A 72,089-nucleotide genomic window follows, 5' to 3' on the forward strand; every position below is an offset into this window, starting at 1 on the left:
TTTGAATCTTAAGTATGAGGTTGAATATCCCAACCATACTGCTGTTGACATTGATTATTAATAACTCCAGAATTTCCTTACAGTATTATTATTAACTCTTCTTTCTATTTTAACACAATCAATATTACACTCGCATAAACAGTAACACACTTATCTTCCTTCTGCTACTCACTGAATAAACACAGTATTGTAACACTGGGACCCCGTGATGCTTCATCAGACTAGGCTGCCTGCCAAGAGCCAACGGTTTGAAAATTGGAGAACAAAAAAACAAAAACACAAACAAACAAAAAACCCACAACCCACCAAACACCACCAAACAAACATACAAAACAGAAAAGATTAGTAGACCACTCTCCTAGCCATGGAAAAGGAAGAATTTCTTGGCAGTGCAGGAAAGTTTCTCATCTACAGGCTGCACCCTTAGGCAGTTTGCACAGCACTTCCCGCAGCACTCCGTCTCCGTCTGTTCCAGCGTATTACGATTTGGCAGGCACCCGAGCTGCATTATGTAGTGTTAAAAGAGGCTGACACTTCCTTTGGCTGAGACATCTTTCCCGACTGAGCCTTCCCCGCTCAGCTAAAAGAAGAGGAAGCGCCAGGCTGGTTCCCCTTGTTTGGCTGCTAATGACACAGCACTGCGGACCACCTAGCAGGTCCTTCCTAGTATGGTTGACCAGGCAATCAGATGATTACTTTATTGCTATGATTATCTAAAGCTACTATAACATTTCTAGGTAAGGATTCCCCAGGAGAAAAATGAGCTATTTCAAATATTAATCACAGACTTTGGTTTTGCTTGACTTCTGTACCACTAGGAAATTTTTCTTCAGGAAAAGCTGATGAGAGAAAGGACATAACCTGGGCCTCAGACACTGGCTGAAAATAGTTTGGACCTCCTTTCATCATTAAAAACAGCTGAAAGGAGCCTTTTGTCAGTGCTAAGGACCCCATGATATCATGACTATGAATCCTAGTTGAAGATCACGTTTGACTGGGACATCCCATCAGCACAACAGTGTCAAGAGAAGGAGAAAATCCTCACTGCACCCATGATCCTCCTGAAGTTCTGGGCTCATCCTTGCTCTTCTTCTGGCAGACATGGCTTCTTTTTCTATGCAAATGTCACCCAGGGGAGGGTGGATGAGAGAGAGGTGATTTGGTGTCAGAGGGCAGATTTGAGCCTCCACTTGCTGCCATGGTACAGAGGGAAAAATCACAACATCATTAGACCACCTTTGATCTAATCTCTGTTGTAGACATTTCATGCAAGAAAATAAAGGTTGGTTTTTGGGGTTTTTTACCTGAACCAAGATGGTTCCTTCAAGTGACTTCTGACTGAGTACAGTTACTTGTGGAAATAGTGACATAAAGGAGTAGACACACAGAGAAAGGAAGACAGTTTAAAGAAAGATAGTAAGTGGATATAGGCTGCCCATGTTACAAGCAAGTTACTTCCTTTAGCTTACCTTGCTGGTCACCAGTAGCAGGCATTGAAGTGAAGCAGCGGTGGAAATCATGCATGCAGAAGTCACCGTACAGGTTTTTTTCTTCTCTTTTAGGCTATCCCCTTGTATCCTCAAAATATGGACAGTCCTACTCATTTTAATCATCAATGCTGGAATGCCTCTGTCTGCACCAGCATATTCTGTCCCCATTGTCACCATGAAGTGTAACAACACCGGTGCTGACAATGGTTTATTAGCTGATTTATAGGGGTAAATCAGGGGTAAATTGAGCCCTTCTTTAGAAAGCCCTGAGTTCACAATGCCAAGATATGCTGAGCATAAAAGCTCATGTGGGGAAAAAAAAAGGGCCAGAACAATACTGACACTGTGTGGAGCCAGGTCATATATGCAATCATGCAATCTCAGGAGGTCTGTGAAGAAAACACAGCATGCAGTATGGTGGAAGGGTAGAAAAGCACAGTATCACCTATTGTGTTGGCTCAAAAACATGTAAATACTTATGTGGAAATAGCATCAAAAGTAAAATGTTATTATTTGATGGGAGGCACAAGAATTTGCAGAGAAATTATACTAAGCCAAAACTCGAGTTTTCAACTTTGGCTTTACTCTCAAGAAAACAGAACAGCGTGAAAGAGAAGAGTTGAAATAGAGAACAAAATGTGTGTTGGTTTTGTTTGGACCACATTTTGTAAAAATAACTCTTTTACCATTTCTAGAAACAATATTTGTTTTCAGCGTTTATAAATATACTGTACATTTATTAACTGTTTAAAAAGACATGTATAAGTGATTTTTACGTATACATTTCCTGCCTATGCACACATCTAGAAAGAGCTAGACTTCATCCTGCAAAACTTTTGATGCAAAAGGCAGAAGACCATGAGTGGGAAACTGTATCGCATAGTTTGGCTAAAGTGCTATCACTGTGATATCAACAGCCACAGGGTTTAAAGTTAGGGTTAGGGCTAGGAATCAAAGTACCAGTCTCACAGGAAGACTGGCAACACTGGTTTTCAACCTGTAATTTCATGTCAGGAGCTGAGGTTATCCATGTCTAAGATTGTACTCTCCTGGAAAAAAAAAAAAAATTCAGAAAATTTCAGCCTGCTAGAGATGATGGAAAAATAAAGTTGCATTTGTGTTGAAGGATTCTTGTGTCTCTGGCTTTGAAACTCTGATAACCTTCAAGGCTATGTCCAGGTTGTAGAGCAGATAGAGTCTGAGGCTGGGGGCCTGTTGGAAATTACTGTGTGTCTCTTGCCTTGTGCTACTCAGCTTTTTTCCCTTTGGAAACTGCACCACAAAAGGAGCCATTATAGTGTGCACCAGTTCTTCATCTTCCTGTGTAGCTGGAAGGTGGTAGATGGAGAAGCTCAGATACAGGTTCCGAGAAACACTCTTTTGTCCTAAATAATCTGTGCTGCATTTTGCAGCTAATTTTATGTGCTTCTCTTGGGGAAGAGAATAACAGCCACACAGGGAGAAATTAGAAGACTCAGAAGATAAATTCCTCAGACCTGCTCAGGAGGCAGAGTAGGTCTGCTCTGCTGGAGCAGGGGTACAGGAAGCTCATCTCCTCAGCAGCAGGACTCCAAGTGTCTATGTATACACCAAAGCAAGCTGGGTAGACATGCATTTCTAACAAGAGCAGTCTGTGCAGCACTGGCAGTACATTTTTTTTATAGAATAAACCTTTTGCTTCAGCCAAATGCAAACCAGTCGTTTGTACAGAGTCTGAAGAGGCAGCCTTAGTCCCATAGAGGAACAGATTATAAAACTCTAGCATTTGTAAATGTTTAGCTGATAGTCAAATGATAAAATGTTTCATTTAACTCAGCCAAGCCACATAAAACAAATAAACCTCAACACTAAAATACTTCGAAGTACTGTGCTTCACAAAACCAGCCATAGTGAGAGGCACATCAGTCTGGGACTGCCCATTTAATGGTCCAGTGCATCTTCTCTCAAACTAACCAGCACATGTTCTCTCAAAGTGTGCAGGATTGTTTACCCATCAGGGTGACCTGACTGCATAGTGGGTAAGAGAAGCCAGTGAGAAAAATGTGCAGACATATATTCATGGGTTTTATATAGAGATAAATATTTTTTTTCACAACATTTTGGTTCTTCTACAGAATTTCTAAAAGCAGTAACATTTTTATTACATACAAGAGGTTTGTTGGTTGGTTGGTTGGTTGGTTGGTTGGTTTGGGTTTTTTTTTGGTGAATAAAGTACTGTAGTCTGTTCCCCTCCCAGCTGTTGATTTGCTTATGCTTCATCTGAAAAGCTCTGTGCTTGTGAAACTCCCTGCTTCCAGTAGGAGGAGGTTTCTGGCCTGCATGATTGCTCTGGGAAATCAGAAAACATGAACCAGTGGGCTCAGAACCCAAAAGAAAATGAAAATAACTCATAATTTAAACAAACCTTATGTTTGTTTGAGTTTAATTCATGATGTGTCAACACCTTGTGCGATGTGCAAGGGACCGTCTTCCATCCCATTGTTATTCAGACAACATTAGTGATACGGAGTCAGTCTGGCCTGAAACTTAGAATGAGCTCCTTGATACCCCTTCAGCCCTGATGCCAAGAGTCTCCCATGCTGTGTGAGTGCTTGCCCAAATCTTCCTGCAGAGCCTCCTGTGAGGAAGCTGGCTAGAGATGCCCACACACCCTCAGTCCCAGGGGAAAGCTGGAAACCCACAGCAGCTGCCAAACAGATGCTTGCAGGCACCTCTGGAGAAGCTCACTACAGAAATCGGAAATTCTACAACCCTGATGGCTGATGCTGCTGTACCTCTGCCCCTTCTCTGGGCTGTTATTCATCTTTACATATAAGACAGGCCAAGCAGTGGATATTCTGGGAAGTTCACGTATGACAGATACAGACGTTTCCTTTCCTGATTGTGATGCATGCACAGTATTCTCTGCATCACTGGCTTATACCATTAGGTGATACTTTATAGCTGGAGTATTTTCTTTATCTAACATGCTTGCAGACAAAGGGTGCAAAGGAGCAGCAGCTCAGTCATTGCTTGTCTTTTAGCCTATGGGACATGCCTTTGCAAGCCAAATAGTTGCATATGGCATTACTAATTTTAGCTACGGTGATTTAAAAATCGTGAAGGTCAGTTTCCCTTTAAGCCATCAGAATGCCAGGTATCACTTCATGAGGCATGCTTTCAGAATAGACTCTGTCAGAGGTTTATGAGGGGGTTTTGCAGAGTGTAGCAAAACATGAACAAGAATCATGGACTCTGGTCAAGAGCAGCCTTTGTAGTTCAAAATAAATCCCTTTACTCACATGATCTTCTACCTGAAAAGGGAGAAAAAAACAAGAAGGAAGGGAAACCTCCGATCATTTTGGCTAAGCAAAATAGTTTCCCATGTGTTAAAATAAAATATTAATTAGAGCTTTTCTGGCATTTGCCCATCACCAAAGTGATATATTTTTAAGCCTCTCTGAGGCCCACTGCAGCCTGGTGCGGTTGTGTCTCCTTCAGGCGTGAGCACGTTGGCTCTACCCAGCTCTGATCCCCATTGCCTCCCTGGTTTGAAATGCTAACAGAAGAGACGGACTTTCAGCCAGTCCTCACCACTGATGTGAACACCATTAGTGACAGCACTCACCAGGTTTTGCTGGTGATGGGTGCCTGACCCACCGTCGCAAAGGGAGCAAAATATTTGGCTGTTTGGGGAGGGTACAAGGCACCAGACATGCCAGGGGAGCAAAGCTGTGCCCACCACCCTCCCACCCTAACGCCTGACACCCAGCATGTCTGTGAGTGTTTAACAAACCCCTCTGAGCTGGGGAGGTCCCCGGTGGGTTAGTGCAGGTCTGGGTTGCCACAACACTGGAGGCATTCAGAGAGGAGAGCTGCAGTTGCTGCAGAGGCACATTTGGCCCAGGTTGCCAAAGAGGCTGTGTGTGTTACTGCAGAGGAGTCCGCTGCCTGCCACTGTTGGGCTATTAGTATGGAAATGAGGCATGTGTGTGACAGGTGGCCTTACAACCAACACAATTAACTTTCTCCATTAGCTGACGCACTGACAAAACAGATGCAGCATCAATAAGGACCAAAAAACCCACAAACACTGAATAGGAATGACACGTTGCACACCCCTATTATTTATAAGGGGGAACAGCATAATTTCTTTGGGACATAGCGACGAGTAGGAGGCGGTTGGGGTTTTTTCTCCCCTGACCATGATGTTTGTTTGCTTTCTTATTATTTTAATCTTGAACTTTACGGAGATATTGCTGTGAACCTTAAAGAGCTCTGGATGATGCACAGCAGACTCAGGAAGGTTTCTCACAGCTGTGGCACAGGAAACACACAGATCCTTTTGACAGGAAATAATTCAAGTTGCAGAAGTCATCTGACCAGATGCAGGAACGCTGGGCTCTGAACTAGAGAGAATTGCTTCCCATCCCTTCCATAGGGCACATTTCAGTTGCCTCTGACAACACCATTAAGGACAGTTAAGGTGGAGCAGCTGGTCACATCACTAAAGCAGAGTGAAAGGGCTTGTGATTCAGCAGAAAACATGGAGTTGGGGAGGAATGCTTGGCGTATTAGATCGCAGCAGAGGAGCGTGTCATGTTGGCTTCAAAGAAAATCAGTTTAAATATTGGTTGTTGATGAAAAGTAAATGGAAAGAGAGGGTAGTTTGTTTTGGTTTTAAATTTCCTGGGTTTTTTGTGTGTTCAGTTAGTCAATTACTCTTGACAATGTGTGCAAACCATACCGGGGATTTGAATAAGAGCAACAACTAGAACTGTCTGAATTTCAGAACTGTAATGTAATAAAAAAAATTTACATAACAGCCTCCTTATGTCAGCTGGTGCCTTGTGAAAAATTTAGAGATGCACTGAGTAGCATCCTTGGCATATCTGAACTCTCATCGGCCTTTGGCTCCACTGGTCTACACCAGAGTTTTCCCAGGTTAAAGCTACTAAAGATCCCATCCCATACTATTCCCGTATGAAAATGTCCTGGAACAGAGTGTCAGCTGCTGGCTCGCCCTGGTGGCAAGCTAATTCATGGCATATAGCTCCAATTAGGAGGATGTTTGAGGTGATAAAGCACCCACTCTGCAAACCAGCCCAATACAACCATAATTAAAACCAACTGTCTGCCTTTCCCTGGCTTGTGAAGTGATGGGTGGGATTTGGCACCACTGGCCTGTGGGTTGCTGTGGCAGATGTGGTGATGGTGGTATGAGCTCAGGAATGGGGCATGTTCCACACACCTTCTTTAACTGTCCCTTCAGGTCCCAAATCAGGAAATAATGCACAATTTCATTGAAGGCCCTGTGTTGGACGTGCCATTTTTAGGATGAGGCAAGAAGCTGCTGTCCTGATGGTGGAGATGGATGTTATACTGTCTGCCAGTGCTGAGATGAGATACATCAAGCTGTCCAACTTCTGCAATGATGAACTGCTTTCTGACCGTCCGTGTACCTTGCAGTGTTTTAAAGTGCATAGAAAATTCTTCTCCAAGCATCTGTACAACATTGTCACAGTTTCTGAATTCTTCAATTTAAAAAATGCTGTATTCCAGGCAATATTAAAACAAGTGAGGGTGTGTATTCACCATTATGGACAGAGATTGTGATTAAAAAAATATCCTGCTGGTGGTGCCATCAGCAGTAGCTTGCCTGGTCCTGAGCCAGGGATTCTTGTTAAAAAAAAATGGAATTTTCAGGGAGGTCATCTGTAGACATCTGAAATCTGAGTTATAAAGATGTTTTCTGGCTACGTTTTACAGATGCAGACCTGGAGATGGGAGACTTTCTTGTGACAGGACTGGTGACGTCAAGGTCAGCACTAGGTTCATGGCGGAAAGCATGAAATCTTACCTAGAAAGTAGGAACTCTCCATAATAATTACATGAGCTGTTAATTTTATTATTTTATGTGGTGCCTTGGGATACATGCTGTGAAAGACCCTGCTATTAAAGCATAGTTTAATTGACTGGATTACGGGACATCCAAAGCACAAAAACCTCATGATCTAATTAGATGCCCTTCGTTATGTATCATCTTCTCCCTTCACTGTAAAGCTCATTTCCAGCTCAGGTGTGCAGGCACCTGCAATGTTGAGCTTTATGCTAAGGACCCTGCTCAGTAATCCCTGCTCAGTAATCCCAGCCACATAAAGATGGTTTGTTTTTCCTGTCCCACACCTACTCATCTACCTGACCGCCTAATTACTTTCAACAAGTAGGTGTTAATGAGGTGACTTGAACAGAGACTTCTCCAGGGAGATGGACATGGAATGGTATGAAGGTGGGTTGTTCTTAATGGGAAAGTCTCATTTTACTGTCTCTCTGCAACTAAGGAGTTGCAGCCTGCTGATTGACAGACAGACAGACAGACAGCCTGTGAGCTCAGGTCAGTGAATCTCTTCTGCTTCAGATGTGCCGTGGGTGAGTGGCTGAGATTTGAATGCAGTCACAGCTGAAATTTCATGGTTCTTCCTGCTCTCACTTGCTGGCGAGCACTGTATGAAAGGCTCATGGGAAATAGTTTCACCTGATGGGTTTTGCCAGTTTTATAGGTACGGTTTACTTGTGCACAGGGTAAGAGCAAGCTTTTTTAAAAGGAAAGAAGGATTTTCTGAAAGTACTCTAAAATAAAAAAAGGGAGTCTTAGCCTTAATTGTGCAACAAATAAGCCACTTGTTCACGTGGACATGTGGAAACATCCATTTCAGTAAATGTTCTCAAGAAATTAAATAAGTGACCAGGGCAAATTCAAAGAGCTACTCAGCATCCACTCAAACAGAAATAATTGTTCCCTTATTTGTCCAGCTGGAATAATAGCTTTTTCTAAAACCCTCTTTCCATTTGCTTGCCTTGCTTCATCCTAAAGGTGTCCTTTTGTTTGATTTTGAAAAAGTGAGAAAAATTTACTGAACAGTTATCAAGCCAAGTCAGCAGGAAATTTGTGGGCAAGGATGGGTTTATATGTGCATGTACCTGTCTTCTTTTGTAAATAATTATGTATTTATAACAGTTATTTTCCCATTAAAGAATATGAAGTCAGATTTTTGGGGCATCAAAATGAGAAAACAATGAAGTGTTCTGGCTGTTTACACAATTGAATAGTGATAGGACTTCTTAGGATGAACTTAAGCACAGTTATTAAACTTAACTCTCTGTTTTTTAATACGAAATCAGCTTGTTATCCAAAAGGAGAGTATTTTCTCCACAGGTAGTTTAAAATGTCACAAAGTTTAGTAAAAGCTTCTCCATTTATTATAGTTCTTACTTAACCTGTTGAACTGCTTATCTGGGTAGTACTGAGGTTTTTTTACTGAGCTAGTATATAAACTGCAATAAAAACACTCTTTCAGGTCATCTTTTCAGATGTGGCATGCTAGCATGATGAAATGAGCCACAGGAACCTTGATAAACTCTCTACATCTTGTTTTGTTTGCTTTTGTCACAAATTGACTCTGAGGAGGGAGTTACTAGGAGGCAGCTGGCAGATTTCTGCTGGCCCCATCCTTCTTTGACATTTGCTTGGTGTTGTGTGTGTGTTTTTTTCCCTTCAATAATAAGAGGCAGAAGAGGGAGAAGAATCCTAGACTGCAACAGGCAAAGGCTTTTCAGATGCCACTAGTAAATATCATATCTTGGAAATCTCTTAAAATATCATCAGACACATGCTGTCCTGATGGTGCAGTCAGTGGACTGACAAGGGGGTGGCAGATTGACACAAGCCTACAGGACACACCCATCCTTCTGGAGAAGCAGTGGGCAACCAGACAGGATGTCCCAAAACTTTTTAAATGGATTAGACGCTTGTGTATAGGCAACTGGATTGCATCCTTCAGTCACAACAAGAGTCATGAGATTGTGAGAATTAGGGCTATAAATCCTTATTTTAAGTTATTAATATTAAATACAGACCAGTCTTTGACGAAAGACGGTAAAACTATGGGGCTGAGTCACAGTCATAGTGAAGAATACCTGTAAGATAAAAGCTCTAGGCATTTCTTCCAATGCAAAGAGAAATGGATTGGAATGAATACCCAGTAAATATCATCATCCTAATACTTGCCATATGAAAACATGTTCAAAGGACAATTATTCAATATGTATTTAGGCTGTGGAACTTCTTGCTACAGGATGGTGCGGGTGCCAGTTCAGAAAGCCCGTGGACAAACTCATGGAAGATGAAACCATCAAAGGCTATTGTACTATTATACCAGGAATCACTTTTGTTAAGAGTCTCCTACAGCAGTACAGAACTGCTCACTGCAAGAGTATTGCATTTCTGCCCTTTGACCCTTCTTCATGCATCAGCTCTTGGTGACTCTTGGAGCTGTATGTTGACCTAGATAGATTTGGGGTCTCACCCAAATTGCCCATAATTATGTTTTTGGGCTGCCTCTCACAATGCTTGGATCATAATGCGTGTGCATTGTTTGAGGTTTGTTTCTGAATTCAGGATTCCTTTGAAGAAAGAATTAAAAAAAGAGGACTGTGATTCTTTTACACAAATGCAGAAACCTTATGTTTCTTTAACACCTCCTGCATTACAGAAAGGATTATGAATGGAGTTGCTCTTGAAGTTCCATTTATTTCAATCTCAATTAATTTAAGTTATATTAATTTACAATGATGGATCATTTGCAACTCCAGAATCAGAAAGTTATTGGTTGATGCAGTAATTTCTCTTCACTCATGATGTCTTCTTTGGAAATAATTGCAAGGGGAAAGAAACCAGAATACCTGTTCCTCTTCCATTATAAGCTTATGTAATCTTTTTAATATATACATATGTGTATATACATGTATATGTGTGTGTGTATGTATATATACACATACTACTGGGTTATATATGCAATGTTTTAAACATTATATATATATAGTAGTAGACTGTAAGATAAGAAAATTGTAAGATTACAGGATTATAAAATGAGCCCTACTTGAAGTCCTTTTAAGTACAGCAGTATAAATCTTGGACAGGAGGGGATGGGCAAGATCCATGTGATGGTAGAAAGGGGTGGTGATGGCTGTGTTTCTTTCTTGACAAATCATTTGTAGAAAAGTGCAATAGCTGAAAAATTGCAGAGCCTGAGCTGGCAAACTGCAAGCCTGATGCAAAGCCTGTTGGAGTAAGCTGAAGCTTGAGGGAGCACAGCTGTGTGAGGGGCACTTGCTGGTTTGGGACAAAAACTTTTCCGAGCCATTTCCTAGCATGAACATGAAGGAAGGCTTTTGTTCTGTTTGCAGCCTCCGCTTCCCAGTCTCTCGGTATTTATATCTTCTCTGAGACTGTGGGACTGTATGTTGGATTTACAGTACCTATGGCTGAGCTATAAAACACGTCTGTGCACTCAGAGTATCCGAGGCTTGCTTTCCTGCCATGCAAAATAAAAGGCCTGCTTAAATGCAGAAAGCCAGGGGCAGCAAATGGAACTAATGGGAAAGGTGCATCAGTGTGACCTAACTCCACTGGTTTAACAAGGCTAAAAATGCATGACTCAATTACACAAGAGTTAGCTAATGAGGAATGGGGAAGATGTTACAGTTTAAAACAAATGGCTACTAAATGAATTGGGTGCTGCCTTTCAAATCTATGCCATTCAACAAAAACCTGGCAAGACATTTTCTTCACAGGATATGAATCATTCGAAATAAAAAAAGCAAGACTAGGGCCACCTACATTCAGAGTTTGTACAGTATGACCTTAAGGCCCAACATCTACCAGAAGTTGAGTAGCAAAAGGCCAAGCTCCAAAGAATAAAAGGGCTTACATCAGTATTAAATAATTCTCTCTTAGAGATGCAAATTTCTAATTAGTTACTGTGGAAACTGTAGAGGCCTGGAAGTAAGCCCTGCACAATGAGAATGAGAGTTTACTTTTTTGATTTACTGCAGGGCTGCAGTAGTTGAGGGAGGGCTGAGAGGGGGAAATAAATTCATTGCTTTTAACATGACAACAGAATAAAGTGCAGCAGGAGAAGTGACTTTGTTTTGTGCGCTGCTGCTGTGACAGATCCCCAAGGAGCTTTATGCGACATAGGCTCACTTAAAATGTCTTGCAAGGAATTGTAAAATGCTTTGTTTACAAACAAGTGACTTGTTGCATCTCTGACAAAGCCTTGGGAGGGTGTTTTTCAAAGCCAGCAGGAGCTAGAGGTGCCTCCTGTTGGTTAGGTGATCAAACTGAGATACCCAGATTTTAAAGCACAACATTTCTGAAAATCAAGGTGCCCTGACCTGATCTGTGTTGAGCAGCAAAAATGTCTTGTTGGAAATAATGTTAGGGTACTGAATGCAGAATAAAAATTATTCATAAAGTAAGTCTTTGCCTTGTTTTCTTTACTTCTGTTTTATTTACTTCTATCTACTTACTTCAGATCTGCAGAGCAATTTCACTTTTATGAACATGTTGGAACGTACAGTCTAGAATCAAGGGGGAGCCAGTTTATTTTTGTATAAACCAGAAAAATTTTAGATGCTTCATCCCTCACAAATTCAGGCAGCACACACATCTTCAGTCAGTGTCAGGGTACTGCATTTTGATATAGAGCAATTGCAAACTCAAAAAAAAAAAAAAAAAAAAAAGTTAGCAAATATAAACATCTTTATGTACTTGTTATTTCAACAGGAACCATCTCAAACAGTATGAAAAGATTTACCCATATTCCTTGTCAGAAAAAAGTAACATTGCTAGATATTCAGTAGCTAAATCCAGGGCTAGCTTGAACTGAGAATACAGCTGAATATACATCTAGGGAGCAAATTTTTAAAAATATTATGTTGTAATATCTATGTAATCTGTTTAACTCTTTCAGTAAATTCTTATCTCCTCCCTTCTGAGTTTTAAAAAAGGGTGTTTGCTCCCCCGCAGACCTTGTGCTGGATGAGGATGCAGAGCATCGCTGCAGAGTCTGGTCCAGCTCCTCAGACTCCCGCTCACTGTCTGGGGCATCCCAGCTTTGCCGGAGCTGAGCTCAGGCCGAGTTCAGAGCAGTGGGAAACATCTGAGCACCTGCACCCAGCTCTGGTGCTTACAGAGCAGGACTGACATGTCAACACTGTTAACAATTTTTTTTGTAGAAAAAAGGAGATGGAGGATCACAGACTGACATGACTTGCCATAAGAAGCCTCTTATTTTGGTGTCGGTAGCAGTTTTACAGAGACACATTATCTGTTTTCATCTCCAGCCAAGGAAATCCACCTGTCTGAGTCAAGCACAAACAGTGGGTGTTTTCTCCATCTGACCAAGGAGATGTCAGGATGAATGAGACTGAAAGTTCTGTTCTGCTTGGTAGGTGGACCACAGCCAAAACGAAGAACTGGTGCATTGCTGTTTGGTAGCAGATGCAGGAAGCTAGCAAAGGCAAGAATATTAGCTCAGCCAGGGTAGGGAAAGCATCCTTCCTTTTTGCAGATCACAGACTAACAGGTCTGAATTCATTTAATCTGGATCATGCTTGAGTTAGCTCTATTTGCATCTTGATACACCCCAGAAATTTCTGCAGCGAGGAACCAGTAATGCTAAAATAATGGGAAACTGCCATTTTTATTTTTACAGACTTTTCTGAAAATGCAGTTAAAAGCACAGAGAAAACAAAACAGAAAGCTAACCATTACAACACTCTGATTTTACCATGGGAAACCAAGAAAAGCTAGAAATACTTTAAACTGATATAAATTTTATAAGCATGATCTAAGTCAGCATCAATGCATAATTTTGGGGTACATAACCTGAGCTGTTGCTGCTTAACACTCTGTCCTTAGGAAGCCCATGTCAGAGGCTAGAGTTTGTTATGCTCAGTCCACTATAGCATCCTTAGTTTGTAGGTAGTGAAGTGTGGAAGTTGCCCAGATGTGCCTTTATTCTGTTGAATAGAAACTTGGCTGGGCACCATCTTCTTGTGTCTCATCATCTCACGCCATGTTTGATCCTAAATCAGTTTTTATCAGTGACCTCAAGTGTCCAAGCCCTTCCTTGAACTGTATAATTAGCCAAACACACTGGGGCACAGAGAGTGCTCTTTTGCACATTTGAGTTACCTGTAATTTAAAAGAAAGTCTCTGAATAGCTCTTTCAAATGCTTCCTGCAGGTCACTCATCCCAGCAGCTTGGTTATCACTCTGCCATCCTGGCCAGCCTGCTGTAATGGCCCGTTTTCAACCAAATTCTCACTGCTCCTCAGAGCTGCACCCAGAATTGTCTGTCAGTCCCTTTGGATTGCTGCCAGGGAAGAAGCATTTTTATAGCACTTGTTTTCTTTGCTACTTCTGTTCTAAGTTGTTTCTTTACTGCTTCCTTATGCAGGAGTTCTCATTTTCCCTCTTGTAAAGCACTGATCCAGTTGTACAGCCTCTTCCAGGGTTAACTAAAAAACTAAGGACCACCATTTGGGTCCCTCCAAAAAATCAAAATGTGGTTTCGAGAAATTTTTTAGTTAATAGAAAGGATGAGACAAACCTGCAAAGAAGCAATTTTCTGCACACTGTAGGCCCCTCTGGAGCTTTGAAGAGCTGGCTTCAGCTGAAGTGTGCTGACAATTCCTGCAGCAATATTCCCAGGGAACGATCCCATCAAAGCTCACAGATGATGAGCCATAAAGCTCTTATCTTCATATGGACCTTCCTTATTGCTTTCTCCAGGCTTCTGCCCTTTACATAAGAAGCACATGGCTCAGATTATATTACCCACAGTAATCAAGAATCATAAGAATAGTTCTTTTCCCTTCATCCCTTAAGTAAAAATAAAATAGTGTTCATAGCTAAACAGTACAGTTAGTACACAAATAGCCTCCAGGGCTCCTGAGAAATTTTTGTTATTTTTGTATTTGATATAAGGATTAATAGATACACTATTTGAAATACATTTGCATTCCAAATGACACAAAAACTATAAAACTCTCAATATTAGTTCTATCCCAGAAATTATTTGTAAATAATTGGTCTAAAATAGTCCATCAAAATATTTTTCATCCTATTCTGCTGATTCAGCTGTATTGACATTTTTTCAGAGTTTGTTCAGAGTTCAGCATCCAAATTCAGAAAATTTCTGATGGTAAAAATGTCTCTGACTAGTTGATTGCCTGTTTCTTCCAAATCCAGAGCTCCCAAAGTGCTCAGCAGCTCATTTGAATGACTGGCTGAGAGCCAGAAAGCCTTGCTATCTTTAGCTCTCATCTTCTTTTGACTTCTTTCACAGTCCAGAATGTTGAGATTCATGGTACCAGGGTGTCCGTCAGATGGATTACCTAGGAGCTGGGATTTTATTCCCTTTTGTTTCCTATTGGAACAAAACCTAGATGTGAAACTCCCCATGAAATGAGGTTACTTTTCTCTGACAAGTTCTGCTCCAAAAAACCTGACAATATGGTTTTCCAAGGTTTATATGAACTTTGGGAAATAAATCTTCCAATTCTTCCTAGACTGATGTGAGAAATAGTTTATTGAATCTTTTCTACTGAGAAATTAAAGGGAAGGAAAAGAAAGAAGCAAGGAAGGGATATGCCTAAAACTCCAGGGTCATGGCCTGACAAATTAAAATTAAGTCTGCTTTTTAAAAATGGGTTGGAGATGTTTCATTTGAAAAACAGTCTTAAAGTGTTGCTGTCCCTGCATACTTGGGGAGTCATGGGTGGTGTGGCTGCAAGAAGAGAAGACGATTCTTCTCACAATGCTAATGGCTTTACTACAACTATAGAGAGTGATTAAGAATAAAACAACATTTCAATCAGTTTTCCTAAGGAGCCTTCACTTAAAGAACAGAAAAAATTAAACCAAGACAGTAAAACTCTGAGGAAACAAAGGAGGGAAACTGCCAGCCTGTGAAGTCCTAATGCTCATTATATCTGGTGCATGTTTAGCTTGTAAGGAGGGCTTGGGGAGGAAAGTAATTTAAGCAAACCAACCTGGGCCGTCTTTTCATTCTTTGTCATGCACTGCTGTTGTTACCTTTAGAAATCCAGCAGCAGGGCTGGTTGTGTCCTGTTTTAGTGCCCTTCGTAAAGCATTCCCTTTTCACCAGCTCCGATGGCCCCATTGGAGTGGCCATGACAATGGATGTTCATTTTACCGCTATAAAAGGGTTTAATGATTAAAAGGCCGCACCATTGCACTCAGCCACAAAACTCATTCTTCCACTTCTGTGGAGCCCTTTGATTCAAAATGTTCTTTTGACAGGATCAAGAGTGGTTTTCATTCTGTCGGGCAGCAGAAACATCTGCATTTTTTATCCTCTGCCTCCTCCTCAGTGCACATAGTTAATGTGTAATTAATGAAACATCCCTTCTCGGAGTGGCACACAATCAGTGTAGGTCTCCCACCAACCTCGCTCCAGCTCCAGTAAAGCAGGTTTGCTTTTATATCCTTGTACTCTCATTCAGCAGTAGTAATAAACCCAGTTCCAGGCTTATCTAGCCAGCTTACATCTTAATCTTTCTTCCAGCCCCCGCCCCCTTTCTCTCTCTGTCTCCTCAGGGAAAAGGGATGAAAAAAAAAAAAAAGGACTTCTCTTTCTTTCGGGTTATCCGAGCACGTTTGGAGGGGGGAACAAAACACACCGCAACATTCAAAGCAAAACAGAGAGAACAAGGGGTCTAGGGAAATAGTCCCCTCCTCCCTCTTTTCCCTGGAAGAGAAAAATAAAGACCATGTAAGTAGTCAAGCAAGCAGAAAAGGCAGTTACACAGGAAGGATTTTTAAGCCCTATAGGGTAGGGCCTTCAGACCAGCGAAGTGCTTGCTCTCATTAGCGCAATGCATCTGAAATCCAACACATTACATGCCAGAAAAGTACGACACCCTCCTACACAGGAGTAGCCTCTTCATGTGCTCTTCCATTTGCAGAGTTTGGGAGGCCAGTAGTGTGCTTGAGAGCTCTCACATTAATGTTCAAGTGCTGCCAAAGCTAAGGCTACATTCTGCACAGTGACGGCTGAATGTTTTGCAATCATGTTTTATTACATAAGTTTCGCTAAGTGTGCTATGAGTAACTATGTAGAATAGTGGAGAAACGTACTTCTGCATTTGTTCACCTGTCAGCACACAACAACACTGGGGTGGCTCTACGAGAACAAAATGGACTCGGATGGATCACAATCCACCAGTAGCTCTCAGGTAAGTTTTCAGAGCCACATTTATGCAGTAGCTCTAGAGAGTATTGCTCTGTGAGCAAGTAACCATAAAGAGCTTCATGTATGGAAGAACATGAGAAGATGAGTAACAGAAGCAGATAAATATGTGGGCCCATACTCTTCCTACCTGCAATAATGTAAAGCAGAATCTCTGTGAAGTCCAGGAGATGTAGGCCATGTGGAAAAGTGAAGCCAACACTTTTCAGCTTGCCTAACTGGAGCTGTTATCCTTGTGGCTCTAACAAAGGAAGGGGAGAACACTCTGCTTTCAAGGATTTCATTTTGAGCCAAAGATTCAGCTGCAGATGTAGCACAGAGAGAGAAATATAAAATAAAATTATTTGCTTACTAAGAAATTCATCTCTGAATGAAGTCTGGTTCATTCCAATTTAAAAATTTGGGTCAAATTCATAAAGCAGATCTGCCTGGAAAGAAGAGTTCAGAGGTAAATCACAATGTTCCCTCTTTCCTTTGTCCTCCTGCTGAGGGAGACTGCCTCTTGTCCAAGGATCCTGCCTGTCCAGAGGAAGTGGAAGCCACACACTAAGTAATTCTTTTGATTGAGAGGAATCATCCCTTTGATTCTCAGTTTTCAGGACTATGTCCTAGTCATCCACCACTGCTCTCTATAGGAAGTTTAGTCTCCACTATGCATTTATCTGTGAGTATCAAAGAAACCTAAATACGTAACATTCATAGCTAAAAAAAATGTGCACACTGAAGAAGTTTAGGTCCCCTTCTGATTTAGTCCAATTGGAAGCTTCTTTCTTCCTGCATGTGAGGAAGAAACGAGGTTCCTCCCCAGATGCCTGCATGTGATCCTTTTTATTTTCCTGGTTTCAAAGGGTTGAAACTGAGTGTGTAAAGCATCATCTAATTTCCTACAGTACACTTAATCTGAAAAATTAGTAACATTCAAAAATAATCAAACTAATATAGGAAACTGTTGCAAGTATATAACATTGCAAATATTGTTTGCCTTCTTTGGAATCACAGCTAGAAGGAAGATTTGCCTATGAAAATTCAAGGAACAGGTAAAAAGGAGTTGGTATAAAAACACCCAGCCAGCATGATGCACAACAGACCCAATGCAGTTCTTACTTGTGCCAGTCCAGTTCTAAGTAACCCCCAGGAAATCTGTAGAATTATTCCACATTTACAACCACATGGCATGTCTGCATCAAACATCTGTTTTCAGGCAGATACTTACTTTAACATAACCTCTGTTGCAGTCTACAAATAGCAAGAACCAATATTTGGAGCAGGGCAAGGGGAAACAGCATCTTGAAAAACGACTCTTTGGGCCAAATTCCACATGCACAGCTCCCACTGAGATCCAAATATGGGCAACATTTGTTTCCAGATTGAGCACAGAATGTGTCTCTATTGTCATTGAAATGGAAAAGAGCATGAGCTTTTGAACATTATTCTACTGGTCAGACTTGCCAGCTCAACCTATGTCCAGTGATCAGAAATAATTTCTCTAAATCACTTGTTTTCAGTTTCCACAATGGTGTGTGCTGCAACGTAAGGCATTGGAGATAGCGAACTGATAAAAACAGGCAAATTCACTGTGGGTAAACTTTGCTCAAGAATGTTGGCTGCAGCTGTGCTTGAATAAACAGCTTCCTGCTTCTTAAGAAAGAAGCACGTCCGTCTGATCCTGTGGCACAGGAAGACTGGTGTGCTGGGCGGGCCTGGGACAATTGCTACAGTCACTGAGCTGCACCGCGATACATTTGAATTCTGGCCAGAGACTGGGAAGTCCACGTTAGCTTGCCAGACCATTCAGAGGAAAGGGGCTTCAAAGAGAACTTTTTACCCTTGATTCCAAAGTGTAAGTGCGTACGGAAAGAGTATAATGTTTGCTGTTGGGATTAGCCCCCTACCGCGCCAGCCACATATGAGCGCACTGAAAATTGGCGGCATGCAAGGGAAAACCTCTCAGCTCGCTGCAGCTGAGCTAAACCCAGGGTAGATTTCCAAGCACCAGAGCAGAAGGTGTGTGAACCTCATTATCGTCTCCCAGCACAGAAAAGGAACAAAGCAGAGATCATATTGAAAAGAGTGGAAACCAAAGGCTACGTAGGATGGGAAAACATTCCCCATTTTAAGTGGTATGAGAAACTCTTTGGTAATATTGAGGGACTCTGGTTAAAAGTACTTGTTACACAACTACATACAAAGCTAACAAAACAAAGAGTTAGAATTTTGCTATATGGAGAAAGATAACTCTGGTTAAAATTATATTAGAGGATTTTTCAGTTCCATGAGGAAGTAATAGGACAAAGATTCCAACCTATTAGACTGCCAGCTCTCTCCTCAGCTTAGGAAGGGCTGGTGTCATGCTGTACCAATTTTTGCTTATGCAGACTATTCATGTGTAACACAAAATCAAAGAGTTGCAGCGGATTCATGGGCACTGCTGATATACCTGGGCCTGTATCTGGTATCTGGTATCTCCTGCTGTACTGCTCTTGGTCCAGGGCTGTGAGCAATAAAGCAAATGCAACATGTTGTCAGATTATCTGCATTTCCAGGTGACATCTTTTATTTGATGCAAGGCAGATGAAATGGATTGCTTAATCCAGCATGGTTACCTGCTGGATGCAGTCAAACTCCTGCTACTGCGACAAGCTGCCGCTGTTTGCACTAAACAGCACAGATGCAGCAATCTCATTGTCTGGGGGTTTGGTTTTGGTTGCTTTGGTTTGCTTTGGGTAGAGGGTTTTTCATTTGTTGGTTTGTTGTTGTTGTTGTTGTTGTTGTTCGGTTTTGTTTTGATGTTTGGCTTTTTTATTTTTTCTCTATTGCAAACCTTGCCGATCTTTTAGGAGTACAGCTACAAGTCCAAGGTTGCCATCAATTTGAAAAGAGAAAATAATGAAAGCAGGAGATAAACAGAGAATAACCCCTATTTACAAAAAAAGTCCTGGAAACAATAATTTTTAGATACAAGCATTCCCGGCAGGACTGAGAAGAATAACTTGCTTTAAACACAGTACTGCTTCAGTTGCCCTATGCTGCTTGTGCCCAGTGTAAGCGTTCCCTTGAAACAGTTCCAGACGTAAGGTTCATTTTGCTACTGTGGGTTCAAAGGCCTGATTTAGTAGTGCTTCTCTTTTAACATCTAGTTGCCTGTATGCTCATTTAAAATGTTGATTGCCTTTTCTTGATGGTTTGGTTTCAGGAACATGCTGTGGAATTTAAATTCATCCCCCTCCCATGCTAATGTTGACATTATTTGTGTGTAAACACATTACATAGTATAGCAGAAATGTAAATGAGATTTCAGAGTTGAGGTGATTTATAAAGAGTCAGTCTCTTAATTTATTGAAGTTGTCTTTGTGCTGTTTGCACATGATTAGCAGCATATACCATACATAGGGTGCCCTTCTATAGCATGTTCAGAAAGAAAAAATGCAAAATGTATACCATTATAGCACCAAATGAAGATCTTATTGAGCTTCAAGATGCTTTGAAATATGTAATTACTAACTTAACTCTGCCTGAGAACTTGTCCTCATTAACTCTGTAATTAGCAAGACCTTGTTTGATCTTGGAGTTCATTAGACATTGCAGCTGGAAGATTGTTTCAGTTTTAACACATCAGAATAGACAATTAAAGTGATAATAAAGAATCAATATCACTTCCCTGTTTCTTAGATTTTTCCAAGGTTGCAGTGTGCTTAATTAAACCTGGTTTGAAACAGTGAGAAATTAAAAAAGTAATGTGGACATATTTCTTTTGGCTTCACAGACTACTTAAAAGGCTGTTTGAAATGTGCCTTGGGGCACACTTTCTACCTGCACAATGAGTAAATGGATGGGATACTTTCAGATTCAACTGCAAACTTAGCTGGAGACTTGAGTAGATGTTATGCTCATATCCCCTGTATTGCCTGTGGCACATGCAAATACGCCTCCCTCTTGCTTTGTGACTGGACCCAACCTCATAGTTCACGTTGGCTGCTGCACAAAGATCAAGAGAAAAACGTGTTGAGCTCAAGTTATTTACATGGCTCTGACTTTTCCATGGCACAGCCTGAATTGATCCACATCCACCTTCCAGAGCAGCAGCCTGGTTCTCCTGTGCATCAGCACCTCCCTGCACAAGACAGCTTGTAAACCTGGTATAGTATTGAGTGTCTGCAGCAGAGCCAAGCCTGAACTCCCATTGTTCTGGGGCTCCTTCCCTCTCTGCTATCCCTGTTAAGAGGCAGACTGGGATCCTCTTACACACAACTAGTTCTCCAGTGGTTATCACAGCCTAGAAAACAGTCTAAACTGGAGGAAGCAAAGGGTGGTCTGTGCTCAGAAACCCCATGTTCAGGTGGACCTGATTCTGCTTTCTGCCTGTCTTCTGACTGGCAAGTAACTGAACTGTGATATTTTTTTCTGTGCCTCCACTTCCTTGTAATAGAGTGAGGCTCTGAGACTTAACACTGGAAGAATATGTAGTAAACCTCGATGAAATTTCCTGTGTAATGAAATGCAATAACATTCTAAACAAGATTAACAAAATTCAACATCTTCCTTCTACATATATACTTTTGCCTCAATCCTTCACCATTTTCATTTAATAAGCACAGTTAACTGAAGACAAAAACCATGTCACTGAGGGAGAAATGGATAATGAAGGACCAGTGAAGCACTAATCCAACTAATCTTGCCTTTGGCAGTTGAATTTGTGTAGATCCCAACAGTAAATACTATGTTCCAAGTTCACCCAATTGATTTCAGTGGTTTTCCTTCAGCCTGCAGGGTGCCACATTTCTTCATTCTATTTGCAACCATTTGAAACTAAATTGCTTTAAAGATATTAATGCTTCATTGATTTAAACTGAAATAGACCCTAACTGTCAGCATTTGGGGCAGATTATAGAAATTGGGTCAGATCCCTAGCTGGTGTGAACCTGTCAAAGACAACAAAATGACGATGAGGATCCTAACCTGGATATAATGTCCTTAATTTACGGCAGTATTAAGAAAAAAAATTCCCATGAATGTTCGTGTGCCAGGATGACTGTAGACAAGCAGAGATAGCAACACCTAGGCTTGATTTTCTTCGCCATGGCATATTTCAGTGCATATGCTACAGGTCTGATTGCAAATGGGGGCTACTCCCCTGTCAGCAGTCCACTCCCTTGCACATCTACATGACAGGCTGAGGCTGGACAGGTCACACCTGCACTGTCCTACCCCTTGGGTCTCCCCCAGGCATGACCTTTTGCCAACCAGCATTTGAAGTACTTCTAGAAAGGCCTTCTAAATATTGTCCTGACATCAAGTCAGTTGTGTGCTGTGTGTCATGTCCTGTATTCCCACTGCCCAGTACAATGCAGATTTGCCTTGGCTCAGAGTGACATAGATATTTACCTTGCTTGCACTATTACCAATGATCACCTCATAACAAATGAACCATTGACTGAAGCTGAACCTCTCCTTCAGAGCCTGTCTTAGCTAATTAGACAGAGTGACTAAATAAACAGTTAACCCTTTGGCCTTTGAAGCCTGAGTGACATTGGAGACCACACCAGGCCTCCTGTCATGCCAGCACACAGGACAGAATGCTGGCGATGTCACGGGGAGGGCAGTACTGCTGGAATTGGAGGACATCCTGGATTTAAGCTGTCCAGTGGAAAAGGACCTGGGGATCAACAGCTGGCTGAACATGGGCCAGCAGTGTGCCCAGGTGGCCCAAAGGTCTGAAAACATCCTGGCTTGTATTAGAAATAGTTCAGCCAGCAGGACTAGGGCAGTGATCATCCCCCTGTACTCAGCCCTGCCTTGAATACTGTGTTCAGTTTTGGGCCACTTACTACAAGAAAGACACTGAGGTGCTGGAGCAAGTTCAGAGAAGGGCTATAGGTCTGGTGAAGGGTCTAGAGAACAAGTTTTATGAGGAGTGGCTGAGGGAGCTAGGACTGTTTAGCCTTGAGAAAAGGAGGCTGAGGGGACCTTAAAGGCCTTTTCATATTTAAATGATTCAGTGATTCTATGAGATCAGTGATGCCCCTTGAATGTCCAGACAAGTAACATTTCTTCACCTGAGTGGTGTTTCTGTGTCCAGCAGTGGGGTCAAGTCCACACAGCTCCATCGGAAGTAGACAACCAGCAGTTTATTCTCATCCCATTTTATCCCACACGTTCTCTGATGCGCTCTGAGTGGTTTCCTGTTAATGAAGTTAGTTTAGTGCATTGTAGGGTTTGGCTTAGCATATTTTCAAAAGACAATCTTATTGCTTTATCCATGCAAAGTTAAGGACCTACCTTCTTCTTCTGTCCCTATGAGGTTCAGGAAGTTTAAACGCAAAACAAAACAAAACAAAACAAAACAACAAACAAACAAACAAAAAAACCCAACAACAACAACAAAAAAACAAAACCAAAAAAACTCCCAGTCTCCCAGTCCCCAGGCTGATTTTGGGATGTTTTATACTATCTCTAAACAGCAGGTTAATTTCAGCTGACACTTATTTATGAAAGCACAAAGTCTGGTGAGGTAATAAAAAAGTCAGCTCCCAGAGAATATATCGCCTCAGATTTTCTTACCTAACATGGTTTTATCTAGAGATTTATTGAGCAAAATAAAGATTTGGCTGGCAAATAATGTTATCAATTGCTCCATATTTTAAAATCTTTTGAAAGCACATACAAAAACCAGATTAATTTCCTTGTACACTATCTACTGTGGGGTACAAACACGCTTTATTCAGCGACTAGGCAAGAAAATGTAAATTAGCTGTCTGACGTTTGGAAAATTCACATGGCTGAATTATATGACTCGTGTATTTGGAAAACCCATAGGGTTTGTTAATATCCAGGTGGATGTTAATTTTAAGTAATAGCCCAGTCAAATGCTGAGGTTTTGGTGCTGAATCAAAGACACAGAATCTTCTCCCATCTCTATCCTTTTAGCTACATGTGGGTAGAGGATTCAATGCTTGAAATCAGTTTTCAAAGAGGCTGAATTAATAGTAAAATTGATCATTTATGAGCTGACTTCTCTGCTGCCTTGTTAGTGTCCCGTGAAGACATCTGCTTGCATGGCCCCATTCTCACTTCTGCACAGAGTGAGGACACTCATAAGATGGAGAGAGCCCATGTTCTTGACTGGGGCCACAATCCCAGCTCCCCTCCCTGTCTTTGTGGTCGAAGCAGTGTGGAGTGGTAGCCCACCATCCCGGCACAAATCTGCCATTCAGCGGGGTGAGGCTGGGAAATAATGAAGTCAGCACATTAGCGCCTAGCCTGCTGAGCTCACACTGCTGAAAGCTGCCGATGGGTGGATTTCCCAGCGTTTGGAAACTTTGTCTCAGTTCTGCAGGTTTGCTCAAGTGTGCCACGGCTGTTTGCAAGGGAACTTTCCGGCTGGGTGGATTTGCTTTCCTCCTGGCAGCTCCAGGAAGGTGAGAGCTCTCCTTCATTTCTTCCCTGCCCCCACCGTCGCCTCTCACTCACCCCACAAACACAAAGCTCTTCCAGCGAGACCCCTGCGCTAGGGAGCTTTTCCCTCTCCCAACTCCCACACTGGGACATTTTTCCACATTTCCAGGATTACGGCCACTTTCACTTAGATCTATGTGTGTTGTCTCCACATACAAAGAAGCACTTGGGGACGGGATTAGTAGGATTAGAAGAGATTCACATATGTCCAGTTCAAGCAATTGGTATTCAAAGCTTTACACTTCCAAATGCCACCAAGAGAGAGAAAAGGAGCTGGGAGCTTGCTTTGCAGTTCAGCACCTTCCTGAGGGGGACAGGGCTCTTTGTCTGGGGGGGACACACAAAACCACCCCCCTATACACCCTCCCCATTAATCCTGCACCCCGTAGCCACCAACTCTTTCCCTTTGGTGCCACCAGTGGGGGTCTGCTATAGCCCTGACAAGAAGGCAGAAGTATTGTGGCTTTCTTGATTCTCTTTTTAGAGCAGCCTGTCTGCAGACTTGTGGCAATCTCTGCCAGGGTTTGGTAGGCAAATCAAGGTCCTCTCCTGTGCAGTTTGCTATGATATTTCTTGTCTATTGTTGGAAGACAAGGAAGCATCACTGGGTTTAGAACATAAAGGCACAAAATTCTTAAAGTGTCTTTGCTCATGTTGTTAAATCCTTCACATGTACATGAACTGTTCACGCAGGCAAGGCAAGACCTTAAGATTAAACAAGTGTGTTAGGCATTTCTGATAAAGCAATGGAAAAATCTGGCTTTTTTCCTCTTCTGTTGTTTTTAATAGGCTGCCTTCTGCCTTCCTCGTTGCCTTTAGGGCAGTGATAGCGATGACTTCCTGATATTAGATGCATCAGTAAAGGCACAGTCTATGTTACATAGTTTGCATTTTGATGATCACTCCAAATATAAACAAATCATATTGTTAAAAAATTCAGAGGGAAGTTTTAACATTAGTCAGTGTAACAAACCTCTCCGTAGTATAGTGAGAGATTTTTTGAGCAGAGCAGGTGGAGCCTTTTTTTAATACATTCATCCATTCATTAATTAATTCATTCATTCTTTTGTTCAGTCTTTCCACTCACTTTTTGCTCACTAGGATAAAAGCTCTTGTGGAATACTATATTGTTTGCTATGACTTATTAGGGACAGGAACATACACAACCAGATGGAAAGGAAAAAAAAAAAAAAAAAAAGGAAAACTTTTTAAACCCTGCAGAGTGTCTTTTAAGTGATTTTTTGACTTGCAATAAGTCTGTATTTGTTTTACAATTTTCGGCCCAGAAATTAAATTTCAGAGTATATGAAACGGGCTGAAGGAAACTGAAATGTTGCTAAAATATGAAAGATACTCTCTTAATTATTTCTTCTTACTTCTATTTTTAAAAGGAATGGAGCTGTGTATGAATATTAGCTGAAGTCAATAGATTTAATATTAATCTACTAATACCAGAGTAAGCCAGTATAAAACCCAGTGGGTCTTTATTCACATTAATAAAGTGGACCAAGTTTGAACTAATATTTTGTTAGCTTGTCGATTTTGCAACTCCAAGTCTTACTCCAATAAAAATATGTGGGAAAGGGTGCTATGAATATCCAGATTAAAGGAACTAGGTGTATGAATTCTGATGATTTTGATAAGTCACCAAATGTTGTGATGTACAAGTGACTCTATGGGATTTTAGACAGGTGGAAACCCTTGAAACACTGAAAAGCAGGGAGGTTATCAGGTGTGTTCATGCTTCTCAAATCTTCAGGGAGTTCTGAGTAGTTCACATACACTAATGATGCAAGACTGGACCTCTGCAATTTAGGAAAAAGGCAGCAATAGCTACAGAATCTAGAACTGCAAAACAGTGAATATCCATTTCGGGTGACTGCCAGTTGTGGAGCAGTGGTTCACTTAGTAACAAAGCAAATATGAAGAAGAGAAGACAACCCAAAACATATGTACCTATGAACTTTAAATTGAATTTCATTTTCAGAAGCAGTAAAAATAATTACTTCCCACTGCAGCTGTGAATATCAGTTATACAGAGCTATAAAATCAAAAATACATATAATTTCCTACTTCTTCCCCTTTACTTCCTACATTTTTTACATTATGCTTATTGCTGCCCAGACTTTCCTGTTTGTCTTACCTATTTACACAGCACTTCTCTCAGTGAAGGTTTTGCACATCTCAGCATATCCATCTTTTTTGGATCTGTTTGTCTAACTGAACTACAGGTAACAATTATTAGTGGGACTTACAGATCATGGATGTTTCCTTGAGGACAATGCACTACTGATGAGTGGATGAGATAAAATATTTATTGACCTTTGTACAAAATGGTGTTCTGCCAATTAAGAGTCAAAGGCTTTTCCTTGGTTTGTGTGTATGTCATCCCACTCCAAAATGATATTCTTTGTGCCTGGAAGAAACCTAGAACTCTCACCTTCCCTGACTATACAAAATATCTGAAAGGAAAAAGGGAGCAGCATAGGAGCAGTTCTGATTGCTTGTTTTAGTGTGTAATAGCTGGTTGAGAAGGGGCTGTAGCTCCCAAAATCCTGTTCTGTCCCACACTCCCAGCCAGCAACACTCCTGACGACCAGAGGACTCAGGGCATGAACCTTCACTGAGGAATCATTCATATCCCTTGTATTTCCTCTCCAAATTAAATTTCCTGGCAGTATCTCAAGCCACTGAGTTCTATGTGAAGGAAAAGGTTTATCAGGGACCCAGCTAAGCACCCCTGCAAGGAAGTGTCTCCCTGACAAAGAAAAAGAGATAATGACTTCAGGCTAGATCTGGATACGTGAAAGTACTGCTACTGGACACTCACCTTTGGTTCAGGTGAAAAAGAATAACAGGCAAAACAGTTACAGAGGCAGTATTAGCAAACTAGAGAAGCTGGCTTGCTTTCCCCTGTCAACAATTTTGCTCAGCGCCAGTGGCTGACGAGGAACTGTGAGGACCCTTACCTGAGCTTAGTGTCTATGGTTGGCATGGGCTCTCTTAAGATCTTATTATTAACATTTTACTAATCAGTTTCCTTCTTGGGAAACAAATATGGAAGGGCCTGCCCCCAATTAAAGCATTTTTGTTTGAAAGCTAAATTATCTCACTGGAGTAATGAAGCCCTTCCTTACAGTACTCACTGGTTCTTTATTGCAAGGAACTGCACTGGTGATTTCTATTTCAGAAGCCTGACCTCTGAGTCTATTGAAACCAAGACACATCAGTCAGCTCCAGTAGGTTTGGTTCTTGCCCTGACAGGCCTCATAATAAGCAAACAAACACCACAGTTCTTCAGTGTTTCAATAGTTAATAATTAACCTTTGCCATAAGCTGATGAGAAAAGATGGTGTCCGTGGATCTAGTCTTATCTCCCTCTCTCTGTCTTTCAAGAGACAGAGGTTGGACTTTTATGATCCTCATTACTATTGTGTCTGAGCACTTCTAAGCCTGCTCCAAGCTGCCAAGAACCAGAGGCTCCCAGTCCTACATCCATAGCTTTGTAGGTTTTGCAGTTAAGTGACACATTTCAGCCCTATGTCCTGAGCCAGTCTGAAGAACTGGAGGACCAAGAAAGGGCACTGGTGGGTCCTACAGCCACCAGTCTCCCACAGCACAACAGACCCGTGCCTGGTCTCAAGCAGTCACCCAGCGCAGTTCCCTCCACCGTTATGCCATTGCTCAAGGACTTCTCCAAGATGGACCTAGGACTGTTGTCCCCACTGTGCAAGAAACAAATATTTCTGAAGACCTGGGGAAGGGGTGCATTCTGCAGGTGTGGTGGGGCAATGATCATTGGGCTATACACTGCCAACATTAGCCTTTCCCATGTGCCTGCTTTTTGACCATCATTCTTCCCTTTTGTACTTGTGCTTGATGCTATTTTCCTCCAGTGTATTTTATTTTCCATTTGTGGAACTGCATTTACATTAATGGTGCAATTGTCACTGAAAACGAACTGCCTCATTTCAGCTACAGCTTTAAACAAGATGAGAGTGGAGAGTGATTCAAATTTTAAGGGTGGGAAAACGTGGTTTAAATGATGAAAAACCCCTGATTTTATCTAGTAAAGCCTCCCTGAACATTTGAAGTTCCAACAGCTCAGCTAGAGGCAATATAGCAAGAGACTCAGAAGTGATTTGTAAAAATAGACTTACGCCTTAGCTGGGCCAGATTTTACCATCGTTTCTGGTGTTCATTAGCATCTCATTGCACATGTCGCCCCATTGATCCCAATGGAACAAGCCCACACAATAGAGTCCTATTCAGGGGTGGTGAAGGCAGTCCATACGCCCATCCCCAAACACTGAGACATGGCAAAGGTTTGTGAATAGACTGCTGATAATTTTTGTTGTGCCTTCTAGAATTTGTATTAGACTATTAACAACCCGTAAATACTCACATGAGATGTGCATTGTTTAAAATTAAGATACAAAATGAGACAAGGATGTTTTTCTTTCTCTTTAGTGCGTCTTCCATGCTTTCTAATGTCTACTAGAAGAATTATTCCATGACTTCTATGGCTTTATTTGTTTTCACTCTGGCTATGAAGAAAAATTGTATTAAGCTTGTTTGTTTCTGAGACAGCAAAACATTTTAATCTTTAGTCGTTTTAATGCCAATGTTTTCCCACTGGCCTAAGATAACTTTAAACATTTGTGAAGCTTATTAAACAGCAGCAAGTCTGGGGTTTCTGATGGGGAGGATTTGGCGGAGACCAAAGGGTAGCTCTCATGTGCTTTCTGTCCAACCACTACTTTTTTATAGCTGATATTTAAATAGCCTATGCGACTTTGAGATTAACTCAGTAGCCATTGACTATTTGCTAAAACAGTAAGGGAGAGGGCTCTTAGAAATCAGGGGATGACTTTCAGTATCAGGTGTAGTAGATGGAGAAAGTTCACAGTAATGAAGGCACAAACAGCTGCAGCAATGTGAAAGGCCAGAAAGAAAGACAAAGAAAACTTGCCTGTTTGAAACCGTTAACATTCTAGGTGCAAATATGGGAGACAAAAAAAATACAGGCTTTGAGCAGCATTATTATCCTTCAATGCAGTAACAAGGCAGCCATCATTCCAAGTATGTGACAAGTTCATTTACCAGGAATGCCAGGTTTAGCCCGTTTTGCATGTCTGAAATGTGCATCACTGTCTGAGTTCTGTGTACAGGAAATGTGCATTACAGTCTCAGCTCTGTGACCACTGGATGCTTTCAATATTTTGGAGGTACTGCAAATTTTACCAAGCCTCTAAAAATAAACTATTTAATGGGTGAATATTCAACAATATGGACTTTTTTTTTTCTTCATAAATTCCAAATACTGCAAAATATTTCACAGTTGACTAATATCATGGCACGTGTGATAGTTTTAAAAACATTCAAACTGGTTCTCTATAATCTTTTCTCTAAATAAAATGCAGGTTTCAGGTGCATTCACTACAGAAAAAAAAAAAAAATACAAACTGTTGATTAAGTGATTTGTATTGTTTACCGAAACTAATTTCAGTCTTTTGGTAGCAAATGTCATATATCAAAGGATTAGTAATTTGCACATGTCTAATTAATTAGTGTTCGACATTTCAAATTTTATTACTAAGGTTTTATGCCGTATTTTTTCCAGAAGTTTTTTCAAACCAGTATTTAAATGCAGAAAATAAAATGCCGCCTTTAATTAGCGGCACTGGAATGCACATCAGTTATTTCCATTAAGATTATGTTCGCGCCAGGAGCAGTGCCTGGTATGGGCCCGATCCTGTCGTCATCCACAGGTTACATTAAAGGTCTGAGTAAGGACTTCAGCTTCATACTTAATAAACAGGGGGAAATTTTGTTCTGACCTCTTGTTGCCAGCGAATCTGAAAATATATGAAGGGAGAAAAAAAAATGTCCTGTATTCAGGTAGAGAATATTATCTGACTGCAGAATTTGACTACAGCACCTCTGCACAGTCTGCTCATCCCTGTCCAGTCAGAAGAGAACTCGACATTGCCCTCGTGTTGCTCTGCTTCTGGAAAGTAAATTTGTGACAAGCACAAGAATTAAAATAGTCTTCCAGTCTATCCACTTCGGTGATGTCAATGTGTCAGACGACGAGATACTAACAATCTGAATTAAACCATCAATCTAAATGTAATCCAGTAACACATTTCGAGCAAAACCAGCACGCTGCTAGGAAATCTCGGCTGTCCTCTCTAAAATACACTGAACACCGTTTCAAAACAAAAAAATTTCAGTTCCAGCACGCAGCGCGATGTGGCACAAGCCATTCGTAGCAGCGTCTGTCTCACAGAGGGCTGTCTGAGAGCTTTCTTTTAACGCAGTGATCTATGTTTCTTAAATAGGATGTACAACTGCCTTATTGTAGTGCTAACATTTATAACTACTTTTATACTAACAGTGCGGTTGTCAAGAGTCCAAATTAAATTAAAAGCAAGCAGAGATAGCAAAAACTAACAGCCATAAAACATGAAAGCTAATAGTCTTCTAATAAACCCACAAGAAAAAAAAATATATAATACTGATTTAACCAGTCTTCATATCATAAATGAGATTCTGAGTTGTCGGCCAGGTCAATAAAGTTGAAGAAAGAGCAAGATTTCATGTTCTTTCACAGTAACGCTACGCAAAAGTGCGTTGAATTTCCATACCAAACTCTATGAGAATTCCAAATCAGGCACTGCCTTAAAGTGCCTCCGTTAATTAAAACCCGATATTTGAAAAGGCAAGATTTCCACTCCGAGGACACCGTAAAAAAAGACCCAATCTGTGCCGTGAGCCGCCAGCAGCGGCCCCGTCGTGCGGCTACAGTTGCGTTTATAGATTACGGGAGGGTGGCGTCTCCCACGGCCCCGTCTGGTGCCGGTCAGGCGCTGGGCGACTGCTCTCGCACTTGATGTTCTCTGCACTCCGAAGCAGTTTGGCTTTGCACAGAAAACACATCTTCCTCCCTCACCAAATCTCTCTGCCTTTATAAAAACAGGAATTAAAAGACGGAGGAGTGCAAGTTAATTTGATTTAGCTACCACTCAGCTACCATTTTCGCCCTTCTCCTACGTCCCGATTAGGAAAACATTTTATTTTCTGACTGCCGGGGTTAATTTCGTTGCTGCCGATGTCGGGGGGAGTTTTGCTGTTGACTGAATCGGGACTGCGGCACGCCCGGAGCTCCTCCGCAGCCCTCTCCGAAATGCCCCTGGCCGGGAGGCATAGCGGGCACTTGCCCGGGCGGGGAGAGGCGGCGGCGGGCGCAGACAGCCCTCCCGGGGGCAGCGCCGGCCCCCACTCGCCGCCGGGATGGGTCACGCGGCTCCGCCGCCCTCCACGGGCTCAGTTCTTCTCCCAGCTGGCTGCGCCCACGGGTGGCACTTGCCACGTACCTCTCTGCTGCTCTGACACTTTTCCTTTCTTCCACCTCTCTCAGTCTTCCTTTCCTTTCCTTTCCTTTCCTTTCCTTTCCTTTCCTTTCCTTTCCTTTCCTTTCCTTTCCTTTCCTTTCCTTTCCTTTCCTTTCCTTCCCTTCCCTTCCCTTCCCTTCCCTTCCCTTCCCTTCCTCTCTTTTTTTCTTTTTTTTTTTTTCTCCTTCTCTCCAGCATCCCCAGCACCAGCGGCAAAGCACAGCAGTGGTGGAGGCTGGACGCGACAGGCAATGTTAGCACCAGCAGCGCTGCCCTTTTCCGAAACGACTTCCCTGGCGATAGTCTCTGTGCCCGGGATTTAACCTCGCGCTACTTTCCCAAATCGTTCCTTTGCCCTAAGGCGACCTCGAGCAGAGCCGAGCCCCGCCGGATACTGCGGCCGTGCAGGCGCGACTGTCCCGCCCAGCCGAACCGGGGGCGTTGGGGAGCAGCGACATCGCCGAGAAGGGGGACAGAGGAAATATTCATAATATTCCTCGGAGTGACGACCCGACCTTTCCTTCCCGTCCCACCTCCCGCCCCTCTCCGCCCTGAGGTGCACCGGCGGTTCCGTAGGCCGGTGTCGGCCCCCGTCCCCATCCCGATGAAGCCCAAGGCCCAAATGGGAGCGGGGCTCGCCAGAGCAGCCTGCCCTGTCGGAGACGAGGACGAGTCCCCTCCTGTTGCTTCCCCCGACGGCATCTTTTCGCCTTTCTTTTCTCTGTTCCCATCGGACTTGAACTCCTCCAAACGGAGCAGTGCGTCTCCTCCGGAGCGGCGGACGTGGGGAGGGGGAGCAGGAGATGTTGCCCCCCTGGGCAGCTTCCGGCCCTGGGGCCCGCATTTTCCCCGGATCCCGCACATTTTCCTGCCGCCACTGTCATCACCGTGTCAAGTTTTGTTCATTTGCTTCATTCCGGCTCCACAGGACGGGAAGGCGGAGGAAAAAATGGGCAGCCTCCGAAAGCTCCCCGGAGAGGGATCCTGTGGGCAGGGGAGGCCGCCCGCGCCGCCCCGCGGGGTGCGGAGACTGGCGGCGCTGGGAGGCTCCGGGTCCGGCCAAGTTTTCTGCTTGTTTGACGCCAAACTTCTCAGCTGGGGGAAGAGTGGGTTTACGGCTTTCGCAGAGGAAGCGGGATAAATCGAGGTCGCGTTCAGTTGTTTCTGATATATTACCCTAAACACTTCTTTTCTTTTCTTTTCTTTTCTTTTCTTTTCTTTTCTTTTCTTTTCTTTTCTTTTCTTTTCTTTTTTTCTTTTCTTTTCGTCTCACTGACATCGCTGAAATCAGGAGGCTTTAATTTTGCTCAACAGACTAAGTACAGTTAGACTCAGTCAGATGAAAGTGTCTGTCTCTTCCTGGCTTCTCGCTCTCCTCGGGGCCTGGAGACTCTTTATGGAGGACAGAGGTCCTGTCAAGAAAGTCTTTCCTGGGCCCTACGCGCCTGTTGCCAGGTGGAAAATCAGCCCGACGGCTCCACCCCGAAAGAGCGGGCGCAACCGAGCCGGCTCCGGGAGCGTCAGGGCCCGCCCGTCGCGGGTGGCTCCCGTCCCATCCTGGCTGGCAGCCCCGCACTCACAGCGTAGGCACCACCGGAGATGGGGCGATCCGGTAGAGGATCACAGTTTCTTCCGGACATGCACACGGATTGGGTAGTCTGCTTCTGCCGCCGTCCCTGCGGGGGGATCCTCCCCGCCCCCAGCCCGGCAGAGCCCCGCAGAAGGCTCAGTCCGCCCCGGGGCAGAGGCAGAGCCAGCGCCCGGCAGACAGCACGGTCGAGAGCTGGGGCGGTGACACCTGCCCCGGGTGCCTCGCCAGCCCTGCCCGGCAGAGCCCCGACCTGCCCGGCCGCGCGCACTCCCTTTCCCCCTGGCCGCCGACAAGATAAGGTCCCGTCCAGGCTGCAACCGGTGCCTAGAGCCGATTTACTTACTGGCGAGAACGCCTGGGGCTGTTTGGTAGCGCTGCCCCCCGGGCTCGGCTCCTTTCCTGCCCGCGTCCGTCCCGGCCTTGAACACAGACTCTCGGTCCCACCGACGGCTGCTCCGGCCACCCCACCGCACCGCCCTCCCGCCGGAGCCGAGGGCGAACGGAGCCTCGGGATCTGCCGCCCGCCCCCGAGCCGGCCCTCCCGGCCTGCAGCCCCTCCCGCCGCCAAGCACACCGACCTACCACCGCACCCCGGCTTTACCCGTTTATTTAAAGGGGGGTCGCTGGCCCTGCCTAAGGCGGGTTTCCCAGCGCGCACCTTCCCGCCGAGGCTGCCCGCCGGCTGCCCGAGTAATCGCTCATTTAAACAAAGCGGCGACCCAGGTACGAGCCAATTGCGGCCAGCCCGGTCGGGCGAGGGCCAGCCCGTGCCGCACCACAAACCCCGATCGGGGGGAACCGGGGGAAGGGGGAGGGAAAGGCAAACAAAGCAGGGAGCCGCGTCTGGAGCCGGGCACTCTGCAGGACGGGGGGGACCGAAGTGCCCTACCCCCCCACCGGAGTGGGGGTACTTCACCGGGCGGCTCCTGCTCGCTGCCGCCCGCGGCCGGAGTTTCCTCGCCGGCCCCGAGCAGGCGCGCAGCCCCCCTGCAGACCCTTGCCTCCCTACTGTAGACGGGATGCAGTTTTATATTGGAAATGAGGGGCAGGGGGAGGAGATGGCGCGCACACGGAGCGACGAGTGTGCGGTGTCAATCAGAGGGGTTTTGTGTCTCCTTGACTCCTGATGGTCCGTGGCTGAGGTGTCCCGGGTGGCACCACAATGAATATGAATAGGGGTCCTTGCTAAATGGGACAGTCAAAGCGCACCGCCCTGAATAATGGCACGTCATCCTAACTAGACCATTATACATAGGAGGGCTCCTTTTGTCTCTGCTCTCTGCTGCAGCTCTATAAAAGCCCCTCTTTTTCAGGCTGAGGTTAGTCCAAGCATACACTAACTAGCCATCCTGTAAACAGGCTGAGTAACCGGGGAGAGAGAGAGGAGAGAGAGATTGGTGAGAGAGGGGGCTGAGGGTTTTTTTTTCTTCTTCTTCCAGCATTCCCAGCCCTTCACTGGCAGAGCCTGCCGTCCATTTTTTTTATTTTTCGATCCGTTTTCGTTGCTTTTTGAAGGAGAGTTGTCTTGTTCTGCCACCTCCAGAACAGGGAAGAGTTTCTTGCTCAGAAGCCCGAATACAATGAATTCTGACTCCAGCTCTGTCTCCAGCAGAGCCTCCTCACCAGATATGGATGAGATGTACCTGAGAGACCACCACCACCACCACCACCATCACCACCACCAAGACAGCCGGCTCAACTCTGTCTCCTCCACCCAAAACGACCTAGTGCAGAAGATGTCCGGGGAAGGCCTCTCTAGGAACGGCTCCAAGGCCGGAGGGGAAGGCAGCAAGTACAAAATCAAGAAGCAGCTGTCGGAGCAGGACCTGCAGCAGCTGCGGTTGAAGATCAACGGCCGGGAGCGTAAGAGGATGCACGACCTCAACCTCGCCATGGACGGGCTGCGGGAGGTGATGCCCTACGCCCACGGACCTTCCGTGAGAAAACTCTCCAAAATCGCCACCCTCCTACTAGCCAGAAACTATATCCTGATGCTCACTAGCTCCCTGGAGGAGATGAAGAGGCTCGTGGGGGAAATCTACGGGGGGCACCACTCCGCCTTTCACTGCGGCACGGTGGGACACTCCGCCGGGCACCCGCCCCACGCCGCCGGCACCGTGCACCAGGTGCACCCCATCCTCGGCAGTGCCTTGTCCTCCGCCAACACCTCCTCCTCCCTCTCCGCCTCCTTGCCGGCCATCGGCACCATCCGCCCCCCTCACTCCCTGCTCAAGACCCCCTCGACACCCCCCGCCCTGCAGCTTGGCAGCGGCTTCCAGCACTGGGCGGGCTTGCCGTGCCCCTGCACCATCTGCCAGATGCCCCCCCCGCCCCACCTCTCGGCCCTCACCGCCTCCAACATGGCTAGGATCTCGGGGGAGACCAAGGACCTGCTGAAGTGACTCCGCGGGGCTCCCCCGACCTCCGGAGCTGAACCGGAGTCAGCGTTCCCACAGGCGGGGAGGGGGCTGCGGCCGGGCCCCCTCCGCGCCGCTGACGGACCTGGCCCCGCTTTCCCCCGCCCCGGCAAGAATCCCCCTGTAACACGGGATTAGTGTAGTAAGGACCTTGTAAAGGTAATGTTTTAGCCGACTCCTCGGGCGATGTTTTCTTATTATACTAAACCGGAAAGAAATAAGTCCCTGTTGTAAAAATAATGGTAATAATGCCACTGATGGTAATCAAATGTAAATAATTCCTTAAAATGGATGGAAAGGGGAGGGAAAAAAAGACTTGGTTGTCATTGTAGTGTTCGCAGCTACTAAAAGACGGTGAGATCGGTTTGGGGCTTCTTCTCCTTCTTTTCACTGGCTTTTCCTTTATTTCCTTTTGCACAACGACACCTCCAAAACCTCCTGCTCCAAACCCGGCTGCGGCAGCGCAGCGGTGGCCCGGCACAGCCCCCGGATAGTGCGTGCATGCTTCCCACCGCAGCCTCCACCCCTGGGTACCGGCCAGGGGCGGCTTCCCTGGCAACAAGGACTTCCAAGTGAATTCACAAAAGTTTGGTGTTTTTTTTTTTTTTGTTTGTGGTTTTGGTTTTTTGCTTCCCAGATTCGATTGCCATGTGGTTTTGTTTTACTTCTTCCCTCCGTGTCCTCTTGAAAAAAAAAAAAAAAAAAAAAGGAAAAAGAAAAGAAAAAATAAAAGAGAGGGAAATAGTGCAAAACACAGCACAACCCTCCTGCGGGTCTGTTTTGCCAAATCTCCCATCCCCTGCTCCCGGTGAAGTGTTGCTAGTTGAACTGGCTTGGGTCTTCGTCTCTTACTTCTCTTGTTGACTTTGGGTTTGTTACGATTTGCTGTTTTCTTTAGTTTGGTTTGGTTTTGCATGCGGTGTCGGCTCTTGCCAGATCAATAACTTGTGTAACTAAATTGGAATCTCCGTTACTGTTTCCTTTCAGGTACGTTTTTCTGGGCGTTTGCCTGAAATACTGTTGTTATTATTTTTATTACGCATTTCCTTTGTTTGTTTGTTTTTGTGGTTGTTTTGTTTTGTTTTCTTTGTTAGGGCCTCAAAGACAACACCGTGTCTTTATTTTTTATATATTCTTGATAACTATCGATATATTTATTATTCACCAGTGTTTCTGGATGAGATTTCCAAATAAAATAAAAAAATAATTACAAGCTGTCTGATTCGCCTTTGTCTGGGGCTGGAAGCTGAGAAAAGGTGTCCTATTTGATCGCTTTGGGTTTTGCCACGACTTTTCTGACCCAGCTGGAGGAGGCTGCCCCGTCTCCTTCTGCGGCTCAGGAGCCGCCCTGCCTCGGAAGCAGCGAGAAAACCGACGGTGATTGCCCAAACGTCCCCCGATGTGTGAGAGCTGCCACGCTCCCCTCTTTCACACCGGGGTGGAAGTCGACAGGAATTCGTAAACCGCTGGATGGTCCCACAGCCAGTGGCAGGCGGCGGGGGGACAGGTGCATTTATAGGTAAAAAAGGGGTAACAACAACTTGTTTCTTCTGGGGATCCGGCTGTCAGACTTTCTCCATGAGGGAAATGGCAAGCTGGACAGGGCTGGGAAACGCAGCGCGGTCGCGGCGGGAGGCTGTGCAGCGCGCGGAGCAGAGGAGTGTAGGCGACGGAGCGGGACCCTCGGGGGAGCGCAGGTGGCGGATGCCAGCGACCCCCGGCTCCGCACACGGAAGCGGGTCCTGTAGCCCCGGCCAGGCACCCCCGGCCTTCCACCTTACGCGAAGGGGTTGGCGGGGGCGCATTTAAACCGAGGTGCGAAACAACTTTTGGAAGACACCTCTGGGTGACAGTGCTGGTGAACGGGCTGCCCAATACTGCAGCAACCAAATCATCGTCAAGGCATACGCATCCATACATAAACCTTCTAAAACCGTAAGGAAAAAAAATTACCCTGAAAACACAGTGAACTAACGAATCATACTGTAAAACAGCTATTTCCACGCTGAAGTGAATCTTTCCAGTACTTTAGCAAAATGATCAACAGATGGGGCAGATTCCTCCCTTCCTTTCGCCGCTACCCAAGTCAGCGCGGTGCCCAACCCCACGGCCCTACGACCCCCTTGCCCCCGGCGCTGGCTGCGGGGCGGCGCCTCCTGGCGCAGGCAGCAGGGAGAGGGTCCCGCTGCAGGAGAGCCTGGCGTTGCGCGGGGCGGAGAGAGCGGGCATGGGAGTGCGGGGTGCAACTCGGGCTCCAGGAGGAGCTGTGCCTGGAGATGAGGCTTTGGGGCGCGGCGGGGGTGAACCCCACGGGGCAGCCGGAGTTGTGCTCCGCGCTCTGTGCTGGATGCTTGTACCTGCCCCGCCGTCCCGGGCAGAGGGACTGGGGTGAAGCCCGGCCCTGGCAGCCAGAGGCACTTGCACCTCCACCCCCTTGGAGCGACAACCTGCGACGCAGGTGGCGGAGGGAAAACGAGCAGAGGATAGGGACAGACCGGGGGAAACGTGGCGTGTCGGGGCAGGGGCGCGGTGGAGCAATGGGGAGCGGGCCGCGGAGATGCGGACCCCACCACAGCCGATCCATCCGTCCCTGGTGCACCCCTACCGTGCGGGGCTGACAAGGCTGAGACGCAAAGCCGCGACTCCTCCCGGCCCCGCATCCTTCTCCCAGACATCGCATCCTCCCCGGCTCCGCATCCTTCCCCCGGCCCGGGGGGGAGCGGGGTAGACACGGACGGGGCAGCTTCTGCCTGGGGCTGTCCCCCAGCTGCGGCTGCCAACAGCTTGCGGAGCCTTCGACGAGGCAGGGCTGTAAATTACAAGCGAGAGGAGGGAGAAACCACCCCTCCGTCCCGGGGCAGCCGCCGGCAGCCAGGTGCCCGGGATCCGCCGCGCTCCCCGGCCGTGCTGCCTCTCCCGTTCCCCCGCAGCCGGGGGAACTCCCCTAGGCATCCCTAAGCAAAAAGGCTCTTTGGGGTCATTTGATCCCCCACCCAGCCACCCAACAGCGGCCCCCGGGCTCTGCGTTCCCCGTCTCCCATAAGGCGGGGCGCTGCTCCAAGGAGCCCCGGGCTCCTTTCCAGCCGCAGAGCAAGGCTGGGGGAACGGTGCACAAGCCACTTCCTGGTTTTTCGCAGAAAAAGGAACCGAGCCGCGGAACGAGTCTGAGAGGGGTTTTGAGTCCCCAGGAAAGGGACAATAAATGTCCCGTTCCCCGGCTCCTCTCTGGCATCACAGTGTCCCGGGCGATGCGAATGAAACGGCAGGCTATTCGCCTCCTGGTTTTGCTTCCTAGCCCGTGGAGAGGTAGAAAGGGAAAGAGCATCCATAGAGGTGCCGTTTCCTTCTCCTTTCCGATGGGTCGGGTGGAAAAACCCCAAGTGACTTGGAGATGCGATGCTGCAGGCGGAGAAGCCCGCTCGGAGGTCTCCTCGGCTGCTTACTGCCGGGGAGGAAACTTCGGTCGGTTCAACAGGAATTCAAGTCTCTCCTTGTCCTGTCCCTCTCCTCGGGCTCCTGCACCGATGCGGCAGGAGGGTTTACCCTTCCCTTCCCTTCCCTTCCCTTCCCTTCCCTTCCCTTCCCTTCCCTTCCCTTCCCTTCCCTTCCCTTCCCTTCCCTTCCCTTCCCTTCCCTTCCCTTCCCTTCCCTTCCCTTCCCTTCCCTTCCCTTCCCTTCCCTTCCCTTCCCTTCCCTTCCCTTGAAAAAAAGGGAACAACTTCTGGAGAAGCTGCCCGTGGGGAGAAGAGGAATAACGATGGAGTTTTCTTTGGGAGGGTTTCCCTCCACAAACACACCTGGAGGAAAAAAAAAATAAGTGGGGGAATAGAAAAAGCAAAGAGGGGAAGACGTCATGGTGGGAGAGCCTGACAGAGCTCTGTCCGACGGGGCGGGCAGGATCCAGCGAGACTGCGGGGCCGGGACTGGGGAGGCACGGCACAGGCTGCTTCTCCCTGGATAGGCAGGGGCTTGGCGCTCTCAGGAAATTAGCTTATTTTTCGCCACAAAAATAACTGATGTTTGCATGCACATATCAAATATAAATATAAATATAAATATAAATATAAATATAAATATAAATATAAATATAAATATAAATATAAATATAAATATAAATATAAATATAAATATAAATATAAATATATCCGAGGAGGATGGTCCCCGTTCGTTTTCAGTTGTGCATCCACTTGCTTTCCGCCGGGTTCCAGCACGGCCAGGGCCGTGTGGATGGAGGGTGCCTCTCTTAGCCCTGGGGGGAAGCAGCTTCCCCTCCCTTTCCAGGGCTTCCCAGTTGCCATGGGGGAAGGAGGAAGACCCCACTGCCCCACCTTCAGAGGTCCTCCACAAACTTGACACCGATCCCCCCAGGCTCTGGGCGTTTGATTTAACTCCCTCAGCTGTGGAGTTTCTTCCCCTCCCCGACTTCCATTCCACCGGACCCATCATCTGACAAGTCCGATCCCCGTGGTTCCCTCTCGGGTCGCTTCTTCCCCAGCTACACGGAGCCGGGTTGGAGGCGGGGATGGGCTTGTGTTCTGATTAATATGGAAATAAAACGCAGAAATGGCAGCAGTACTTAGCTTCATTGCTTCGGTTTAGATATTTATTGGCGAGGAGATAAACACTAGGCTGGGGGCTAGCTCGGTAATTCACATTCTCCATCAGTTATTACCAAATGAGCAAATTGTTTTTCTTTGAGAGCATGGAGGAAACAAAAACAAACAGAACAAAAACAAACAAACAAACAAACAAAAAAAAAGAAAAGAAAAGGGGAAGAAGATTTAAAAAAAATAGTATTTTTAATACGCTGCTACCCTCTCCCCCAGGTCTGGTCCCCAGGGCTGCCAGGCTGTACCTGCTGCTGCCCATGCATGTCCAGAGTGGGGCTGCCTGGCCCAGCTGCTCCCCTCAAGGCCCTACTCTCTGAGCAAAACTAATGAGGGGCTTATCATAACTTCATGCCTCTTCAAACTCACGTGTTCTGCTCCCTCTGACTTTCTTCTGCATTCTCCCAGGAAAACTTGTTCCTCTTCAAAATTGTTGTTGGTGTTTGTTTGTTTGTGGATTTTTTTGTTGTTTTCATTGCTTTTGGGTTTTGTTTTATTTTATTCTTTACAACCTCATTTCCCCTCCTGTAGAAGCAAGTAGAAACGAACTAGAGCTGGAAAGAGCTGCCACAAGATGACATTGCATTGCTGCTGAGGAAAACAAAAGGGCAAGGTTGAGAGGAGGAGTATAACCCTCTACTAGATGCAGTGATACTATTGGGAAAACGGGCGCTTTGGGAGCACACAAACCCACTCTTGGGTCTGAAATCGGAACAGCAAACTAGAAGCTAAGTAGAAGCTAAGTATTAAACTGTAAGCAGACATCTTTTTCTGGACTTCTGTGGAATCTATGGATTTGAGTTTGCTGCTTTGCATTCAGTGCCATTTGAGATGGCGTGAGACACCTACAATGTGATCCTAAAAAATGAGCCAGGACCTGCTGAACACTCATATTCTTCTGGACAAGCAGGAGAGGCCAGGTGAAAGACGCTGGGGCACCTCAGTGGCAGTAAATACCAGTGTTTAGGTGACTGAATTGAAACTCAATTGCTGATCATTTTGTGTTCTCTGATTTTTCAAGTGATCAGTTTGATTTGAGCTATGAAAGGTTTAAGGGTCGAACAAATAAAACAAAGAGGAATTAATGACCTATGTCACATCAGGAGGATGATACAGTTTTTGATGGAGCAGTAGCTCCAGATGTGATTCCTTTGGTGCAGTCAACAGCTGCTCAGCAGAAAACTCTGAACTGAAGACACGAAGAGCGGTCAGAGTGCCTGCAGCCTGCTTAACCCAACCAGGCTTCCTTCTCCTACCCACCATTTCCCCATCCTGAAGTTGGAACAAAACCATTTTGCTTGATATTACATTGAAGCAAGCACCTATGTGAGAACATTGCAGCTGCAGGACAGTAAAGTCTGGCTGAAGGGCAAAATGTCTTATAAATCAATATAAACAGTCAAGACTGCATGACCAAAATCTGTATCCAGTTTCCCTGAGTCTCCTAAAGCTGTTGAGGAATCAGGATGCAGTTTATATAGCCCTGGCAAAAGACTGCAGATCAGTATTGTAATTCAATCTTTCTGTGTTTGTTTGTTTTCCCCCAAAGTGGTGGTTTTGCTGTTGACATGCACATCTTGGAAGTTACCTGGCAGAACAGCACCAGGCCCTACCAGATGGGCAAGAGAAAAACTGCAAGCAATGCAGTAATTTTAGTATTTATGATGAAGATGATTTGTGGAGACCTGCAAATCAAAAATTAATGGATTCCTTGTAAAACATGCAGAGGATTGACAATAAAAGAGGTTTGCACAGGGCCTGGTCCTGATGCCTTGCAAGCTAGTGTAAGCAGATAAACTGATTTTTAAAGGCAGAACTAATGGTACAGCAGAGTCAGACCACAAAAGCTCCTGTCTACAGCAGGCAGGAAGAGGAGCAGCAGACAGCAGTATTATAACCCCCTCAGTTGTCATCTAGACCGACTAGGTGAGGGAGAAGTTTATTAGTGCTTACATGTTAGTGCATAGGGTTTCCTGATCATTGCACAGATGTTCAGTTATAATAAAGAACTGGTAGTTCATCAAAAAGGAGCTTCCTTTTATTTCTATAATGTCACATACAATGTTTTCAAAGGCAGCTTTAAATATAGACTAGTCAAGCACAGAACAGGGCAGGGAAGGAGCTGTTGTTTCTGGGTGCACGTCTCACTTCCTGGGAAGCTTGTCTTATGTCAGGAACAGAAATGAGGATGCGGTGCTGCTTTAGTCACACCACCAAAGGTGAGTTGATGTTTGTATTATAACACTTGAATCCTGGTTTTCACAACACTAAATGACCTTTCTGCAAACTTAAACTTACTTCCTTTTTTTTTTTTTTAAAACATACATATATATTTTGTTTTTATTTTATTTGGTTTCTACCCAGTGGCTCTGCCTGTTGTGCATGAGGTGCTACACATTGCAGCTGTGTTTCAGCTGCAAACTGTTAGGTGGCTGTCTGAAAAACATGAGACTTCATTTGTATTTTTTGAAAAGCAGAGAAACTTTTCACAACTAATAAAAGCTTGTTTTGACAAAATATGACATTTGGTCTGCGGGACTTGAGTCCTCATTCATGGGGGCAGAGGAAGAGCAGTCAAGTGAAAGCATACAACATTCTGTTTCCAGACTTTTTATTTTTGGTGAGAAACAGAGATCTGTGAAGTGTTGTATAGGAAGTAAATGACTAAAGAGGCACTTTGTCCCTTGTGCTCCCCTACCTCACGTTTTGCAGAGGAATCAGCCACGGTGCATTTTGGGGCCTGTGCTGTCAGATCTCTGCAGAGCAAGTGAGTTTTTTTGGCACAAGGGGAAAGGCAGCTTGAAACATCTACTGGGAGAGCTTCTAACCCCTGCTTCGGTACTTGGCTTTCCTCCCAAAACCGCAAATGACAGCAACAGAAATTAGTCACAACTGTGGGGATCACTGGTGTGATGATGGTTTGCTTGAGCACACTGAAAATTGAGTTTGGACACCACTCCACAGCATGTAAGTGTGAATACTTATAATGGGCTACAGATCAACCAGAAACAGACCTGTCAGGGCTAGAAACCATGGAAGCCTTGTGTGTACTCCTGTTTTCCAGATCCATATCAGTGTCTGAACACCTTTGAGTCATAGAAATTGGTAAATGACCAAAACCAGGTAGGTCTGAAGGCTTCATTTCCGTGGGAACTGGATGCAGTAATTTCCAAACCTCTGTCACTAAGGTCTCAACACATCCATGCTGTCTTTGCTCATCCATTCTGGGGATATTCTAGAGCAGCTACCATGTGACAGTGTTTGGTGCCCATGGGCAATCTCGCTGTGTCCCTGCTACTCTGCAGGAGTGATCTGCAGACTTATATGTGAGCCTGGTGTGTGCTGCCTCCCCTGGCTCTCCTTCCCTCAATGTCTTCCCAAAATGACTGCTGTGACCATGGTCTCCTGAGATGCCTGCAGCCTGGCCATTCTGCAGGCATGGTTAGGTTTGAGGGGCTTCATGTGTTTTGGGGAGTGCTTTCTGATCAGACTTCAGCCTCACACTTTCCAGTTCACAGACTGCACAGCCCGCTGGGCTGTCTGCTCCTCATACCTCCTCCTCCCTAATGGTAAGCAGTGTGTGCACCCCTTTTTCTTTCTCGCTGAGTACCTTTGGGAAATTTAGCTGTGCCCAGTTTTGAAGGAGGCTGAGCTCTGGAAAAGCACTTGAGCACAGACTTTTCAAAGCTTCAGGTTCTTCCTTTCCATTGTTTTGTCATTCTCTAGGCTCTCCAACACAGACCCTTTGCCCTTTTCAGAAATGGAAATGTACCCCGTCACTACTTCATGTCTTCCTTCACTTCTGCCAGGATATGAGCTTTTCCTTATGTGACTTGCAGAGACGGGCTGTGAAATGGATGATAAGATTTTCTCCATAATATGTTCAGTCAGTTGTCATACCAAGTTTTCAGGGCTTTCAGTTTTCAGCAAATGTCCAGAATTTTGTACTCACATGATTTGTGGCATCCACTGCTTCAGAACCCACGGCATATGCCTATATATATCATGATACTTCTGCACTTTCTTATTCATTCATGAAGTGTCCTGGAAAAGAGTTGCCCATCACCTTTAATAGATAATACATTTTTATGAGCAGAACTGTAGTGTAAACCAGATACTATGTCTTGGTCTGGGCTTGATGTCACTCATCTGACACTCACAGGTCAAGAATAATTTTACCTAACTAAACTGAAGAGTCTGTCATCAACACTTCAACTAGGTTTTGTTTATCACAACTTGTTTATTGCTGCTACAGGACCTTTTATGCTATTCTATTTGAGAGTGATAACCCAAATCCTACTCATCAATATGCATCTGGCTGTGGTTTTGTTCCTATCTCAACTTCTTTTCTCTTCTGATATTCTCAGTTTGACTAGACTCAGTCCTGATTCCTTTCACAGTGTTCTTGGATATAATCTTCATCTCCTATCCCTTCACTAAAATAAGACCATAAGACCTTTATCCATTCTTTCCTAGATCCTGAGGATCAATGGTGAATCCTCAGTAGCCTAGTTACAACTTCCCCTTGTCTCCAGCTTCATGGGCTTTCCAAGCTTTTCAAGCAGATGCGTTAGCTAAAGCAAGGAGATTGATTCTGTATTTCAAAAACCAGATATTCTTTTCTGTTACTGGTGTAGCACATCAGTGTAGCTCTAGGCAAAAATCATGCCTACCTCCATCTCATCAGCACTTTCTTGTTTCTGCTGGATGCTCTAGCATTTTCCATTTCTCCGGGTGCTCTAAGATCTCCAAGGTTTCCATTCCAGGCTAGAATCATGGATTTCAACTATCCTAGTAAATTAAACAGTGCCACATAATGTTCTTGGATACTGGAGCTCAGTTATTTATAGAGTAAAATTGTTACAATGGTTCCTGGCATGGTTTTACTCTGAACAACTACCCCTCTCCTGAACATTTCCCAGGCATGGTTTGGGGATAGCACAGGCCAAAGGCCAATCCCAGCAGGCAAATTATATTCATCCACAGTGCCTGGAAAGCAAGAATTTAATAATGTGGACACTGTGCCAGTTGGCTTCAGAGCAAGATAACAGTCACAGACATGTTTGGTATAGAGGTAGTCTCATAGTCTTTCTCTCTCTTACACCAAGCTTTTGCCTTTGTTGCCATCTCTTTCTGTCTGTCTAGATTGCCAGGAGGATATATTTACTTTGCGAAGTGAGACATTTATCAGAATTATTAACTAATCAAAGTTTCCCATTAGTTCATCTGCTTCCTTTACTCTTTGGCTTCCTCTGTGTAGCTTCACCTTGTTGTGCATTGTACTACGAAACTGTAAAGAACATCTGTTTCTACTTTTGTGCCACATGCAAGAAATCCTTCCTTCATCTTACATAGGTTTTATGTTGACATGGTACAGAAGATGCCCAAGGCAGTGAGGTCTCACATTCTATGGGGACTTTTTTGGTTCATAGATGTGACACAGACATGTAGCAGTCCTCAGTATCAGAATTCATCAGATAACCAGAGACACAACTTTCTTGCCAATCATCACATCTCTACCAAGAAAAAAGAACCCATGATACTGTCTCTTCCAAATCTGTAAAGAAGTGGGACTAGCGTGAAGCTTTTGCCTTCTGATTTGTAAGGGTCATATAGCTCTTGAAAGAAATGGTTCCAGTCATGGGCTGAACGTGAGTCTTAGGGCTTTCCTGAGACCAGTCCCTTCTTTCTTTCTACCTGGTAAGATCAGGCAAGCTGCACTTAATGCCTCATCCTTCACTTGTTTCAGCATATCTCAACTGATCTATGCACGGCTGTGATCGAAATAGAAAACTTCACTTTTCTCTTTTTTATTGTGTTTCCTCAAAAAATTGCAGTTTTTCTTTTTTTTCCTCCCACTGGTGCATTCCCTGAGTTTGGCAGCAGTCCATCCATGCTTTTGAACCACAGTACTTCTTTGTAGTGTTTTTGTGTCCAAGCTTTCTGCCTCAAATCCTGCTTACAGGCAAAGGCAGCACTAAATACCCCAAGTCAGATCAGCACTGATAGCTTCTTCACTTCTGTCCATGTGAATACCTGAGATCTCTGGGGTTAACTCTGTTCCCAGCAATACAGCAGGATAGTCCTCCTGTAAGTCCAATATCAGCATTTCAGCTCCTTCTCTCTTGTTCAGGGGAGTGGGACAGGTTTCTTTACCTTGTCTGCCCCCATGAAGATCCCAGCATGCCTCACATCTTGCAGTGTCCCACAGTCGGCAGTTGACCCTTTCTTGAGATTTGTCAGGTTCAGTCACCTGAACATCTCTTGCTCATGCCCTTACCTGGCCACTAGCTCCATCTTTCTCTCTCCATGTGCAGCGCTCTTCCTCCAGCTGCAGCGTCTTCCATTCCAGCCTTCACTGCTGTGGTTGTCTCACCTTGCCATTGCATCTGCCTGACCATCTGTTGAACCATGTGCAATATAAATAACAGCTAGTGACAAATAATAGCTATGGATACCCTCCTGTAATAGCCTATTGGCTTTACGGGGCATCTGCCACTTCAAAGCATTTTCTTATTTTACTTTGCAGGTCACAGTTATATGGTAATATTAAAGGGGTTTGTAATGTTAAAGTGGTTTAAAGTTCTTGGGCTACTTTATGTATAATTTTTATACTTTTCCCAAAAGTGTTTGCTGTTATTCAATTTCTCTTGTTTCTGGCTGCGATACTTTTCTGTGACTGGAGAGATCATAAAACAGGTCCTTATCCTATGCTTCATCACAACGTTAAAGATAACATACCAGTTGCAATGGGTAACAGGAAATCAGCTTTTAAAACCAATCACATTTAATAATTTACATGAGGAAAATTCTGAGAATAATTGAGAATAGTAGGTTTCTCTACACTCCCTTCAGATGAGCTTAAAGTATTTTGGCCTTCTCTGCACAAGAAAGCAGTTTATTTTTAATCTAGATTTTAGAGAAAGTGAAAACCTGTCTTAATGTATCTGGTCAATAACAGGTCTTTATCTACACTGAGGCCTTTAATTCACCTTTAGATATGGACTTGGCCACTGGGGTTCTCAAAACCTATTGTAGGTGATATAACAGGCTGGTGTTTCACCCAGTAAAGTCACAGACAGCTTTGCTTAGAGGCCACTAGTGGAGCTGCAGCGTCGCAGCAGGAATTTGTTCTCAATCTCACATCTTTCTGGCTACATGTAAATGACAAAAATAAATTGCTCTAAACATAGCTCTGGAACTGGTGGCACAGACGAATGCCAAAGTAATATTTAAACATGGTACTAATGGTGAGCATAGCTGAGTGGTGCTTGAAAAGCTTTGTTTTTCACTTTAATTCCTGATTTGATTCAGGGATGTCCACAAAATTACTACATTTGAAAAAATGCTTGTTTCAGTCCCCAGCTGCCTTGAACTAACAAGTTGATGATGGATTTTCAGTACATATGGAATTGTTTTAGTAAAATATACTTAGCAAGCAGAATCACTTTTTAAGTAAAGTTATTTCGGTTTATCATACTCAACTCTCAAGGCATGTGAGCTTCTCCAGTAAGGGGAGCTGCTGGGCTCAACTCAGAAGAAAGATGAAAAAAATTATCAGAGCTTTTCTGCTATCTAAGAGGAACCTTTTTTTCTCTTGAAGATGGTTTTGTGTTCATGGACTGAAGATCATAATTTCTGCAGGTCAAAGATGGGCAGGTGTTTCCCAAAACCCACATATTATTCATGTCCCCTGCTCGCTGTGGAGCTGCCTGAGAAGATGCTGTCTGCCAGCTCTCTGCTCAGCTCAGTCCTGTGAAGACCCTGTCGTCCACCAGCATTGGGGACTGCAGTGATCGGCCACAAAGAGATACCTGAGATGTCCTACAATCAAAGCTGCCTGGCCACAGCTGCAGGTGAACTTCTTGGGGGTCCTTCACCCTCTGGACATCTGTACTGGCAGTTGTGGTACCTGTGCAGCAGCCTGCAGCTGGCAGTCTGGGAGGTGTATGTGAGCGAGGCACCCCAACCTCATTGCTGACTCCAGTTCCATTCCTTGATGTTTGGCAGGGCTTTGCAGATACGCACAGGTTTGGAAGTTACAAGAGATTGCCTACTCAGTTTATCTGGTCAACTGGAACTTGGGAAAGCACAGCAATTGTTGGTGTGGACCAGCAGCTTCACAAATAGGTAGTATTGATCTGGAGGGGAGAAAAATGCTCCTGAAGGTGCTTGTCCTCCCTGCCTTCCACACACTCCTCGATACACACAGTGCATGTACAGTGAGTTTCCCTTCCCCCTTAAGCCATCAAGCCAGATCCATGTGTTTCAGTATGATCGTGGACACCACTTGTCTGGTTTTGATGGGGATATTCAGGAAAAAAAAAGATAATACCAGTTTGGGTTAAAACTGGTTAAATCCCTCAGGACCTTAGTAGGGTTTTAAAACATATGTGAAGGGGAGGAACCGTTTTTTACATGTCCTAGAGAATATAGCTGACATATGGATCATTCAAAGGAAGTTTTGTTCAGGTCATTGGCCATGCATGAATGGTCTGGCTTATACAGTGGGGACCCAAGTTATGACAGCGATCATCTTCCAGGAACCGGGTTTTCTAGATAGCGATAAGTCCTGTAGATACTAATCATGCTGCAGACTCTCCGAGCTGGTACCAGACCCAGGACACAGCTGGAGGGGCAGGGGTGGGCTGGGGTAGCACAGTTGCACTGGGGCAGGTTCAGGGTGGGAGCAACACGGACTGTGGCACTGCTGCAGTCCTCGTCTCCCCCACTCTGAGCCTGTCCCATCAGACCCTGCCCCACACGGCCCCACTTTTTCTTTTCTCCACACAAGCTTTCTCCTGGCTACGTTCACTGGTGCTTGATGCTCCAGCCACTACTTTACTGTAACTGGGCATCATTGCAACACCACAGGTAGATTTAGCATCTCAGTCATCTTTCCACTAAATACTTCCAAGGGCTGAGAGAAATACCTCATAAATCTTTTTGCTGCCTTGGAAAAAAAAAACCAACAACAAACTGCAAGGAAGTTCAGGGAAATAAACCTCTAAATTCAATTTCTTGCTTTAAAAATGCTTTACATAGATCACCACCAACCAGCATGTAAATTTTAGTTAGCTACTGGACTAGTCTTTTAAAGAAGTTGAAAAATGGCCCTGCATCCTCAAAGGACACACCTGTTATCTGAAACAGTTTTTAACCAGCTTGTTAAGCAGCTTTGACAGATCAAAGACCCCGGACAATGGGCACAAACTTTGACAATAGTTTAGCCTTGAGCAAAAGCTTCTGTCAAAGCAAGGCTTGTGCCAGTAGTATTATGGCCTGCAATTGAAAATAAATTTTACTTGAATAAGTACCTCAGCCCGATCAGAGGCACTGCCGCCAGGGAGACAAAAGCAGTTGGGGATAAGTTATTGACTCCACTGACAGCATGAATGAAGTTCATTATGCCAGCCCACTCTTGGTAAATGTGTCAGGTTTTAAACTGAATTAGGTGGCAGGTGCATGGGCCATTTTCCTGCCCCCCTTGAGACAGTAGAGGGCCAGCCATCACCTGATTCTACAGACAAATGTTTAGATTTGGTTTTCATATCGCACGGGCACAAGTGACAGCGTATTTAAATCATAAATAAAGCTTGCTGGGAGCCCTCCTCTATCCATCTAACCCTCTAACCCTCTCTCTTGCCCCATCGTTGGCTGCCCACTGCACCCCAGAGGTGCATTTGCCCCCCAGCACCCACTGTAGCCCCCTTTCTGGTCCCTATTCCTACTGTGGGACTGTGCAGGATTTGGGCTTCCACAGGCCACCTCTGGGGTCCAGCCCTGAGCTGGAGGGAAGCTCAAACCCTTCTGCCCCTATTCAAGTGATACCACGCACAGCCGCACATTTCTGACTTCAACAGGGTCTGGATCAAGCCCTCCTGTAGCTGATATTATGTCATATATTAGGTGTAAAGAGACTGAAGCCAGACATCCAGTGTTAGCCTCCTGAAAGGCTTTCTACAGTGAAAAAGTATGTAATCCTTATAAGCCTCTGATGTCAAACATCACTGCAATTTCACAGAACTGCAGGCTGGATCAGAAAGAAGTGACATGAAACATATACACATACGTGTGTGTATATATATGTACAAAAACCGTATAAAAATACAGATATATCTACATAGGTGCAAGTGTTTGAAAATCTCACCAGAATTCAAAGAAATAAGGTTATAATCTGCCATGATAATTTCATATTCCTCTACTTTAAGATTGAACTGCTGTTTTGAGGTGTATATTTTATTTATTTTTCATCTGCATATTTTGCTTGAAAACATTTTGGTTTATAGTCTGCCAGTGCCTACAAGGATAATGCAAGATCAGCTGAACTTCAGATACTTTGGATGCCAGCTCTCATTACTTAATCATGAGACACAGGACTATTAAGACTCTTAAAAATGAAAGCCTTGTTCTCTGACCAGGGAGGGAAGAGTTGGCATATGCCTTTGGCTGCATGCCTTATTTACGTTAATGAGCAAGTAAGATTTCTCCCCTCTGTGAGGGAGCTGAACATCCCTTCTCCTGAAACTTTTGGGATCTGCTGCCTGCACTGGTTGCAAAGGGGAGCCTTTTGCTTTTGGACAGCATTTTGGACACACTTGGGTATCTTTTTGCACTTGAGTCACTTAAATGACCTTAATTTTCCGAGAATGCCTTTGCAAACATGAAAATGTCCTCTTTTTTTTTTTTTCCCCTCCCACGTACTGAAGGTAAAGGCTTTGTAAAGGCTTTGTAGCTGTCTGCTTAACAGCATACACCAGACTCTGAACTTTAATAAAAAATATTTATCCCCCTTCTCCAAGGATTTAAAAGGGCTGAACAAATACTAGCTAGTCCTTGTAAACCTCTCCTGAAGAAAAATGGTATTGCTGTTCCTGAAAACTGAGAACCAGTTCAAAAAAGAAGTGATGAGACTTGCCCGATGTCACAAGCAAGTCAGCGGCAGGCTCACACTCCAGCGGGTGCCTTCACTATCAGATAGTGCTTCACCCCCCTAGCATGACATTGTTAAAGACACATTTGGCTCAGTTCACCATAATTTTTAGTACATTTCTTAATACGGATGTATCAAACCCTTTTTATTTTCTAACTCAGATACAAATAGACCCAGGAAGCCTCACCCATGGATGTCCATCAAGAGAAAATGTTTCTTTCCCCCTTACACAAATCTGGAAAAACAAAGTAGGCTTATTCTTTGGGGCTATCTAAAGACTGCTGTGTGTCAACACACAAAATCATTTCTCACAGTGGTATCACTTGCTGGATGTGTTCCTTCCCTCCAACTACAGCAGATGGTGTTTCATAGTTGGTCACAAATGGCTGTCAGCGAGAGTTTGTCTGCCTGCCAGTAACCTGTAGTTTGGGGACTCCCTTGGAGAGTGTACCAGCACTGACTCTGCTGATAGCAGCATCTGAGAAAATGATCCATCCTTTCTTGTCAGGCAAAAAATTAGCCATCTCACTTTCAAACTGTTGACAAGGGGGATATGAAAGAAATAAGGGCTGTGCTGGCACAGATGATGTTTCTTCAGCTCTCGTTGGAGGCAGCTAGAGATGACTGCAGAGGAGAAGCTGCCTTTACTGCAGTGAGTATTGACCTCTGGTAAAAAACGGAGATGATACGAGTGCAGCCCTCTCCTGGTGTCAGGATTATGCATGACGTTTCCACCACCACCATTTCCAGGCACAGTTTAGTTTTCTCTTGGTCAGCATTAGCAACGAGGAGATGACCTTTAGTGACATTGCCCTGCAGCAGGAAAAGGCCTTTGACTGGTCCCAGTGCACCAGCCAGGTTTGCTGCTGACTTCGCATGTGTGGGGAGAGGGCAGCCAGCCAGCCCAGTGCCCGCCATGACTGCAGCCTTGCCGTGGTAGCAGGGAACAGGAGGGACAGCAGAAAAAGGAGATAATGGTGAGAGAGAACAAATACTTCTGTCCTCATCACCGGAGACAGGAAACAGTTTTGGAAGCTTTGCAGCAGCTTGTAGTGGCAGCCATTACCTTGCTGGTGCACACCCACGTTTCAAGTACATGCAGCTGCACCCCCAAATGATTTATTTCAATATAAATCTTAAAGATGAGTCCATGCAGCAGAGCCAAAAGCTCCCCATAGCAGCTATCTCAGGGTCTTCTGCATGTAGAGCAATTTCTATTTGAAACCCCAAGTAGGATCTGGGCTGGCCTCGCTTTCCATCTGGCTCAGCCTGGGCAGGTATCCCTTCCAGGGGCATCATGTCCCTGGTGCAGGGGATGCATGTTACTTGTGACTGGGTGCCACCATTGTCAAAGGGGTCTGGTGACAGGCTGCATTCCCAGGTCTCCAGCTTTCACATACATCGGGAAGCTGATGCAGGTATCAGTCTAAACAGCAAAAATCCTGCATTGGTCAGGGGAAAAAGAGATCGTAGTGGTACAAGTTACTACAGGTAGTAATTTTGCTGCTCCAGTTCTGTCCCACTAGAAGAGATTTAGAGAATATCTGATTTTAGAATTTTCCTTTCACAAAGAGCTTCTAAAACTGCAAAATTCCTTTTCAACCTGAATGTACCGTCTACGAGAGAAAGGTTTCATTAAGATGGGTACCTCCCTGCAAATCTACTTCTTTCAGTGCAAATTTTGTTTTCAAATGAATATTCTGAACTACTTTCTGAAACATTCATAAACCAAGCCAAACTCACACAATAACTACATAACGCTAATGACAACAGCTACCCAGAATAAAAAGGACACAAAGATTTTGTGAAGTTACAATTAGACTTGTAATGAAATTCCAACTACTGCAACAAAATGATTTTTAAAATACTATTGAAGGTGGTATATGTAAGCAAAGCTGAAAATCAAGTCTCCCATCATGGTCCTGTTGCAAAAAATGTTATAACTATATAGCATTTTTTCCATTTTTACTGAGTTTCAGTACTGAATTTTCGGTTTGTTTTTTTCCATGTGTGAATAGGTCCATTTCTGTTCCTCTCTTTTGACTACAAAGATTTTTCTGAGAAAAACAGAGACAGAAATTAGCTGAGGCAAGGATGCCTGCCTGAGAATGCAATGAGACTTCAGCTCAGGTGCCCTGTGAGAATTGTGCAAATGTCTGTTTCACTACTGATCAGAATAACTACAAAAGGAGACTGATGACTGGACTAAGTTTGACCCTCAGTAGGTGCCTTGTACCCTAAATTGCATCCAGCATTGCATTCCAGCATGTAGTCTGAGCAGGACAACACAAACATCTGAAGCTGAGTCCATGTATAAATATTCTCACCACATTTCACAGAATCACAGAATCACAGAATGTTAGGGATTGGAAGGGACCTCCAAAGATCATCCAGTCCAATTCCCCTGCCGGAGCAGGAACACCTAGATGAGGTTACACAGGAAGGCGTCCAGGCAGGTCTTGAATGTCTCCAGAGTAGGAGACTCCACAACCTCCCTGGGCAGCCTGTTCCAGTGTTCAGTTAGGAAATTTTCTAGAATCTGGCTAAGAAAGGTCAACCACCTCCTTATACGGATACACCTAAATCCAGCTCAGTTTGCTCTACTACCTGGTAGGGCATTAAGTCTCGTATTTTATTTGCCCAGCTACATAATTGTGTGTGTGTACTAGTCACACTAACACAATGTTAATATCTTTGGCCAGTTATAGATAGACTATACATAACTTAATGACAGGCATGACCAATGACTTCAACTTCTGTTTTTTAGGACTGAAGTGGAGGATATTACACAATAAGTAGTAATTTCTCAGACAGCCCTGCTTCAAGCAGACATCCAAAAAGAAAAGGCTGTTGAAGACTCCTCAGAGCCCAGCATCTTCCTAACAGAGGGCATCCCCTCTTGAGAAAATCCATGGGGGCAGAACTTGGGAGGGTAAATGAAACGAGTGTCTGAAAGACTGGAGAATGCACACGGCCAGTCAAATTTACGTCTTCCCAGACCATCACTTTCTGTTCCAGTGTGCAAAGCACTCATGCTTAGGGAAAAGTACCCCCCTGAATCAGTATCTTCACTCTTTATGTTACCTTGTTGATTTGACTAAGACCATTGGTGTCCAAAGAGAACACAGTGGCCACTTCAAATTGTGTTTAGACAGAAAAAGAGTTGAACCGTGTCAGAACAGTGTAGTCCACTGTGTGGCCCATCACGGGGACCATCTTCAAGACTAACTACAATGGTCAACAGAGTTGGTTTCTCTAGCTGAGTGGGAGGTATACACAGAGTTTTGGATGTCACTGATTTGATAAAGAGACATGCCCTGCACCAAGAAGATGACATGGCTGTTGAGGCAGTCTGTAATGCTCTCATGCACTACGGGATGCTCTGCTGCCACACGCTGTGAATCATGCACTAGTCCAGGGCTCTGAAGGCAGGGATGGATCTCTGGGCTTACACGCATCAGGAAGTCCCATTGTACCGCATCTGAGCATCTGTCTTGTTTTGGGCACCTGAGCATTTGAGCATCTGTCTCAAATTGGCAGTGGTGGATGTACAGGATGAACAAGTGTAAGGCTGTCTCATGGATTTGTTTGGGACAAAAAAGATGGGGAAACAGCTAAAGTTAGTTCAGGAACACTCCAGTACATTTCTGAGTTTTCCTACCACTCCATAAGCTGAATACTTAAAACTTAGTTTTCTAGCTTTCTAGTGTCTACTTTCCCTGAACATGACCTTTTGTTCCCCTGCATTTCTCTCACTTTACTGGGCATGTCTTAAGTCAAGCAGGAAAAAGCTTTTTTTTCTGCATGGGAATTTCATTAGCTTTTTGATAAAGTTGTCAAGGAAAAATACTGGTACTCTGCCATATGGAAGCATTTATTCACTACCAAGTATGTAAATTAGATTACATCCTTGATAACAGCTGTGTTAATTAGCATATCTTGGTCTCCTGCTTGCTAGAACAGGACCCAAAGTTTTGTCTTTTTTTTTTTTTCTCTTTTCCCAAGCTACTCTTGAGGTCTTTACAAAAACCCATTAACTTGATCAGATCTGCCTGAGATCCCCTCAAGAGACCCTCTGGGGATCAGAAGTCCCTTGCATCATTTACCTTCTGCTGAGGTCTCTCAGGTTGAAGATCTCAGTGGAACTGATGAGATTAACAGGAACTCCTTTGGGGACTGAGGGTATCTGCTTCACAACATGGCTTTAAATGTTGACTGGACTCATTACGAGGTGCAAAAGCTCTGCAAGAGCCCTCAAGTTAATTAGGAGAACTTGCCAAGGCCTGTCAGAAACTCAGTGATCGGCATTGGATCCTTCAGACTTTTGGCAAAGCTTCGGAGACAGTGACATTCCTGTGAAAGGCTCTGGCTGTGCTAAGTAACGACGAGTGCATTCCCCCAGAGTTACCACAATTTCTTGGAAATAGCAAGAGCAACAAAACAATTTGTGAGATTCACAGCAAACCAGATCTGATTTCACTTGTCCTCCCTAAATTTTGACCCACTCAACCCCGAAGTCATCAAGTGGACAAAATCCTTCATTTTTCCAACCTTTTTGTCTCAGATGTGATGGAATAATTTATATTGGTGCAAATAGCAGGCTCTTTCACCCTGATCTGACATATTCGGTAAACTTCAGAAAGCAATAATGGTATTTGAATATCTGTCCTGACAATCCTTGGAGTGAAAATTGGTACTTTACAGCACAGAATAGTGATAATTTACCTCTTTAAAATACATTAGTCTCAACATAACACATTGTCAATCATTTACCAGCCAGGGCCTATGGATATTTCCAGGATAGCAGAAGTTCACCTTTCCTGTAGGATGTCATGTTTTCATCAAAAAATATAGGTATTGTTATCAGCAAGACAAAATGAACTTAGAAGACCCCAAAGGATGTGGTGGACAGCGGTTCCTCTAAAGAATGGCACTTTGCAGAGGAGACATGAAACAGAAACGGCAACTGTTGGTCATCTTTAGTCATAACGCTATTTACAGGCATTAGGATGTTAATGTTATTATTGCAGCAATTTTTAACCAACTCCCACATGTTCAGCCAAGTTTGCCTTGTATACAACAAACAAAAGTTAACAGTGTTGTTGATAATGTTATAATAGGTCTGAGGAACATGTCCCACCATGTGCAGGTGTGTTACCCTCTGCTTTCATCAGCTCAGTTACAGGATGCTGCCTAATGATGCTCTGAGCTTTTAATTTGATGCCTCTTCCTTCACTACAATCTGATGTTTATGTCAGGCCTCATAATGTCATATTGTACCTTGCCCTTCTTTCATCTGTCCAACTGAGAGCAGTAGTAGATGAGAACCTTGAAGGAAGTTCAGGAAACTGTCAACCTCATTCTGTAAATATATTGAAAAGACTCCTGCAGGCAAACCACCCTCAGTAAACACAGTGCTCAGCAACAGAGTTTAAGGGCACTGAGAAAGAAAAGTAACTTTCTCCTTTGAAGACTCCACCCAAGACAGTATGACTTGGATTAGGATGTGTTCCGGCACTTTTGTTTTGCAGTCATTTTCTGAATATAGACATTATTGTCCAAGTATTTGGCCATCATAAAATATGTTCCAGTGCTTTGAATTGATTTTATAGTGTGTTTCAGGTTTGGCTGATTTGGTATTTTCATGGAAATATTCTACGTCATGTCCTACATTTCACTGACTAATCTGAAGACAGTACTCGTGGGGGATTTGGTACGTGTCTAAGCACATACCTGCAAAAATGAAACTTCAGATGTGACCTCAGTATGACAGCCCCAATCTTTTCCTTATTAGACAACAACATGAGGGTCAAAACAGTTTGGAGCTTTTAATATTATACGGTCCCAGACTGCTTCTTCTGTTACACGTGCACTTGCTGGTTGACTCACCATGCCTCAGATGCCTATGCTTTTCAGTAGCTACGACTTCAGTGTCTACGACTCAGGATGTTCTTGCTCCATTCACCAAAACAGCAAATGTGTGTTTTAGTCAGATACTTAAGCACAGGGCTCAGGACAAACTCATGGTAAAGCCAGATATTTATACTTGGCTTCAGTAGGCCAAAGTGACACTTGATGCGATGATGGGTTAGGAGGCTGTAAGTAGGAGGTGTGCTTCCCTTGCTGCATGGCTCCATCCATGGTCTTGCATCTGTACAGCACTGACTTCAAAGGATTGTGGCCCATGCCACAGGTTCCTCAGTACTACACTAAAATTTCTGTTACTCTTGATGGATGGTGGTAAAGATGATTCTTAGACTACTGTTAATTCTTCAGGAAACTGAAGGTTTGTATCAGGTGTATGCACAGGGCAGGTCATAGTTACGGGAATGAAAAATCCCTTTACTTAACAGTTCCTACTTTTCAAACTCAATTCTCCACCAGTGTAAGAACATGCATCTTCCTCCTTCCATGAAGAGACTTTTGCTGCTTCCACCATGGTGCCAGACTTCTTGAACACTCCTGTCCAGCCACTCTTCTCTAACTGGTTGTAATTCTCGAGCTGACTGGTACAGCTGGGAGTGAAACTGTACTCTCTCATACTCACTGCCACACCTAATTAATGCTCTGTTTATGCAGACTGATTCATTAGATCAGTATAAAAGTGATGGCAATGCCAATGAGTCTAAGTATTGATACTTAATGGCATCACAGAACAGAAGTTCATTAATACCGGGAAATTCTAACATACAGCAGAAATAGTTACTTCCTCAATTTATTGGTGCAGATGCTAGGGACTGATTAGTTTAAGTATTAATTAAAAGATTAACTATGACTCCTTCACCATATCATTTCTTCAGCTTTCTGCCTTGGGCCCATTTACATACTCAGCTAAATCTGTGCTTAATATTCAGAACAGTATTTATGCCTGCATTTAACTTCAAGTACATACACTGAAGTACTCTTTAAATGTGGATGTTTTCTCAATATTTTTTAAAAAATTATATTCCATACCATTTTTTCCTTCAGTTATTTCTCAAACATGTTTTCTTTCTTTAAAGGTCTGTACAAATATGATTTTTTTTTTTAAAGGATGTGCAAGACTTTTTCTTTCTGTATATATGAAAAAAAGAATCTCATTTTATTAGTACCAAAAGCCAGATGTTCTTTGCTGGTTTTAAGTATGTTGAATTGTATCTGTTCACTGAAGTTTAATGCTAGGAAGAGCAATCAAGTAATTCACAAGGTTTGATCTGGGTGTTAATTTTTTTCATTAACCATAAAACAGTTTGTTTTCTTGAAAATAACAAATTCTATGGTGGTTAGAATCAATAAAGGGAAAGACAATTTGCAAAGCAGTTAGAGGAGTTTTCACCTATAAACAACTTTCACAAAGGCAGCTGGGGATTCCTAAAATAAACTTATTTGAATTATGCTACTAAATGAAACTCAAATATAGTGATTCATTGCTTTTCCAATCTATGCTATTTTACAGATTTTTCATAATGCAATTTACCATTTAAAATTGTTTTCCAAATGCTAATGCTAGTCAACAGGGCCTTGGGAGTTCTGGGTAGCATAACAACGACAGCAACACTTGTTTACCTGTATTTTGTCTGATAGTCTTCTGTCACAGGGCAGAAGCCAGACCAGAGGATGCAAAGGCCTTTTCTATATATTATCACGAAAAAACAAACCTGACCCAAAGAACATTGCTACTGACTGTTGAGTCAACTTGTTTCTTTTTTTTGCTCTTGTCACGTATGCAATATTATCAGCATAGGAAAATGAAATTGGGGAGAGTAGACTTGCTGAAATAAACCCAACATGCATTCCACACTTCCCTTAAAACAGAGAAATGGGAAATTGCAATACTACTGGAAAATGTTTGAAGTGAAACTCTTCCATGCTGAAATACACAAAGAGCATGAGGAAGGTGGGGCAGGGTTTGTATGCTGATTAGCCACAAAATTTGATTTTTTTTCAGGTAAAAATTTTCGCTGCAAAATTATGAAAGTTTTATTTTCATGACAGTGTGACTGGTAGTAATACTGTTCCCAATATTTTCTAAGTTCCAACAGAAGCCAGCTGTAATTAAATCTCCCATTTAGAAGGTTTTAATTTTTGTTGAGAATGTTTTCTACAACACTCATGCTGGTATTTAAATGTATACAGGTGCATAGTCAGGCATATGCATGGGTATGTACTCAGTTTCTATGCAGATGGGCATAAAATTTTGTGGTGAAATAACCGATCTGCCAAAGACGAGGCAACACTTCTTCATCCCCAGCCATTGCCTGGTCCCTGCCTGTCTGCTTCTTCCCAAGGATTTGCCAGTGGTGCCTAGAGTAAATCCCAGAATTGGCTTTGAGATGGGTCTTTTTGGTGGATGTCTTTTCAGGTGAAACCTTCTGCCATTTAAAATGGGCTGTGTTCTCTGAAAGGTGTAGTTAATTAGGACCTCATGGACTTGTAAAAGGACAGTCTTCGAATATCTGTGATCCCTTTGTTAAATGGCGTTGGACTGGACAGGTCATCCCAGTTAAAGTCCATCCCTCATTATACACTTATACATTATATTCACTGTGTGTTTGGGACACTCATGATGCCTCTTGTTACAATGGGAGGTTTGTTGAAGACTGGAGCAGGTCACACCACAGGCAGCCGCGGGGAGTGGGAAGCGGAGTGCTGGTGCAGGATGTATCCCGTCTCACCAGAGTCATTTGCCTGTGGCTGGAAAGCTTCTGAGATTAAAAAAAATTGTTGCAAAGGTGCTTGGAAAGCATAGGAAGCATGAGCCTGGCTCTTTCTGATTTCTCTTCAAGACTGTAGCCCTTGGCTCCAGGGAAACAGCGTTGATTTTATTGGTCAGGAAGCATCTTGCCCAGCAAAGATTTTGGTGAGCAGCATGCATGTGGGTAGAGCGTGCAGTGGGAGACTATCGTGGGTTGATATGAGAGATGATATCGGAGATTAGTTAACCGTATGGGCTGAGTCCCCAGGGAGGTGTGTGAAATGAATCAGATTAAACAAAATTGATAATGTGAATACTTAATCAAACAGACAAAGGTAGTCTGCACAGCTAATTAGGGGCAAATAGAGCGTCCCTCTTGTACCTCATTTAACTGACAAATTGTGCAGACAGTTTTAATGGGAGTCTGTTTAGCAAAGAGAAGGCTGTACAGTTGACAGCTTGGCAAAATGTGGTTTCTGTAACACCACATGATGCTTATGGAAATTAGCCTGGTGCAGCTGAGCTCTGAGTAGGTGAGAGCTGCCCAAACTCTAGTAAAATGGTTAAATGGAGCTTTTGTAGGCCTCTGCTCCTGACTTCTTAAAGGGACCCAGCCACTTTTCTGTAAGCTGGCAAGGAACACTTCTGAAGAAATTTGAAGGATCCTTACAATTCAGGAAAGGATCACTCTTGTAGTCAAGAAGGCAGAGTAAAATTTCAGACTGTATCACCTTAGCTTCTTGCGATTTTCTGTTTGGATTCCTTGTAAAAACAAAGTCACTTTTGCAGCTTCTTGGGAGGTACATAAATATGAATTACTGTTAGCGTTTTACATATGAAGAGAACAACCGTGCAGAGTGATCAACTGAGTCCTGCAATGTGGGCCAATGTTAGGGCCAGGCCAAGGACTGAGTTGTCAGTCAAACCTGGGGCCACAGCTTGTGTGCTGGTGCAGGAGGGTCTCAGTGCACTGCGGAGTGACTCTCTTAACAACTACAGGTCTCCAGTTTCCTAAGCCCTGAATAATGCAGACATCAAGTTTTTTCATATTTTCTGATAACCCTTCCTCTGCATCTGACTGCTATCCTTCTCCAAAACATAACGCTTCGTTGCCTCTCCTTGTGTGTCATCAAGGCCCACATGCCCAGCCCTCTTCTAGAGGACCATCAAGATGTTCAGATACATTATAAAGACTGATCAGAGAGTTCGAGAGGAAGTGCTTTGGGAAAGTGAGATAGGTGGCAAACTCTCATTAGTTCTCAGTGACCTTCAACAGATCTTTCATAAACAGTTGCACTGACATAGGCCAGCAAAGTGACTTGCTGGTAAAAGGAGAACAGCTAAATACGTCTTAAGTTTGTGAAACAGTATTCAGGCTTCTTCTCTAGTTTTGTACCTGCATCTGTTTATAGATCATAATTTTTAGCATGATAAATGGGTGAAACTTGTGAGAAGTTTAATCAGGGATTTCGAGCAAGTTGCTTTGTGTTGGTTCTGCTCAAAACACTGCTTTGCCTCGTGCTGAGTGTCATCAGGAGTAAAGGGAGGATACCTGCTATACCTGCAAGACCAGCTAAGGATAATACAAATTTTGCTGGGAGTCATTGTCTGGGACCTGGTATCCTCTGTGGTTAAGCTTCTCTTTTTGTTTCATTGGCCACTAAACATCACAAGTATCTGGTACATGTGTACAAGTACACCCATGGGCACGCACATTTGTGTGCGCGCATCTCTGTGCACATACATGCTGCATTCACTCAGACAAGCTACAGATTTTGATCATAAAATCAGCATACTGTAAAGCTTAGAGTGAGAAGTCTGAGGCTGTAATGCAAACATTGACTTTCCACTTGGTGTTGGCCATTTCACTTAACTCTTCTGTCCCTCAGTTTCTATACCTACAAAACAGGATTATCCTTGCTACCTCAGAGCACCATTAAAAAGAAATGCCACCTTTGCCATGATCCTTGGTGGTGAAGCACAGGATCTGGCATAGATCAAAGTCTTGGCTACTGAAAACTGGATAGCGCAGTCAAAATCGTGTGTTGAGAGTGAGCAGGAAGAAAGTGAAAAGCTCAAGGAATTTGTGGCTTCTACTTTTGTTACCCATTTGGGAAACACATTAATTTCATTCTCTTCCAGCTGAGTGGTGCTTATCACCTCAGCACTGCAAGGACTTCAGCAGAAGAAAAATTGAGTGCTGTCATCTCCACAATAGTGTTGTCCCATTTGACATGTGACTTATGGTTAAACATCATCCACTGTTGAAAGGCATGTGTTTATGATGGAACATAAAGACGGTAAATGTATGCCCTGAACTGAACATTTCAGGAGTGAAGTGTATTATACGTGTAATAAAGCTGCAAAGACGGGACACTGCCCAGAGCTAATGCTTTGGCTGAATTCATTTCTGAAGCTTTCTTTGTGGAGCTCTGTCCTTGAAAAGAAATTCCTTAATAGAGGAATTATAGACAAATTACTTAAAAGGTGGGAAAGAATGGAAATTATTTAATCAAACCAATATTACATGCCAGTTAGAAAACTTAAAATTTGATCCTTGTTTTGTTGTGGATTATTTTGGCGCATTTGTGCTAGGTTTTTTCCTCCATATCTTCTCAAGGAACTTTCCTAAGCTTCACCAAGCTGGGAGGAGTGGCTGACACGCCGGAAGGCTGTGCTGCCATCCAGTGTGACCTGGACAGCCTAGAGAGCTGGGCGGGAAAAATTTAACGAAAGGGCAAATGTAGAGTGTTGCATCTGGGCAGGAACAACCCCAGATTCCAGTGTCAGCTGGGGAATGATCCATTAGAGAGCAGTGTAGGGGAGAGGGACCTGTGGGTCCTGGTGGACAGCAGGATGACCATGAGCCAGCACTGTGCCCTTGTGGCCAGGAAGGCCAATGGCATCCTGGGGTGTATTAGAAGGGAGTGGTCAGTAGGTCAAGAGAGGTTCTCCTTCCTCTCTACTCTGCCCTGGTGAGACCATACCTGGAATATTGTGTCCAGATCTGGGCTCCTCAGTTCAAGAAGGACAGGGAACTCTGGAGAGAGTCCAGCGCAGGGCAACCAAGATGATTAAGAGAGTGGAGCACCTCCCTTATGAGGAAAGACTGAGGGAACTTGGTCTCTTTAGTTTGGAGGAGACTGAGGAGTGACCTTATTAATGTTTACAAATATACAAAGGGTGAGTGTCACGAGGATGGAGCCAGGCTCTTCTCGGTGACAAACAATGGTAGGACAAGGGGTAATGGGTTTAAGCTGGAACATAAGAGGTTCCACTTAAACTTGAGAAGAAATTTCTTCTCAGTGAGGGTAACAGAGCACTGGAACAGGCTCAGTAGGTTGTGGAGTTTCCTACTCTGGAGACATTCAAAACCCACCTGGACATGTTCCTGTGTAGCCTCATCTAGGTGTTCCTGCTCCGGCAGGGGGATTGGACTAGATGATCTTTCAAGGTCCCTTCCAATCCCTAGCATTCTATGATTCCATTATTCTATGATAATATGTAAAGCCATACAATTAATTTTTTTAATAGTTTCACATATTTGGGCAGAACTCCATGTAAACCAGCAATTCCTGTTCTTGTCCCTAGTGACTCACCCATCTTAGCTTACCTCCACTAATGTGAAATAGGAGCAACGGAAATTTCCTATAGTGATACAAGTGTTTGAGTGTGGCAGTTAGCATATGTAGAACAAAAGAAAGAAGGCAAGAAGGAAAGGAAGAACAAGAGAATGAAGGAATGAACAGTCAAAGGAACAAAAGATAAAGAAATAGAAAAATTATGGGGAAGCTTTTGTTTCAAGGCCCCAAATCTCTCTCTTACGCCTCTGAGGAGCAGCCTTTCGGTCAGGTGGACACAATCCAGCTATCACAATGGCTGAAAAAACCTTTGGGAAGCAGGAGGATTTCTTTTTATAACCTCTTCTCCAACTTGTTAAAGCCTGGGTAAATCCCACTAGCTCCCTCATGAAACGCTTGCCTGAGCAAAAGTTTTTCCAGAGCACTTCATGAGTCTCACATAATTGAAATAGGAGGTGTTTTGAGCCTGTTTCAATAGAGCAGTTTGAGTTAATTGATAAACCTTCCCTTTTTATTATCAGTGCTACCCTTCTGTCTGAAAGGCAGCAAGATTTCCTTATGGGATTTGAGCAAATATTGGAAATTGCAGTGGCAAATTAGCAGGGGCCACAAACCAGAAGTGACAGCTCAAGGAGGCTGGTGGAGGGAGCGGAGCAATCCCTTACCAGTAGCAATTGGCCAGACTTATCATATGGACTAATCACAACAGAGCTGGTGAAATAATGGGCACCAGATGTTAGTGCTTTGTAGACGTTGGCTCTCTGGAGACCAGCTCTGTCAGGCATGCTTCCCAGGAGCAGGAGCATGGCTCTCTCATCTATTAATAGGACAGGAGGCTGCTGGTCAGTGCCCATTCCACGAATCTAATTGGTGACGCTACAGCCCCTTTCCCCAGAATATTTGCATGCATGAGGACCATTTCCATGTCTTGTATGCCTTGGATTCGCAGCACTGTTTTGTTGAGATAGATTTTCATGAGTGAGTGGGTGAAAACTAGTCATGCAACAGACCAAATCATTAGTGCTTGCCTCACAGAGGTCTTTAGTAGGGATACTTCTTTGCAAAGTGCTGAATATGTCCCCACATTCTTCTGCAGTTGCAAAGATTTTGCTGGCACAGCAAGTAGGAGTGAATGGGGTGGGAATGTGTCTCCCCCCAGGAACTTTGCAGAGAAAATCCTAAACTGCTCCCCAGAGCCCAGGAGCTGCAAATCCAGACAGGGACCAAAGTAGACTCCTCTCATGCTCTTAGGTGCCGTGCTCCCATACCAGATCTGGCCACGATCTAGCCTGATAGGATTAGTTTACGCCTCTCTAATTATTTGTACTAAACTTGCTTGACAAGACAGAGATTTGCAGCTAAGCCTCTGCTGAGAGTGCTGCCAACAGCACTGCTGTCAGCCACAGCACACTGTGCCCTGGCTCGCAGGGACCACACGGGTGTTGGCGAGGTTTTGGGCAGAGGAGCAAACCTTGCTAGGTAGTCAACATGTTGGATGGGCAAAGAGGGTCGGGGACCTTGCCTGAAGCAGAGGTGGCACAGCAGACAGTCACAGAATTAAATATAACTGCTACTTAAAATAGAATGAATATATCTGTGAACCGCATTCACTGTGGTTTGTTCCAAGGGAGCCACGCCTGCAGGGTGGGCCCCATCACTTCCAGTGCCAGGCAGAGCAGGCAGCTCCTCCTCCCCTGTCTCCAGGACTGCCAAACCAGCTCTGCTCCATCTCCCTTCCTTTTCCCCCTCCTTTGAGCTGGGCCAATGCTGACTGACTGGGGTTTCAGTTGGACAAATGGGAGCTTTCTATCCTGTGTGATCGACCTGTCATCCAGCGCAGGACTTCTCAAGCTTTTTCACAGGCGAAGGCCATCTCTGCAGAGAGTGTACATGTGGATGGCCTTTTAAGACATTGAGCAAATAACAATCTTCTTTTCAGTCAAAGCATCTTACAGATCCTGACCACTGTGTCCAAAAGCAGATACACAGGCAGCCCTGTCTCTGCTTATCCATGTCCTCCTTGGCTGAGAAGAAAGGTGCTCTATGAGGAAGACCTATAATCTTAATTTATATAATCATAAGTTACATAGTAGTTACAGAATTAGAGCGACAATCTTAGATATTTCGAATAGAAATATATACAGTGTAGTTCATTAGACATCAATACACTTGTGTGCTCAAGGTGAGTATAACTACAGCACTTGCGGGTTGGAGTGGACTTGTATGTGTGGTCGGAGGATCTGTCACCTCTTCTGTGGGAGCTTCTCTAAGCAAAAGTGAGAGGGTATGGCTGGAAGCTTATTGATGAGCTTTGAAGAGTAAATGAAGACTGTTAACTTTCCCAGACGTCCAAATGGGATTTCAGAGTTTCCCTCTTTGTCTGTTCAGTGGTTGTTGGCATTGTCAGGCTTTTCCAGACCTTCAGCTGTTCTGGACACCTCTCTCTTCACCTTCGTACCTAAGCTGCAGAAAACATTGAACGATTCCTCTCTGAAAATGAAGACAACTTCTCATTTTTCTTACTAAGGAGGCTAGGTCAGGCTGGGCACTGAAAACCATGATTACTTTGGAAATCTGGCTCCTGGGTTTTAAATAGAATGGTAGCTCAAAAAGAGCTACCCTCTGAAAGGCACACTGATAGTAAAAAATATTGGTCATGGGGCTCTGCTCATTCATATCTGGTAAGGACCTGGCATCTCACGGAAATTGCATGTTACCAGATTTATTATCACAGTCCTTAGAACCAAATGAGTTTGGATACACAGCTCACTGTTCCACTATAATGCATTTACTTTCTAACTTTAACAAAAAGCTACATTAACTTCACTTTTTCTGCCTGCATTAAGATTTCAGTGGTATCTATTTATAAAAATATGAGATTTTTTCCTGGGAAATTTTCTAACAATTTTGTGTGTGTGTGAGAGAGCTTAGAAAAGCTGAATTGGTGGAGGCAAAACTGACAGTTCCCATCTAAATTCCAAATGTCTCTTCTTAACTTCAATCTACATCTAAAACAAAAAGCCCCTGCAAGACACAGACATTCCTCACAGTCATTAATGCTATTCCTGTGGTCCCCAAGAGGCTGTTCCTGTGGTCCCCAAGAGCTGTAGTTTTTTATTTTGCCACTTGAGAGCAAGCAATCGATCACCAAATACTTCCCCCGTGTCTGGATTTGCAATCAGTTTCCATTCTCGGGCATATGCCAGGAATGTCTTCCCCTCCCCTCCTCTACAGGATGCATTTCAACTTGAAACAGCAGCTCAGCCTTTGCAATAACAGTCACAAGCCCAGTGATGTCTGGTGGATGTTGGCAGGAATGGCCCAGCCAGAGAGGCTAGAAAGAAAAAAGTCAGAGGGTTTCTGTCAATTCCTGACAGTGGCAGGAGTGTCTCCTTTTCCTGATGAGATGCCTTTCAAGTCTTGGCAGAGCTATTACCAATTCTATGGCTGCATTTCCCTGCATTTAGGGCCATCTGTCTTTACTCCTTCCATTCTGAAGTCAGAAAAGAAAATTATTTTCACATTAGCAACTCATTAAATGGCCCCAAACTTGTAGCACAATCACTGCTGGAGCCAAATCCATTGTTTTTACACTTCCAAATACCTACTTGGAGGCATTGTTCAGAGAGCGGGGGCTGGCTTGCAGGACCTTCTGTCATGCACATGGGCAAGTGGGTGGGGTGGAGCCCTGTCACCCTCATCCATCATTCTCCATCAATGTCACCACCACCTGCAGAGACATTACCCTCAGTCACTCACACACTCCATCATTTATTTCTGTCCATCAACATGAGCAGAAGGAGAGGATATGAGTAGTCAGTATCAAAGCTGGTAAGATTCCTAAGGGTCATTTAAGACAGTCAAAATATTGAAGGGCATCCTATGACCAGGGAAGTTGCACTTTGAGCTTCGTTTCTCAGTACAAAGAAGCCCTCAGGAGATCAGGTACAGTGAGGATACTCACCGTGCAAATGCTCAAGGCTATTGCTGATTAATCCATGCAAAAATACTGTGCTTTTGCTAGGGAAAGACAGAAAAGCTGTTGTTTCAGCAAAGCTGTGTTTCAGCAGAGTCTCATCACCCACTTTTATGCTTCTTTAGCTCATTGTGAGAAGGAAAACACAGAGGTTTCTTTTGAAAATCTGGCTCAAACTCATCCTGAAGTTTCCTTCAAAACCCCTCAGTTTCCCCTCCCTGAATTTGTCACTACCTCACTAACTGAAAGTGCCCGACTAGTGGCACAGAGGTGGTGGAATCCCCAGCAAAACCCGCATGGGGTACTGCCCCAACAGGCCCCTGTCAGGAGGCCCTGCTGGGGAGGGCACTGCCAGTCTTGGTAGCCCTGCAACTGCAAACAGACGCTGAAGAGCAGCAATCGGGAAACCATTTGTGTGGGCCAAGAGACAAAAGAGCAAATACATTTATGTGCTGCTTGGCTAAGCCTCCACTAACATCTGAACATCTCCTAAAACTTCAGCCTTCTGAACTGACCACTGAAATCCTCTTTGGGAACAGCCTCAAGCTCCTTCATCCTGCCCAGCCTCTTGAAGTACACAGTGGACATGTAACCTCTCTCCATGACTTCTCTGAAGTGCTTGTGTTACTGCAGCTTTCCTGAGAACTGACGTGAGCCTTGGGAGATGCAGCTGCATTTTACCGGCTGAGCAAAACTTTTCCTGCATTGTATATGAAAAGCCTTCTGGGAATCAGAGGGCATTAATCAATTTTAAATGTACCATTCCTTACCTTTAAAAATCAGAGCTCCTTGCACATTGTCAAAGCCTCCTCGAGCCCTTTCTGTCCCTGGAGTTGATCACTGTGAAATGAGGACATGCCGCAGCATAGCTTATTAGGGGAACTGGGGTGTTTCCGTTTGTTTGGATTTGTACAAAAAAGGGTTTTTCACGGGGGGCTGTGCTTTGACTGTCTCGTCCTCCCCCAGGCTGGTTAGCATTTAGCAAGGAGCGGCTGACAAAGCTCCTGGGCCATGGAGATCCACAAGGTGCTTGCAGCTGGCACAGATACCTCATTAGAAATTCATTTTTTCCTGTCATAATAACAAAGTGCAGAGCAGCGGTGGCAACATAGTTTCGTATGGGAAAGCACACAAAAGGGGACAGCTGAAAGAAGCTGTGCTTTTCTCCTGTATTTCCAGCCCAACAGAAGCATCTTCAAAGGGAGCAGCCTTGCCCGTCCGCCGCACCCTCTTGGCCTGAATCGCTTGAATGGCATTTTATACACCTACTGCACCCCTGGGGCCAGCCAGCCTCCGGGAAATCCATTCACCCGGCCTCGCTCCTTCTCCCCACGCTTTGTTGTTTCCTATCCCGTGGAAGCAGCGGGGAAATAAAAATGACACCCCCATCTCTTGAGCTTCAGCTCACTCTCAAGCATTTCTGAAACTGTGTTCCCAGGCAAGCGGAGCTGGCTCAGTTTATTTTGGGGAGGGTGGGAAGCCTCCGAGAGCAGAGAATGATTCTGGTATAATTCTCCTCTCCGCTTATTTGTACAGTGAAAGGGAAGCAGTAGCTCTAAGGAGAGCATAAGTGTGAGCAGAGCAGCGTTTCTGCTGTGACTGTCACTGCTGGGTTGATGCACAGATGACCGCTAGAGAGGAGCCTAAACAGTCAGTCACTGCGGAGATGTGGGGTGGCAACGAGTGACCCTTGTAATGCACAAGCACCTTGGTCAACCTCACCAAACCTAATGAAAGAGGTGGGTGAGTTTCTGAAGGTACAGGAGATTTCATTTTTCTTAAAAACATAGAGCAGAAGTCTGACAAATACAGTGTTTCTAAATCTTTTCTCCCCACCTTTCTCTTTTCCATCTTTCCCGCCTCTTGTTTTTTTCTCCTTGCATCACCAGATGTATTAGAAAAAATGAGAAGAATAGAGGAGAGAGAAACAGAAGGTAAATAAGCAGTGTGGGAATAGAAGGTAAATAAGCAGTGTGGGAATAGGAAAGGCCTGAGAGCCAAGAACTGAAAAGTCCTCAAACTAAGTAGTTACAACTCAGAAACTTCTATCTCATGCACAGCTCAAAACTGTATGTACTAATTTCTATTTTCAGATAAGGATTTTTTTCTTAAAAACAAAACAAAGCAAACAAAAAAAACCCAAACCAAACAAAAAAAAAACTGAAAATGAGTCCTGACACACTGTTGGGCCACTCCTCCACAACACAGCATCAGGGCCTTTGGCAGAAGTACAGCAGATGAACTCATTTTAATCACTCAACCTGGAAGGGAAGCTGCCATGGGAAAGCACCAGGCAGACCACCAGTGCAAATGCAGTTCTCACAGTTTTCTGCCAGAGACATCCAAATCCCCACTTTGCTGTACGTGGCAGGCCAGAGACACCAGCATCAGAAATCCCAGGCCGTGGGAGCATGAAGGGACTGTAGACAGTGAGATAGACCACTAGGCAAATCTTTAACACATTCCAGGAATATCATCATCCATGCAAGAATAATGTATAAATGCCTTTTCCAGTCAGGAAACCAACTGCTGAATTAAACCATGGGGCATTTTTGCTACAGACATTGGCAATAAAGCTATGTTCAACAAATAGGGATTCACTGCAGCTTAGATAAATGCTCAAAAGAACCCAGTCTAAGTCCAGTTTTAGGCACTCTGAGAACCATTATCTAGCCTGCCAGAGAGCTCTGACTTTCTCCACTGCCTAAATGGATAGGTAGTGGGGTGACTATCTTAACTTCTGTTGTAAACTTAGTTAGCTTCTTCCATCCCCCAACATCACATTTCAGAAGTAAATTAGTCAAGACTGTGGAACATCCTTCTAAGAAGAGTCACTTATAGCACAACTAGTAATCAGTAAGCACAAAGGCATCTGGGATATTCTGAAAGTGAGTGCCTGGGAAGGGCAGGAGTTGGGGTACTAGGCTGAAAGTGATGGTGAAACTCGGAGACACAAAGCAAATGCATCCATCACCTTGGCCTGTGACAAGAAATGTGGCGGTGGTGTAGAAGAGGATGCTTACTGAATTGGGGAGTCTGACCCTGGTGAATGTGAGCTGTGCAGGCATTTGGGTTGTGCTCTCAGCTCATTGCCATGGTCCCATTTGTTCTTTGTCTTCCAGGGGATTTCCAGTGGGTCTCTTGTTCTATCTAGTTGGGGTATATCTTCAGGGGTGAGTTGCTGTCTGGGGGCAATGTCTATATTGCCATCCATCTGCAATAGGAAGATAGGCTAGATGCAAAAAAACAAGATAAATCTGGTAAACCCTAGGTGGAATAATTTATCCGAGACATTGAATATTTGGGCAATTTCTATGCCTCCCCAGACTGAAGCTGAACTCTAGGTGGTTTACATGTAGCAGGTAGAGAATGTGTTTGTATGAGGGCTGCAGGTGACATTAATCCTAAATAAAATGGACCATTACTGTGTTTTCTGACTCCAAGGTTGAGTGGCACAATGCAGCTCATGCACATATGACTAAAGTTGCTTCCCCCAGACCTGCATGACCTAGTTCACAGCACCCTTCAGGGACAATACACTCTTTATGGAGACATTGCCTAGGACTCAAATAGAGCTTTGTTGAGGCAGATACTAACTACTATATGGTGGGGGTGACTATGGAACAGTGCTGAGCCCACATGCTGACCATAGTTTCTAGTTTAGACATGGCCACCCAGTCTCTGATGGAGACAGCTATCACGCAGAGGAGAACAATAAAGGGTACCTGTGTAGGGGCATGAAGGGATAATAATACATGGATGACCAGGAGAAGTCTTTCTCCTTGTATAGTAACGTATTGGATCTATAGATGAATCTGCTGCATTTGAGAAGACTTCTCACAGGCATTGTCAGGCCAAAATTCCAAGAATTAGGAGATGGCAAATAATTCACTTAAGCTAATACAAAAGTGAGTGCAGGATTAATATTGGAAACCACAGATCTAACACATGACAAACTGCATGAAGGGGTTACAGTGACCATGAAAGTTCCTTTGTCAGATTGTCAGAAGCACATAGGAGATGGAGCATTAATAGGGTAATAATCCAAGTGTGAGACTATTCGGCTGCAATGGGAGAAACTGACTCAGAGTAGGGATTTAGGCTAGACATTAGGAAAAGATTCTTCACCCAGAGGGTGGTGGAGCACTGGAACAGGCTCCCCAGGGAGGCAGTCACAGCTCCAAACCTGTCAGTGTTCAAGAAGAGACTGGACAATGCCCACAGACACAGGGTTTGAACTGTGGGGTTGTCATATGCAGGGACAGGAGTTGGTCTCGATGATCCTTGTGGGTCCCTTCCATCTCGGGACATTCTATGATTCTTTTGTTCTATTCTATGATTCTATGATTTAAGCCTCTGCCAACTCCAGTCACTAACAGGACACTGCTTAGTGAAGAGCTGGATACTTGAGAGGGATGGCCACTTTTTCCAAGTAGTCAGAAGTGAAGCCCTGTCAGAAATATGAGAAATCTCAAAAGGCATGTATTTCTACAGTGAAAAAACATCAGCTGTCCACTTCTAATTCATAGGATCCCTGTAGAAATTCTGAGGTATTGGGTAGAGTCTAAGGTACTTAACAGTGGCTGGGATCAAGAGCTGTTTCACACATGAGTGTAAAATTCCCAAAACCAGCACAACACCAAATAAAATCCTGCTAGTCCCTGGCACCCCTTGGGCAGGAAGTTTCCTCTCATTGGTGGTCTGCATCTCTTGTCCTGAACTGTACTCTTGCATTTTGTCTTGCTGATGAGGTGGATCCAGTGGTTCTAGATGGGCTCAGAGACCCTCGCTTTGCTCATACCTGCCAATTACATCATACTGAGACTTTACTGCACAGGTTGCACTGGTTAGTTGTCAAGTTCATTTCCAT

At 44.3% G+C, this 72,089-nt stretch overlaps 1 protein-coding gene and 1 long non-coding RNA gene across 2 annotated transcripts; one reads left to right on the forward strand and one right to left on the reverse strand.

Annotated features, from left to right (window-relative positions):
* Positions 1–22,643: 22,643 nt before the first annotated feature.
* Positions 22,644–33,494, reverse strand: LOC139827731 (uncharacterized). The gene is made up of 2 exons (XR_011738650.1): positions 33,375–33,494; positions 22,644–22,770 (listed from the first exon to the last, which is right to left on the reverse strand). It is a non-coding gene; the product is annotated as an uncharacterized lncRNA (long non-coding RNA).
* An 877-nt stretch (positions 33,495–34,371) lies between these two features.
* OLIG3 (oligodendrocyte transcription factor 3) lies at positions 34,372–36,537 on the forward strand. Its single transcript, XM_065835587.2, has one exon. It carries the CDS (start codon positions 34,612–34,614, stop codon positions 35,431–35,433), a length of 822 nt encoding a protein of 273 aa, XP_065691659.1. The 5' UTR covers positions 34,372–34,611; the 3' UTR covers positions 35,434–36,537.
* The last annotated feature ends 35,552 nt before the right edge of the window (positions 36,538–72,089 follow it).

This window comes from Patagioenas fasciata, chromosome 3 (genome assembly GCF_037038585.1).
Source record: "Patagioenas fasciata isolate bPatFas1 chromosome 3, bPatFas1.hap1, whole genome shotgun sequence".
Lineage (NCBI taxonomy): Eukaryota > Metazoa > Chordata > Aves > Columbiformes > Columbidae > Patagioenas > Patagioenas fasciata.

Excerpts from the sequence above, each read along its gene's own strand:
- OLIG3 (XM_065835587.2), top strand. The coding sequence starts at position 34,612 with ATGAATTCTGACTCCAGCTCTGTCTCCAGCAGAGCCTCCTCACCAGAT.